This window comes from Cannabis sativa, chromosome 3 (genome assembly GCF_029168945.1).
Source record: "Cannabis sativa cultivar Pink pepper isolate KNU-18-1 chromosome 3, ASM2916894v1, whole genome shotgun sequence".
In the NCBI taxonomy this organism is placed as follows: Eukaryota; Viridiplantae; Streptophyta; class Magnoliopsida; order Rosales; family Cannabaceae; genus Cannabis; species Cannabis sativa.
Window position 1 is genome coordinate 41,123,914 of NC_083603.1, and position 60,948 is coordinate 41,184,861.

General features: G+C 31.9%; 8 protein-coding genes and 1 long non-coding RNA gene across 11 annotated transcripts; 6 read left to right on the forward strand and 3 right to left on the reverse strand.

The window, feature by feature from the left end:
* Window positions 1–9,618: 9,618 nt before the first annotated feature.
* On the forward strand, window positions 9,619–16,657 carry LOC115709169 (probable LRR receptor-like serine/threonine-protein kinase At1g56140). Its single transcript, XM_030637209.2, has 24 exons — window positions 9,619–9,976; window positions 10,461–10,647; window positions 11,122–11,193; window positions 11,307–11,378; window positions 11,870–11,941; window positions 12,027–12,098; window positions 12,176–12,247; window positions 12,341–12,412; window positions 12,500–12,571; window positions 12,663–12,734; window positions 12,821–12,892; window positions 12,980–13,051; window positions 13,132–13,197; window positions 13,276–13,344; window positions 13,443–13,487; window positions 13,568–13,632; window positions 13,718–14,094; window positions 14,172–14,370; window positions 14,466–14,624; window positions 15,042–15,160; window positions 15,253–15,463; window positions 15,547–15,778; window positions 15,862–16,012; window positions 16,112–16,657. Exons 1-24 carry the CDS (start codon window positions 9,871–9,873, stop codon window positions 16,499–16,501), a joined length of 3,096 nt encoding a protein of 1,031 aa, XP_030493069.2. The 5' UTR covers window positions 9,619–9,870; the 3' UTR covers window positions 16,502–16,657.
* Window positions 16,658–18,421: 1,764 nt separating this feature from the next.
* LOC133035342 (uncharacterized) lies at window positions 18,422–19,579 on the reverse strand. The gene is made up of 3 exons (XR_009686604.1): window positions 19,203–19,579; window positions 18,802–19,097; window positions 18,422–18,707 (listed from the first exon to the last, which is right to left on the reverse strand). It is a non-coding gene; the product is annotated as an uncharacterized LOC133035342 (long non-coding RNA).
* Window positions 19,580–28,819: 9,240 nt separating this feature from the next.
* On the forward strand, window positions 28,820–29,740 carry LOC133036073 (uncharacterized). The gene has a single exon (XM_061112541.1). It carries the CDS (start codon window positions 28,820–28,822, stop codon window positions 29,738–29,740), a length of 921 nt encoding a protein of 306 aa, XP_060968524.1.
* A 4,399-nt stretch (window positions 29,741–34,139) lies between these two features.
* On the forward strand, window positions 34,140–36,254 carry LOC115709183 (pentatricopeptide repeat-containing protein At3g22670, mitochondrial). Its single transcript, XM_030637231.2, has 2 exons — window positions 34,140–34,296; window positions 34,510–36,254. The coding sequence occupies exons 1-2, from the start codon at window positions 34,276–34,278 to the stop codon at window positions 36,019–36,021; spliced, it is 1,533 nt and encodes a 510-aa protein (XP_030493091.2). The 5' UTR covers window positions 34,140–34,275; the 3' UTR covers window positions 36,022–36,254.
* Window positions 36,255–36,415: 161 nt separating this feature from the next.
* On the reverse strand, window positions 36,416–38,675 carry LOC115709199 (F-box/FBD/LRR-repeat protein At5g53840). Its single transcript, XM_061112542.1, has 4 exons — window positions 37,491–38,675; window positions 37,364–37,393; window positions 36,920–37,043; window positions 36,416–36,762 (listed from the first exon to the last, which is right to left on the reverse strand). The coding sequence occupies exons 1-4, from the start codon at window positions 38,673–38,675 to the stop codon at window positions 36,416–36,418; spliced, it is 1,686 nt and encodes a 561-aa protein (XP_060968525.1).
* A 2,790-nt stretch (window positions 38,676–41,465) lies between these two features.
* On the reverse strand, window positions 41,466–43,476 carry LOC133035341 (FBD-associated F-box protein At5g56370-like). The gene is made up of 3 exons (XM_061111114.1): window positions 43,347–43,476; window positions 41,966–43,196; window positions 41,466–41,854 (listed from the first exon to the last, which is right to left on the reverse strand). The coding sequence occupies exons 2-3, from the start codon at window positions 43,187–43,189 to the stop codon at window positions 41,627–41,629; spliced, it is 1,452 nt and encodes a 483-aa protein (XP_060967097.1). The 5' UTR covers window positions 43,190–43,196; window positions 43,347–43,476; the 3' UTR covers window positions 41,466–41,626.
* A 1,747-nt stretch (window positions 43,477–45,223) lies between these two features.
* Window positions 45,224–49,195, forward strand: LOC115709172 (G-type lectin S-receptor-like serine/threonine-protein kinase At4g27290). Its single transcript, XM_030637214.2, has 6 exons — window positions 45,224–46,815; window positions 47,518–47,660; window positions 47,738–47,948; window positions 48,032–48,269; window positions 48,353–48,503; window positions 48,767–49,195. The coding sequence occupies exons 1-6, from the start codon at window positions 45,351–45,353 to the stop codon at window positions 49,085–49,087; spliced, it is 2,529 nt and encodes an 842-aa protein (XP_030493074.2). The 5' UTR covers window positions 45,224–45,350; the 3' UTR covers window positions 49,088–49,195.
* Window positions 49,196–50,331: 1,136 nt separating this feature from the next.
* On the forward strand, window positions 50,332–52,246 carry LOC115709202 (F-box/FBD/LRR-repeat protein At5g53840). 2 transcript variants are annotated; one of them, XM_030637258.2, is made up of 3 exons: window positions 50,332–50,440; window positions 50,517–51,751; window positions 51,863–52,246. In XM_030637258.2, the coding sequence occupies exons 2-3, from the start codon at window positions 50,558–50,560 to the stop codon at window positions 52,031–52,033; spliced, it is 1,365 nt and encodes a 454-aa protein (XP_030493118.2). In that variant the 5' UTR covers window positions 50,332–50,440; window positions 50,517–50,557; the 3' UTR covers window positions 52,034–52,246. The 2 variants fall into 2 exon arrangements, with proteins under 2 accessions (XP_030493118.2, XP_030493119.2); XM_030637259.2 differs by having other exon boundaries at window positions 50,526–51,751.
* A 1,516-nt stretch (window positions 52,247–53,762) lies between these two features.
* On the forward strand, window positions 53,763–55,897 carry LOC115709197 (FBD-associated F-box protein At5g27750). 2 transcript variants are annotated; one of them, XM_030637254.2, is made up of 3 exons: window positions 53,763–53,923; window positions 54,058–55,312; window positions 55,400–55,897. In XM_030637254.2, exons 2-3 carry the CDS (start codon window positions 54,080–54,082, stop codon window positions 55,577–55,579), a joined length of 1,413 nt encoding a protein of 470 aa, XP_030493114.2. In that variant the 5' UTR covers window positions 53,763–53,923; window positions 54,058–54,079; the 3' UTR covers window positions 55,580–55,897. The 2 variants fall into 2 exon arrangements, with proteins under 2 accessions (XP_030493114.2, XP_030493115.2); XM_030637255.2 differs by having other exon boundaries at window positions 53,788–53,923; window positions 54,067–55,312.
* The last annotated feature ends 5,051 nt before the right edge of the window (window positions 55,898–60,948 follow it).

The following is a 60,948-nucleotide window of genomic DNA, read 5'->3' on the forward strand; positions in this document are numbered from 1 at the left end:
TATTTATTTGCTAATTATTTGGTGTTCTATAGTGTTAAATCAATTTAAATTTGAGATATCAAGTAATATAATTTATATTTATATTAAATATTTTAACTGTTTTTTAACATAAGATATTTATTCTTAACAGAAGATCTTTATAATGAGAGTATATATTAGTAAGTTAGCTGTTTAATTAATATTAATAATTAGTGAAAGACAAAGTAATGTCTTCCATTAAATTAATTAGTAACCAGTGTTATAAGAAGACTCGATCGTATGAATGAGCCAATTTACAATTAATTGAGTTTTTTGTTAAAGAGTTAATAATATAAACTATACAATTTTTTTCCCTATTAAGAACTATACTATACTATAGTCACTACGTATGTTACACTATCTCAAATCTACATAATGGACAAAATTTACTAACTCGTAACCATTCAACAACACAATTGTCATGATATTTATGAAAACAAGTTAACTTAGTAGCTTTATAACCGATCAAAATATTCTCCAAACAAATTGAACAATTCAATCGTTCGTTTTCAACCAATAATCTATCTAATTTTTTAATCGACTTTTCACTAGCCGCCACAAAAGGAATAAAGATATTCTCATCATCGTCGTCATCATCAATTGGATCAAGTAATTTAGTAACAAAAACATTCACATCAACTCTTACTCGCAAATTACAATCTTTATCATCTTCGTCGTCGTCGTTGTCATCCCACACATTCCACATGTCTCGACAGTAATTAAGAATTTTGTTAGTAAGAAAAAAGAAAGAAGAAGGAAGGTAAGTCTCCGAAAGCATGGCCTCAATAAAATCTTTAGTATTGTGGTTCCCATAAATCAAAGCCATAAATGGAAGTTGTAAAGTTTGTGTGAAAACAAGTGATGAATTTTGTTGTTGTATTCTTGATAAATTATTAGTATCATCATCTAATTTAATTGTGTAATTGGTAAATAAATAAATTGTAAAATAACAAGGTCGTCGTTCCTTTATTGTAATAACTTCATCATCTATTATTATATCATCATGGTCATTGTATGGTGAGATTTTAAAGAAAGAATCACCTATTATTTGAGGAAAATCCATAATAAAAGAAATAGAGATTTGAGATTAGAAATATTATAGTGTTTGTTTTTATAAAAAACTTTACCAGCTTAATCTTATATACACCCTATCCTATTAATAATATTATTATTATTATTAAGAGTATATATATCATATTATTTAAATATAGGATGACCGACCACTAGCTTTTTTTTATTTATTTTTTTAAATAATAATAAATAATATCTATTATATACGTGGTCTCAAATATACATAAAAATTAATAGTTAATTTATAGCGACTCGATCAACACTACATTAGTATATATAGCTTCAGAACTAATAAAAATATTTTCTAATTTTTCATACAAATTACTGATGTGATGAGTGATAAAACAATTGAGTGTTTATGATCATCAATCTTTATATATATTTGGGAAATAAGTGAGTTTTATTGTGGCCTCTTCATATAAATATATATATATTATGTCATCTTGCATTAGAAAGGTCTTATATTATATATATGAACCTTTTTATTTGGTGGAGGAGAGTGGAGGCCTTGTCAAAAGCTCGAAACAGGTACTCAAATTCAATTGACACTTACATTCAACATTTTTATTACGAAAGAATGACCAAGGTTGGAGACAACGATCGAAAACAAGATAGAACTTTTTTGGTTTAAGAAAAGTAACCACATAAAATCCGAATACCTTTTAGGATTTAATTTTTGAAAACAATACATCAATTAAATAATATTATGACCCCACTAATTTTTAGTTTTTAAAAAGCCGTATTTAAAGTAAAATTAATTTACAGGAAACTTAATAAAAAACAATATGTCATTTAAAATAAAATTTAATATACGTGGATATGCTATTTTAAATTATCATAAAAGTATTAAATTTTTTTCATGTATAATTTTTTTTAAAATAAAATAAATAAAACTATAGTGATCGTAGAAGTTGTCACTGGAGTCGAAAAGTTCCCGGAGTAGCTGTTGGCATTGGAAAAGTCAACAGAATTGCTGTCGGCACTAGAAAAATCGTTGAAATTTGCATTGTTGCCAGAAAAATCATAAAGAAATTGATTTCTTGATGAAGAAACCTGTTTTTTAGTGATTTTTTCAGTGACAATACTAATTCTGACGATTTTTTGGGCACTGACAGCAACTTCGATAACTTTTTCGCACCGACAGCTACTCCAGCTTTTCCAACACCAGTGACAAATAAAACTGCCTAAATAAATAAAAACATTAAATATAAAATTTAAAAACCTAATTTATATGTATGGCATACCTAAAAATAAGAAAAATAATTATAATAAACCAATGAGACCCTTATTAAGTAGTTAAGTTTTGAGGGAATTTAGGAGCTTTCCACAAATGTCTCCACCAAGGAGCGACCCTACGTACGGGCGGGGAGAACTTTCTGCTCTTTCTCTGCTGTCAAAAATAGACCACTAACGTAACCACTCCCAAGTCCCAACTGTGTAGTGCACTAGCCATCCTTAACCCCACCATCCATAAGTTCCCACCCTAAATTCAAAGGGGGCTTTTGGCACGATTTGATGAGAATGTAAATGTCAAACTAAATTAAAATTTTCTCATTCAATTTCTTTTGTCTCAACTTTGGAGAGTCAGACAATGTATTTGCAGTTATCTTTTCTGATATTAAAATTTTATTGTCTAGTTTTCCTATGACATCTCTCGAGCGCAAACTTTATTCTTGAGGCTCAATGAATTTAGGATAGACAATGAATTTTCAAGAAACCTTTCCGCATTTTGTGTAACTTTTATTATCCTTGTTATTTTAACGGTTACAAAAAAAACTAAATTAAATTTTAATAATAAGGGATTTATATTTTTAAATGGATCTACTTTTAAATTAAAATGATAATAATATTAATCTCTTTGTAATACTTAGACTTTTATATATTCTCTCAAAGTCTATTTCTTCCAACTCTAGATGGCCTACCGACCCTGATATTAATGAATAAGGCTATATCCGTTACTCCAACACTCCGCCGCGGCCCTCTATTGTCGGGAACCTCATATTCCTTAACTCCACCGCCAACTCACTCGCTCAACACCATCCCAACATTGCCCACAATTTTTGGACTGGGGTAAGAGTTTTTTTAGGTTGGGGTATTTTATATGTAAATTATTTGGATTGTGATTGAAATTAATTTTTAATAAAATAGAGTAAAATTTTGTATAAAATACTAATTTTTAACGGTAAAAGAAACAGAACCTAACAGAAGGGGCATAATTATGTAACTGTTATATTTTAGAGAGAATTTTTAACAGTAAAATTAAATAGTGTCGAAAATTCATGAAACAAAAATGTTAAATATTCAAAAAGAAATATCAAACTTAATCCTCAAAAAATGACAAACTTATTGTATTTTTTTCTCTAACTTGAAGGGACAATCTTATAATTAATTTGAAGTAAATAAAAATTGTCAACTTCTTGACTAAATTATCCACCACACAACTTGATTTTTGAAATTATTACTTTATCTTATATTCTATTGTAGTTAATTAGGTTATAACTTGATATTGCTAGGCTTTGTACATAATAACTCCAGCAAATAACATTTTTTTTTGAATGTAATACCAAATAAATAAATAATGATGACTTAGTATAAATTTTGCAACATAAAACCGTGTGGTTCTACAAATTTCAAAATCTTCTCACCATCTTAAAACACATGTCTGGAAATCTAAAATCTAGATAATTAATTCAAAGGAAAATGGTTCATATTTGTTGAATAAAATTTATCAATTAAACTAACACAATTCTAGCCAGCCGACTATTAAGGTCGTGTTTGAAAATAACTGTGTAAATACTAAAGTAGTAATTACACTATATTTTAAAATATAAGATGTGTTTCATATAAAGTGTGGTAATTACATATAAATTCTTAATATTTTATTTAGCAAAATAATTAATAATTCCACGAGATAATAATATTTTTTAGTTTATATTTAAAATGAAATTTTTTTAGTAATTACACTGTAATTAAACTCAATTCTCATGGGGTCATGAAAATTGGAGAGTATAATTGAAACTTCTCAATTACTTTCAATTATACACAGTGGCGGACTCAGAAATTAAAGTGAGGGGGGCGTAAATAAATTTAAAAAGAAAATATAAAGTGTAGTTAGTGGGGTTTGAACCTTTACCCTCTAACCTATTTACCAACTACCTTAACCATTACACCAAGGTTACTATTATGTCTATAAATATCATCTTTTAATACAAATATATGTTGTAACTAATTAAAATACATATACATTTTTTTCTCGATTTTTTTTTTCAGGGGTCAGGGGGGGCGACTGCCCCCCTCGCTACAATGTGGGTCCGCCTATGATTATACAGCTATATAATATAATTTCATGGTCAATCAAATATAATAAATTGTATAATTACCTCGAATTATACCTTAATCTTACACGCCCTAAATTTAATCAATCCGCTAATAAAATATATTTTTGTACAACAAATATGAATTCTATTTTGTAATTACATGTTAGTGTATAATAACATAAATCCCCTAATATTTTCTCCCATGGTCAATAGGGCAACACCACGTGTTTGTCCGTACAAAATTAATAGTTTAGTGAATAATAATAATAATATGGTTTGTTATGTATTATTATATATTTCCCTTGTTGTCCTATAGTGCTTATATATATAATTGTTAATTTTACCAAATTCAAGGATATAATAAACTATAAGAAAGGGTTACCAAATTCAAGGATATAATAAACTATAAGAAAGGTCGACCCATTTGATGTACTTCCAATGCATGAACCTCTTTATCATTTTATTATTTGCTTAAATCATAATCTTTGCTAATGTGATCAAGTGGTTATGCACCTTGATCGTATTAAAAAAGCATTGTTAGAACTTAGTAGTACCAAATACTATCAAAAATTAATTTGTACAATTAGTAATTAGTTTTACATAATTTACTTTAATTAAAATAAGATGTACTCTTTTTGTATTAATATTTTTGTATGATTGTGTATTAGATGCGTTAAAAATAAAGTTTAAACTATAAAAGACAAACTTAAAATTTAGAGGGGACAAAAAGGAATAAAAAATAATAAGACCAAATTATAAATTTTGGAAAAAAAATATATATACAACAAAAAAGAATAAACAGGGAAATTTGAAATTGTATGCATAATAGGGGACTAAAATTGGTCCACTAATTTTAAACTATACAAAATTTATAAAATGGGATAATTTTTACTAAAACCCAATTTTACCCCCTCATTCTAAACTGACTCTCTCTCTCTCTTCCTCCCCTTTCTCCTTGTCTTTCGAATTCCCACCACTCACAGATCGAAACCCATTCCCCCCCCTCCCCCCACTCGACCGATGAACCCACCACCCCATAGACCAAACCCACCACCCACGGACCGAACCCATTCCCCCACGACGCTCCCCCACCGAGCCACAACGCGTCCATGGTGCACCCCCAACCAAATCAGACACAATGTCAAAGGTGAGTTCGTGTTCTTTTTTTTAGAATCTCAGATCTGGGCAAGGTCCGATGGGGTTCATGAATCTGTAAGTTTGCGAGGTAGGAGACGTAAGTCCGATGGGTCTGATAGGGGGTCCGATAGGGTCTGATTGGTCCGATTGTGTTTGATGTGGGGTCTGATGGGGGGTCCGATTGTGTAAATGGGGAGTATTTTAGGGATATCATAAGTTGTCATATCCTACAAATATTAGTTATTATGTGTTTAGGGAAATTTTTTTAATCAAATGTAAGCATAAAAAAATCAAATTTCCCAATAAAAATAAGTTTCTACCAATATTTAGGAACGCCAATACATCCATATGCATAAAGTGACTCTGTCCTAATTCAAATAGTCAGTTGTATATGTATTTTTTTTTGGATAATTTTAAAAAAATATAAAAACAATAATTAAAAAAAAATTGGTCTGTAAGGAGTTCACAACAAGTTTATCGTTTTTTAAATTTTATTTACATAAAATATAGTGTATGTTTTAATGTATTTTTATGTTATATTTTTGTTATTTATATATTATTTTTTTATATTGTTCTGATGTTATGTTTTGTGATTTTTTTTATATTTTTTATTTTTATTTTTTGTACTTTTATAAAATATCGTAAAAATATATATAAAAAAATTTAAACGTAAAATTTTTACAAAATTAATTTTTTTTGTAATTTTTTTTTATTTTATACATACGTAAAATAAAATATTTAAATTTACTTTTAATTATAAATTATTTTCAATATTTCCAAGTTTACCGTGTATTTATTTATTTATTTATTTTGGAAAAGAGTTTGCGGTGTATCTTACATAATTACTTTAGGGTGATTCTACAATGCACCCCCTTAAAGGGGATGTATTAATGCAACCCTACTTGTTTTGGCATCTAGAAAAACAAATTTAGTCTAATTTTTTTTTTCATATTCATGTACGTTATAATTATTTAACATATCCTACAAAATTTTGAAAAATTTGGAATAATTTACAATATAGAAAATAATGTTCAAATAGTCTATTTTACACACATATAAAATAAAATAGTCACGCGTGTAACACACTGCTTGAACGCAATTTTTGGCGTGTTAAACTTTTCCAAATTTCTTAAAATTTTGCAGGATGTCTTAAATAACTATAATTTACATGACCATAAGAAAAAATTTGTCTAAAAAATTATTTCGGATACTAAAACAGACAGAGATGTATCAGTGTATCATTTTTAAGGGGGTGCATTATAAAATTTTCCATAACTTTATACACCACTATAACACAAAAATTAAAATTAAACCTATTTAGATATTAAAAACAAAAATATTACTTTTAAAAAAAAAAGTACACAGCTACACCTATTATATATTATCCATACAAATATTATTGGGTTTTATGCCCTAAATAAAACTCATTCCAATATAATCAGATTTACTTATTAATATAGATCAGAATTAATATTTAATGTTGCATTGTTCACATGATTTATTTCATGATTATATGTACATAATGTATGAATTCATCTGAAACCCTTTTCACATACTTGATCCTGTTTATTGTGTTGTCAACATATTAAAAAGTAAACATGACTATGTGAATAAAGTTTCCTAGATTTATCAGACACATGGTTTTATTGATATGATAATCTACAACAGAGTTTACTTGCATTTGGAGAAATACTATGTTCTTTCGAGAGCATTGGTTAAAGTAAAGCTCAGGTTTGATGCATGGAGTATGCATCGGAAGGGACCGATATTGAACTTTGACTTAGATTTATTAAACTTACCGTAATATCTATTCAAGTCAATATCGCCTAGTTGATCCTAGATCAAATGATCTTAATCCTGTTATGATTAGGCTCAATCTCAAGAGGCTATTCGTGTTCTTTGATTTGTTAGTTAAGCCTACTTTTAGGTCAAGGTGATACGTACATTTTGGGAACACGGTAGTGCAATTGAGTGGGAGCGCTAACATAAACATGGAATCTATAGCTTCTATCTGGCGAATAGTAAGTAAAGGATGATCTCCTTCGAGCTTGACCAAACGAAAATAAATGGTGGAGTACTCATTTCACATAAGCTGAAATATCATTTATACGGGGTTAAGTGTTTTAAGGATAAAATACATTGTAGGGTGTAACGGTAATCTAATCCCTTTACAGTGTAGATCATTCATATAGAGGATCATTGATCAAATTAGGATTATAACAATGGATAACTAATGATGTGTCTATATGGTGGAACATATAGAACATTCTATATACTGAGAGTGCAATTCTAAGTTCTATGCGTGGATTCAACGAAGAATTAATAAGTCAGTGAATTTAGGTTATAAATTCTTGATCTGCTTATTGGAAGCTCAGTTATATAGACCCATGGTCCCCCCACTAGTTGAGATAATATTGCTTGTAAGACTCATATAATTGGTTTTGATTAATCAATTATAATTCTCAATTTAGACTATGTCTATTTGTGAATTTTTCACTAAGTAAGAGCGAAATTATAAAGAAAGAGTTTTAGGGGCATATTTGTTAATTATGATACTTTGTATGGTTCAATTAATAAATATGATAAATGACAATATTATTTAATAATTATTTATAGTTTTTAAATAGTTAGAATTGTCATTTAAATGGTTGAATTTGAAAATTGGCGTTTTTGAGAAAATATAAATAAAATTTGTGAAAACTGCAAAATCCAAGTAAGACCCATTACACTACATGGCCGGCCACTTGGGATGGTTTTTCAAACTGATATTTTCATTATTTTAATGCCAAATAATTCAAACATAACCCTAGTGGAATGCTATAAATAGATAGTGAAGGCTTCAAGAAATTTACAAATTTACACTTAACTTTATACTTTTTCCTTCAGAGAAAAACCTGAGCCTTCTCTCTCTATACCTAGCCGCCACCTTCTTCTCTTTCTTCCCTCTTGAATTTCGAAATTACTTAGTGTTAGAGTAGTGCCCACACACAGCAAGTGATACCTCAATCATAGTGAGGAAGATCGTGAAGAAAGACATTCAACAAGAAGGAGTTTCAGCACTAAAGAAGAAGAGAAAGAGATCCGTGTTCGATTCTTGATAATACTGCGACGTAAAGGATACAAGGGTTAGAGATCTGAACGGAAGGAGTCATATTATTCCGCTGCACCCAATGTAAGGTTTCTAATACTTTATATGTGTTTATTTCATAATCGTTTTAGAAGTTCATATTTAGGGTGTTAATCAACATACTTGTGAGTAGATCTAAGTTCCTGGTAAAATAATTTTCAACAAATATTTATATTAAGAATTGAGTAATTTGCTGCAAAACCCCCTCAACTATCAATTTACTTGCAAAAAACCATCCAACCTCATATTTTGGTGGGAAAACCCTCCAAAGTACTGTTTTGTTTACATTTTTAAGGTGTCGTATGTCCAGCCTCGTTAAGTCCTAATTTCGCCCACGTGGCAATGACAGGTCACTAAAAAATTATCCTATGTGGCCATATTTTACAAAATAAAAAAAAACTTTAAGAGTAATTTGCGGCAAAACCCCCCAACTATTAATTTACTTGCAAAAAACCATCTAAAAAATTCTTACATTTTTTATTTTTATTTTTATTTTATAAAATATGGCCACGTAGGATAATTTTTTAATGACCTGTCATTGCCATGTGGGCAAAATTAGGATTTAATGAGGCTGAATAAACGACACCTTAAAAATGTAAACGAAACAGTACTTTGGAGGATTTTCCCACCAAAATATGAGGTTAGATGGTTTTTTTTACAAGTAAATTGATATTTGATGGGATTTTGGAACAAATTACTCTTGAGAATTTGATAGAGATAATATACCACTTGAATAGTAATTCACATCAAGTTTGACCAAGTCTTGTTCTTCCTCTTCTTCTTCACTTATTTTGCTTTCAAAAGGTGGAGCCCATGTAAGCATGGTTGCTATTTGTGGAAAAGCTTTTTATTTAAAACACAATTCAATATTGTCAACCCTCAAAATACCAATCAACGCATGTGTATATATGAAAACTATATTTTATCTTTCTATAAAGAATACATATAACAAAAACAAAGAAATTAATTTTTCAAGCAATAAGTTTGTCAACTTGCTTAGCCACCATTTGAAAGTGTGGGGGTCCAATATATTTATTTGTATAATAATATACAAATAAGACTGAAAACTTTAATTATATACTGTCTCCCTTCAGTATCATAAATGGTCACATTTTCATATACAATATTTACTTCTTTCCTCTGCATATATTAGCCTAAGCAAAGTTGGTTGTGATTGAGAGAAAAACACAGTAAGTTTTCATGTCAGGAGCTTTATATATTTATTTTTTTGTTGCATGTTTTTTTGTTCTTGCTCCTTATACAAGAGCCCAGAATGGAACTCAACCCACTACAGATCCATCTGAAGGTATGTTTATGTATATAAATATATACTCTCTCTCTCTCTCTCTCTCTCATTAAAGAAGTGAATTTTTAGTAAAGTTGGAACCTTTATTCTATTATTGCAACTTGGTAAGAACAATTTTGAAGAACTGGGTTTACAAGTTTTTTGTATTTTCTCTTTAATTTAAATTTGATTATATATAAATATATATATGTATGAGTATAGAAATGATTTTAGAATACCTTGTATAATGAAGAAAAAAGCTTCAACCTTTAGCTGTTTGCAACATCAAATGTGAACTTACAAAGTTTGGTTTGTTGACCTTCATTTATTTATTTTAGTCAGAGATGACATAATTTAGAGATATAATGTTTTTCAATAGCAATAGTAATAAAAATTCACAAACCGCCAAGGTGTACACCAAAAAATTGGGTTGTTTACATATATTTTCATTTTGACTTGTATGTATAATTATATTCTGATTATTTGTTTTTTTTTTTACATGTAGTGAGAATATTGAATTCTATTTTTGATCAATGGAATATAAAGGCTGATACAGAACAATGGAATAAAAGTGGAGAACCATGCAGTGGGGCAGCCATAGATGACTCTGATTTCAATAGTGGCACTTTCAACCCTTTTATCAAATGTGACTGTTCTGCCAACAATGGCTCTCTCTGTCACATTACTCAACTGTATGTCTTCATATATTTTTATGTATATCTATAGTACACACTCCATTTGTTTTGGCATTCTAAAGACTTTTCTAGTCTAATTTTTTTTTTTATAATCGTGTACGTTATAGTTATTTAGAATTACCTGTAAATTTTTAGATTATTCCGAATAGTAACGAAAATAAGGTTTAAGCAGTTGTTTACCACACGTGTAAGAAAAATCAGTCGTATATGCGTGCAACATGTTATTTGAAGCTTAGTTTCAACATTGTAAACTTTTTAGAATTTTTTAAAAAATTTATGGGTAGTCTTATATAACTACAACATACACGATCATAAAAAACAACTGGACTAAAAGGTTCTCTTGTATGATAAAACAGATAAAGAGTATACCAAAACGCATCTTTATTAGGTGAACTATAGACTTAACCTATATTTATGTGTGTAGTGTACATGTTTATAGGTTTAATGTTTCAAAAACTTGTTTATTTACAGGAAAGTTTATGCAATGGATGTTATTGGTACAATTCCAGAAGAGCTATGGAATCTTACCTCCCTCTTCAATCTGTATGAGTTTATTATTAGACCTTTTTATAGTTCTCATCAACTTTTTCCTATTAACAATTTTAAATAGCAATGTGGTCATGACTTAACTTGGTTTCTTCCATGAACTGTTGTAGGAATTTGGGCCAGAATTTCTTGACAGGCTCTCTTTCTCCTTCAATTGGAAACCTCACTAAGATGCAATACTTGTAAGCCTACCAACAATTTGAGCCTTGATACATTTAATATAGACTAATTATGATTTTTGCTCCATGAACTTTGACATGTACCAAATTATGCCCCTGAATTTTTAAGGTCGTTAAAAATGCCCCATAAACTATTGAGATTGTTGGATTTAAGGACTTTTGTCTAATTTCATTCAATTTTACTATTTCAGTGATTGTTTATGTACTAAAACTATGCTCCCCAGACTTTAATATATATCAAATCATGCCTCTCGAACTTTGAAATGTACTAAATCATACCCCCTGAACTTTAATCCATGTTAAACTTTTTTACTAAAATTGGACAAAAGTCCTTAAATCTAACAATCTCAATTGTTCAGGGGGTATTTTTAACGACCTTAAAAATTCAGGGGGCACAATTTGGTACATGTCAAAGTTCAGGGACAAAATTCCTAATTACTCTTTTATATATTATGTTATTTCTTTATTTAAACACTTCTTTTGGCTATTACCAGGAGCTTAGGCATAAATGCATTATCAGGGCAAGTGCCAAAGGAATTGGGACAACTTACTGAGCTATTAATGTTGTAAGTTGAAGGCATTTGAATTTCCATGGAACCCTTTGTTTCATTGTTTTGTTTATGACATTAAAGTTTTGAACTTTGTATACAGGTCTTTTTCATCAAACAACTTCTCTGGTCCTCTGCCATCTGAGTTAGGAAATTTAAATAAATTACAACAACTGTAAGTTTGTTACATTGCCTTACTACTAAAGATTGCACTTGTACATTGTTCTGATTTTCTTTGTTTTTCTTTGACAGTTACATTGATAGTGCTGGAGTTAGTGGCGAGATTCCTTCAACATTTGCGAAACTTCAAAGCATGGAAACATTGTAAACTATTTCTTCTACCTCATGATTCAATACACAGACTGTTATAAATGGAGATTTTTTTTCTAATAATGAAAAATCTTTGACTTTCTGCAGGTGGGCATCAGATAATGAATTCACAGGAAAGATACCTGAATTCATAGGAAATTGGACAAGTCTTACTGTCTTGTAAGTTAAGTTCACTATTTTTTGTTTCATTTATGTGAATATATCAAAATACTAACTATTGTTAGTTCTTTGCTTATGTTTCTTTAGGAGGCTTCAAGGAAACTCTTTTCAAGGACCTATACCATCTTCGTTCGCAAATCTAACTTCTCTAACAGACTTGTGAGTACCACCAAACTTAATAGTCTGATCACTTTCATATCTATATCCAAATGTTGTAAAACTAACAATCTTGAGAGTGAATTATATGTAGGCGGTTAAGTGAAATATCTAATGTAAGCTCTTCTCTTGCATTTATCAATAATCTGAGGTCTCTAAGTAACTTGTAAGTAAAACAGTTTCAACTCATTATTACAACCTTGTTTTTCTGGTTTGGAATATAATCTAACAAACATTGAATACAACTTGCAGAGTACTTAGGAATAACAACATTACCGGTACAATTCCATCGAATATCGGGCAACTCCAACAGTTACAACAACTGTAAGTTACTTAAGGATCTCAAAACCACCTTACTTTCATTATTAACTTTTCATGTTCACTCATGAAGTTCCCACTTTTTGTTTGCAGAGATTTGAGCTTTAACAAGTTAACTGGGCCAATTCCAAACTCTCTTTTCAACATTAGCTCACTCTCTTACCTGTAATACTACTATCTTCCATTGTAATTTTAAACATAATGCCTTAAGAATATACTTATGCTTCTTGTACATCCTTAATCAGATTACTTGGAAATAATAGCCTAAATGGAACCCTGCCTCAGCAAAGAAGTACATCTCTTCTCAATATGTAAGTAAATATATATATGATTTTTTAGTATAGTTGGTTAAATGTTTAGCAACATTCATGGTAATGCTATTCTTTCAGTGATCTCTCATACAATAATCTAATGGGAAGCATTCCTTCTTGGGTCAACAATCAACAAAATCTACACATGTATGTCTTAACTTTTTCGCGTTTTTCAGTGTATGCCTATTTCGGGTTAACATGCTTGTGTCTAAAGAAAAAAATGTCTTTGTTTTTCACTTTGGCAGTAACTTGGTTGGCAACAACTTTACAATGAATAGCTCAAACAACAGGTAATTTTTCTCAGTTTTAACTTGTTTCTTTGAATTTTCTGTTCAATATTATATAACTTCTTTCTTTGTTCCCTTTTCAGTCCTCTTCTTTTAGGATTGAACTGTCTTCAAAAGAATTTTCCCTGTGGTCTAGGCCGTCCAATCTGTAAGTACATTTTGATTGATTACTACAATCGATTCGAATAGCTTGATAACTTTGTTTTTTAAAAGAGCATTACAATGGTGTGCAGATTCTGACTTTGGGATTAACTCTGGGGGTCCTCAAATCACATCTTCTGATAGAATTTTGTATGAAATTGATGAGGAGGCTTTAGGTCCAGCTACACATTTTGTCACCAGCAGCAACAGATGGGCAGTGAGCAATGTTGGAGTTTTTGCTGGAAACAATAATGCTACCTATAAAAGCTTTACATCATCTCAATTCACAAATACTTTAGATTCAGAACTATTCCAGACAGTAAGGCTATCTGCTTCATCATTGAGATACTATGGTCTCGGGCTTGAGAATGGTAACTACACTGTCAAACTCCAGTTTGCAGAGATCGCGATACTGAGTTCTCGCAGCTGGAAAAGTGTTGGCAGGCGTGTATTTGATATTTATATTCAGGTATTGTTCACCTACAATTTCTATGTATATACATTTAGAAAGCATGTTTAGCTAAGTGAAATTTGTGTATATTTCAGGGAAATTTAGTCTTAAAAGATTTTGACATAAAGAAGGAGGCTGGTGGTGTTTCTAACAGAGCTGTAGTGAGAGAATTTACTGCCAATGTTTCGCAGAACTTCATTGAAGTCCATCTGTTTTGGGCTGGAAAAGGAACTTGTTGTATACCTGCTCAAGGTACTTATGGGCCTTCCATTTCAGCCATCAGTGCCACCCCAAGTAAGTAAATTTTTATATGTTGTTGATATTTTTAAGTACTATTTTTAATGGAAATGTAAGTCTCATTTGTTTGAACATTTGTTGTTTTGATACAGATTTTGTACCTACTGTCAGTAACAAACCTCCAAGCACTAAAAAGAACCACACTGGTCTGATTGTGGGAGTTGTTGTCGGGTTTGCTGCTTTAATTGTTTTGTGTGTGTTAGCGGCTCTCTACATTGCTCAACGTAGAAGAAGAGCTCAAATGAATGAAGGTAACATTTCTTGATCTTAATCCCATCACCCTGTCTGTTTCTTGAGAAAACTACTTCAATGAGAACCAAACAATAAATAGTTAAAGATTAGCGGAAGCTTATCAGAATCCATAGAATCGATTATACAAAAGTATGATCTTCCAAATTGGCAGTCAAAAATCCTTTAGAGCCTTAGTCTCTTAATGATGAGGATTCAAGAATATAAAGTAGTACGATACTGCAAATTGGAGATCATAACCTGTTATATTACCAACGGCCAAAACAGTTAGTAATATTTATTGACTATTTTTAATTTAACCTCTCAACAAATTAGAAATTATTCTAAATATAGATTACATAAATTTGACTCAACACACATTTTATATATACAATTGTGACCCAAATAAATAAATTTTTCCAACATTAATTGCTTTGCAGAGTTCTTGGGAATGGATGTTAAACCATTCACATTCAGCTACAGTGAACTAAAGACAGCTACCAATGATTTCAATTCTTCTAATAAGTTGGGAGAAGGAGGATTTGGACCTGTCTACAAGGTATGTAATAATGTTAGTTTCATTAACTAATTTCTTAATCATTTTTTGATGACACAAAAGCTCATTATATGATTTTCTTTATAACTCAACAGGGAACGCTTGAAGACGGGAGAGTTGTCGCTGTGAAGCAACTGTCTGTGACATCTCATCAAGGAAAAAGCCAGTTCGTTGCTGAAATCGCCACAATATCTGCTGTGCAACATCGTAACCTTGTCAAATTGCATGGATGTTGTATTGAGGGAGATAAAAGACTTCTTGTTTATGAGTACCTAGAAAACAAGAGTCTTGATCAAGCATTATTTGGTATGTAAACAATAAATTCAGGCATGTAATACTAAATAAATTGTAAAACAAAATGTTTATTGTGTGTGTCTGTCATGTATCAGGGAAGCATAGTTTGAAGCTGGATTGGTCAACGCGTTTTGACATTTGCATGGGGGTAGCAAGAGGTCTAACTTATCTTCATGAGGAATCTCGGATTAGAATTGTACACAGAGATGTCAAGTCAAGCAACATTCTTCTTGATTCTGATCTCATCCCCAAAATATCAGATTTCGGTTTGGCTAAACTTTATGATGATAAACAGACTCATATAAGTACACGAGTTGCTGGAACAATGTAAGTAAAATCTTCATGACAACAACATAGCCTTGTTTTGTTGCTAATGGTTTTTAACTGAAATCTTTTGGATGAAATTGCAGCGGTTATCTTGCACCAGAATACGCCATGCGCGGTCACTTAACAGAGAAAACCGATATCTTTGCCTTTGGAGTTGTGGCTCTAGAGCTTGTTAGTGGAAGACCAAATTCTGACTCTTCTTTAGATGAAGAAAGAATGTACCTTCTTGAATGGGTACTGAAAATCAAATTATTATGAGCTATTCTTTATAGTTTTTCTTAATAGATTTTGATCTTTTGACACATGTTTTTATCATTGTTTCTTGCTCACCAGGCTTGGAATTTACACGAACAAGGGCGTGAACTCGAACTGGTGGATTCAGAACTATCAGAATTCGACGAGGAAGAAGTGAAGAGAATCATTGGAGTGGCTTTCTTATGCACTCAAACCTCACCAACAATGCGTCCATCTATGTCAAGAGTGGTGGCAATGATATCAGGAGATAGTGATGTGAGTAGTGAAATTTCAAGGCCTGGTTACTTAGCTGATTGGAAATTCAATGATGTCAGTACTCTAATGAGCCAGATTACACAAGGGACTGATTCTAGCTTTTATGACTCGTCTGCAAGCACGAGCATGGTGGCCGATGCAATGCCACCGCGGCCAGCAAGTGGCGCGGCTCAACCAAATAACGTTCACCGTCCTATAAGTGAAGGAAGGTGATTGAATATTTGACTTGAGTTTGGTTTGTGAATATGGTTTGTGAGATGTTCTTTACTTGTTAATGTATAATGTAAGATCCCATTGTGGATTTTCAATTCCAATTTGTAGCTCTTTAATTCTTTTTGTATATAATAGTAAAGTGCCACTATTTACTAATTAGCTCTATTATACGTTTCCGCATCTACGATATTTGAGTTCATTTGAGATAGGATTAGGAATACAACTATACAAGATTATCAAAAAAAAGGAAATTTGCACAATGCTCTTAAAATTGGATTTATATATACGGGTTTTAATTTTTATAGGTTTTTCATTTATTTAAAAACACTTGTATTTTCCTTCAACAAAAAAAAAAAAAAAAAAAAAAAAAAAAAACACTTGTATTTTTTTTAAAAGGAAAAAAAAATGAAAATCAATATAACAGTAGTATTCAAATAATCTATTTCACCATGTAAAATAAAAGTCACGTCACGCATGCAAATGATTATATGAACTCTATTTCAACGTGTTAAAAGATGATTTAAATAACTATAACATACATAATCATAAAAAAAAAAATTACACTAAAACATATTAATGCCAAAACAAATAAGAATGTATTGATGTATCTCTTTTTGGGGTGTAACTTTTACTTGAACACCCCCCCCCCCCCCCCCCCAAAAAAAAAAAAATTATCTAAAGGAAGACTAATGTAACTTGTAAGTACACGTGTCATCTTCTTCTGTCTTTTTAGATATTTTTTGTTGACCTTAAATTTTATTCAATTAAGTCAATCTGGCCTCAACATTATTAGCAATATCAAAAGAGAGATTATACTTCGAAAAAATACGATCAGCATATAGCATATAAACAAGATACTCTAGTCATAAGATAAATAACCTGATTAGCAAACCTTTTGACAAAACGTAAAGAAACATCCCTAAAAGAAGATAAAAGTTGTTTGCAATTCTCAATGACACCACCGAAAGTAGATGACAAAACATTCAAATTTCTAACAGCTTGTACTAATACCAGACAATCAGATTCGATAATACTAACACTCAAAAAAAGGTGCTTCAACCTTGATAACAGTTTCTTGAGAACTTGCCCAATCTGTAGTCCCGTAATTCCAGCCTGACTTCAACAATCTATGTAAGAACTTGCCCAATCTGTAGTCCCGTAATTCCAGCCTGGCGCGAAACCAGGATTTAAAGTGAGGGGGCAAAATTTTTTTTGTAAGGCAGGGGCAAAAGTAAACTTAAAAAGAAAAAAAAAACAATGCTTTTTATGAGAATTGAACCTCTCATCTCTACCCTATATGTAATCTAGTTTAACCATTACACTAAAGTTAATATTATGTAGGTACCTGACTGTTAATTGTTAAGTAAATTGCCACGTGGCAATTCCTAATTGGTCCAAGTCATTAAATTTTTATTTTTTTTAAAAAAAATTAATTAAAATATACCAATAAAAAAATGACACGTTAAAATCTCCAATCATCACTTGAAATGTTTTAAGTTGAGTTTTATGCGCCCATCTAAAGATGAAACGAGAGTTATAATTGAAGCTCCAAAATTAGTATCATTTTGTTATGAAGGATATGTCAATCATACTATATCAATAGAGTCATCCAATTTGTTGAATGGAAAATTCATTATTCTTAATCCATATGAGAAATATGATGGAAATTGGTTTATTGATATGATGAATTTTTTTGTGAATCTTAATTGTTCCTGGAATATGGTGAGGCTGGATATTGACTCAGCAAAGGTGTGTTTCTGACTTCTTTTCCTTTCTCTTAATTGATTCTGTGTTATTATATCAAGTTTGTATTCTTTGTCTATTTTGCTATATTAATCCTGTTGTTTCAGATTCACTTATTTACCCTTAAGTTGTATAAACACTAATCACAGGGTTTGACAAATATACCCTTACATCAGATACAACAAATATCAAGACTAAAGAAGATAAAGACAGTTACAAAGACAGTTACAACTGAAGCAGTTATAAAAACAGTTACAAATATCACTAGGGCTCTGCCCTAGATCAGATCACAGAACAGTATATAAAAGGAGGTGCTTTTCTCAGATACAACAAGCAATAATATACAGAGCAAAATAAGAGATACAACAAAAGTAAATAGTCACAGCCAGAGAGAACAATAGATTCAACAACAGAGAAAAGAGAGCCTTTTGGCTTAGGGTTGTCATCTCCATGTGAGCTCCTCCTAGAGTGTTCATGTAAAAGAAAAGAGAGTTTTGTTAGTATCAAAAGTGAGAAAAACAGAGAGAAATATAAAGTTGTAAATCAAAGATTGTAACCTATTATTTGAGATGAATGGATTCAAGCTTTGAGGGCTTGACGGAGAAGTAGCCGGTTGTTTGGGCGAACTCCGAGATCAAAGTTTTGGTGTCATCTTCTTAATCACTGTTTGCATTCTCTCATCTCACTCTTATTACTTTTCTGGTATTTGTATTTGTGTATGTGTTCATGTTCTTGAGTTTTCGGGTTTGATATGTTTTGGCCGAAAGTTAAAGGGGATTTTTGGGGGTTCGGTTTTGAGTGAGTAAAGCCTTTAGTGAGTGAGTTTTTGGGTTGTTCTTGTCTCGGGTTGTAGCTGCAAAGAAAGGAAAGAAAATATTAGAATAACCCATAAAACTCTTGCTGCCATTAAAATAGAAAAGAAGAAGCTTTAAGAAATCAAAACCATAGAAAACCTTACCATTTCATTTCTGCCATTTGAAGAGAAAAATAGGAGAGCTTGTTAGAACCATAACCTTTGTATTTCGGCTATAGAAAGAAGAAAAGAAGAAGGGAAAAGAAACCCTAGGTTCGGCTGTAGCTAGAAGAGAAGAAGAATAATAGAAAACCCTAGAAAACTCTCTTAGAAACCTTGCTGCCATTAGAGTGAGAAGAAGAAGAAGAGAAGAAATTAAAAGAACCCTAACCCTAGTAGATGCGGCTGTGAAGAAGAAGAAGAGAAAAATAAAACCCTAATTCTAGAATATTCTTGCTGCTGCCATTAGAGAGAAAGAGAAGGAAAAGTTTGAAAGTTTTTGAATTATTTTGTGGCTGCCGTAGGAGTGATTTAGGGTTAGAAAACATACCTTTTATATTAGATTATTAGGGTTATATCATTTGGGTTGATTTCTTGTTGGGCTGAAGCTTGGTGGGCCGGTCATTGATTTGAAAAGTAGAGTCATTGTTTGACTCTTGCTTTGACCGAAACAATTGCACAGCAAAAAGGTGATAAGTTGTTGATTGGAGAGAGAAAGTTTCTCTTGGCTGCCTTTGATTCTTGGGCCGAACCATTAAGTGGTTCACTTGAGTGGTAAATAGTTTTGATTGTACTTGGTATTGGGCCCTCACATTGGGCTGCAACAAAGGTTTTGAATAGTTATTTTAGAAAAACACCAATTTGCATAACATATAACATTAATTTTGCTTCTTAAAGTGTGTTGGTTAGAACAAATAATTTCCAACAGTGGTATCAGAGCCAAGTTATTTCCGCAAAGAGATTCAAAATAATACAATCAAGAAGCAAATTTGAAAGACATTGAAAATCAAGAACACAAGGATGGACATGAAGAGGAGGAATTAGATATTGGAGATTTGGAGGACATTCTAAACCTTTATCTAATTTGATTTTTTTAACAAATACAATATGAGTAATTTTAAAGTTGATGTTGATAAGTTTGATGGATCAGGTGACTATAGAATATGGAGGAGGAAAATAAGATCTCTACTGGCACAACAGAAGCTGTTGAGGGTCCTTGAAGAACCCATTGAATGGCCTGAAGGAACAACAAAGATACAGCAAGAAGAGTATCTTGAAACAGCTACTGGGATTATCATATTCAACCTAAGTGATGCAATCATTAGGTTGGTTGATAAGGAAGAAACTCCAGCAAAGATATGGAGGAAGTTGGAAGTGCAATTCCAACAAAAGTCACTAACAAACAAGATCTTTCTAAAAGAAAGGATCTTTGGCTACAAGATGAATAGATCTAAAAGTCTTGAAGACAACTTAGATGAATTTCTGAAGATGCATATAGAGTTGGCTAACTCAGGAGAAGGAGAAGCTTTGAGTGATGAAAACCAAGCAATCATCATTCTCAACTCATTACCGGAATCCTATAAGGATGTAAAGATAGCAATAAAGTATGGAAGAACTTCGATTACCCTAGATGAAGTCATCTCTGCACTAAAGTCTATGGACTTAGAGATGAAGAATGACAAGTTGGGGAGCTCTAATGGTGAGCTGAACTTGAGTAGAGGAAGGCCTCATGAGAAGAAGCCTTGGAACAATAGGGGAAGGAGTAATAGCAAAGATTCTTCCAAGGGTGGAAGATATGGAAATGGGAAGTCTCCATCAAGAGGACAGAAAGATCCTAAAGGCTGCTATCACTGTGGTAAACCGGGGCATATCAGAAGAGACTGTTATTTTTGGAAGAGAAGTAACAGAGGAAGAACAGATGGTAGCAATGGTGACTCAAACCAGGGAGAAAATCATTTCTCAAAGGAAAAGGGAAAGAAGCATGAAGCCAATCTAAGTGATGGCTATGAGAGTGGAGAAGTTTACATTACTGCAACTAAATTCAAAGAAGAATGGATTTTAGATTCAGGATGCACTTTTCACATGACTAATAATAGATCTTTACTTTCTGATTTCAGGGAATCTAAAGGAGGGAAGGTCATCTTAGGCAACAACCAAACATGCCATATTGAAGGCTCAGGTAATGTGAGCTTTAAAATGTATGATGGTATTGTAAGAACTCTTACAGGTGTAAGATTTCAGGCTTCAATTTAGCTAGAAATTTAATTTCTATAAGTATGCTAGATGACCTTGGTGTTGTGAGTAAGATTGAGACAGGTACAATGAAACTAAGCAAAGGTTCAATGACCATAATGAAAGGCTACAAGGAAGAAGGATTATACTACCTAAAGGGAGAACCAATTTCACATTGTCACAACACAACAGAAACTCTTGAAGATTCTAAGGCAATCTTATGGCATAGAAGACTTGGGCACATGAGTGAGAAAGGTTTGCAAATTATGAGTGAACAAAATCTTTTATGCAAGGATAAAGTAAGTAAAGTTGATTTTTGTGAGCATTGCACATTGGGTAAGCATCATAGGCTTAAATTTAAAATTGGGACACATAATTCTAAAGAAATTTTAGAATATATACATGCTGATTTATGGGGTCCAGAAAATACAGCTACTCATGGGGGGAGTAGTTATTTTCTATCCATTGTGGATGACTACTCTAGGAAAGTATGGGTTTTTCTTTTGAAAAATAAAAATGATGCCTTTGCAAAATTTCAAGAATGGAAAATTTCAATTGAAAATTTAACTAACAAAAGAGTTAAGACTCTTAGGACCGATAACGGTCTAGAGTTCTGCAGCGATTTGTTTAACATGTATTGCAGGAACAATGGCATTCAAAGGCATAAGACTGTAAGATTAAACCCGCCACAAAACGGAGTAGCTGAGAGGATGAACAAGACTATTTTAAATAAAGCCAAGTGCATGCTATTCCAAGCAGGGTTAGCTACGGGATTTTGGGGAGAAGCAGTACTCACAGCAGCTTATTTGATAAACCGAAGTCCATCAAGTGCTGTGGAGTTAAAGACCCCTGAAGAGAGATGGTCCGGCAAACCACCAGATTTATCCCACTTAAAAGTTTTTGGGTGTGCAGCATATGCACACCAAGGAGATGGAAAGTTAGAACCTAGAGTTCTAAAGTGTGTATTTTTGGGATATTCAGAAGGAACAAAAGGGTATAGACTTTGGGTAAGAGAAAAAGGTTTTAAAACTATTAATAGTAGAGATGCAATATTTGATGAAAATATTTTTCCATGCATTGCTACTAACCCAAATGTTTTAGGTTCTTGCCCTAGTACTAACCATGCAGGTAACTCAATCAACGTTGATCTAAGACCAAGTGATGAACAAGGAGAGAACACTGTTCAGGTAGAACAGGGAGAAAACACTGTTCAGGTGGAACAGGGAGAAGACACTGTTCAAGTAGAACAGGGAGAAAACACTGTTCAGGTGGAACACGGAGAAGACACTGTTCAAGTGGAACAAGGAGAAGACATTATTCAAGTGGAACATGGAGAAAATACTGTTCAGGTGGAACAGGGAGAGAAGATGGTTCATGTGGAACAAGAAAACCTAAGGGAAAGTCAAGCAGAGGAGTTGGAAGACTACCAGTTGACTAGAGACAAAGTTAAAAGAGCACCTAGACAGAATCCTAAGTATAGCTTCAACATTTGGAATGAAGACATTGCCTATGCACTGTTAAGTGCTTTGCAAGGACAGAAGAACAAACCAGAAAGTTGTGGAGAAGCTATGAAGAGCAAAAATGCTAAGAAGTGGAACTGTGCTATGGATGAAGAGACATACTCTTTGAGTAAAGAGAAGACTTGGGTTTGTGTTCCAAAACCCAAGGGAAGGAGTGTTGTGAAACATATGTGGCCTTTTAGACATAAAGAAAAATGCAGTAAGATAAATAAAGAGTTGGAAGATATGAGTAAGATCCTCAACTCTAATGGGATTGATTCAAAGATGTATTTCATGTTGAGTACCATACCAGATACAACATATACTATAGTTGCTGTTAGCAAGTATATGGTATTGACTGGGAAGATACATTGGTTGATTATCATATGGATTTTAAGTTACTTAAAGAAGACCACATGTGTTATACTTGCGTTTAGAAAGTCACAAAACCAAATGGAAGGATTTTATGACTTGATCTATGCAAGAGAGAAGAATAAGGTGACACAAGGAGGTGTCACTAACATGAAGACCAAGGTGTTTATCCTAGCTAAGTTCAAACTGAACTTGCTAGGGATAAACAAATAGTACTGACCCTTGGGGTCATTCAAGCCCTCATAGCATTATCAACTATCCTTGGGTAAATAAGAGAATCTGGGTGGAATTTGTTGTTTCAGATTCACTTATTTACCCTTAAGTTGTATAAACACTAATCACAGGGTTTGACAAATATACCCTTACATCAGATACAACAAATATCAAGACTAAAGAAGATAAAGACAGTTACAAAGACAGTTACAACTGAAGCAGTTATAAAAACAGTTACAAATATCACTAGGGCTCTGCCCTAGATCAGATCACAGAACAGTATATAAAAGGAGGTGCTTTTCTCAGATACAACAAGCAATAATATACAGAGCAAAATAAGAGATACAACAAAAGTAAATAGTCACAGCCAGAGAGAACAATAGATTCAACAACAGAGAAAAGAGAGCCTTTTGGCTTAGGGTTGTCATCTCCATGTGAGCTCCTCCTAGAGTGTTCATGTAAAAGAAAAGAGAGTTTTGTTAGTATCAAAAGTGAGAAAAACAGAGAGAAATATAAAGTTGTAAATCAAAGATTGTAACCTATTATTTGAGATGAATGGATTCAAGCTTTGAGGGCTTGACGGAGAAGTAGCCGGTTGTTTGGGCGAACTCCGAGATCAAAGTTTTGGTGTCATCTTCTTAATCACTGTTTGCATTCTCTCATCTCACTCTTATTACTTTTCTGGTATTTGTATTTGTGTATGTGTTCATGTTCTTGAGTTTTCGGGTTTGATATGTTTTGGCCGAAAGTTAAAGGGGATTTTTGGGGGTTCGGTTTTGAGTGAGTAAAGCCTTTAGTGAGTGAGTTTTTGGGTTGTTCTTGTCTCGGGTTGTAGCTGCAAAGAAAGGAAAGAAAATATTAGAATAACCCATAAAACTCTTGCTGCCATTAAAATAGAAAAGAAGAAGCTTTAAGAAATCAAAACCATAGAAAACCTTACCATTTCATTTCTGCCATTTGAAGAGAAAAATAGGAGAGCTTGTTAGAACCATAACCTTTGTATTTCGGCTATAGAAAGAAGAAAAGAAGAAGGGAAAAGAAACCCTAGGTTCGGCTGTAGCTAGAAGAGAAGAAGAATAATAGAAAACCCTAGAAAACTCTCTTAGAAACCTTGCTGCCATTAGAGTGAGAAGAAGAAGAAGAGAAGAAATTAAAAGAACCCTAACCCTAGTAGATGCGGCTGTGAAGAAGAAGAAGAGAAAAATAAAACCCTAATTCTAGAATATTCTTGCTGCTGCCATTAGAGAGAAAGAGAAGGAAAAGTTTGAAAGTTTTTGAATTATTTTGTGGCTGCCGTAGGAGTGATTTAGGGTTAGAAAACATACCTTTTATATTAGATTATTAGGGTTATATCATTTGGGTTGATTTCTTGTTGGGCTGAAGCTTGGTGGGCCGGTCATTGATTTGAAAAGTAGAGTCATTGTTTGACTCTTGCTTTGACCGAAACAATTGCACAGCAAAAAGGTGATAAGTTGTTGATTGGAGAGAGAAAGTTTCTCTTGGCTGCCTTTGATTCTTGGGCCGAACCATTAAGTGGTTCACTTGAGTGGTAAATAGTTTTGATTGTACTTGGTATTGGGCCCTCACATTGGGCTGCAACAAAGGTTTTGAATAGTTATTTTAGAAAAACACCAATTTGCATAACATATAACATTAATTTTGCTTCTTAAAGTGTGTTGGTTAGAACAAATAATTTCCAACAAATCCATGTTCTTAATTCTATACATGAAGGCTCTCATATTCCCAGAAAAAATGAAGAACATATGTCGTCCTCCTTTAGTTAAGTGGGAGCATCTTAAAGTTTTTACAAAATCTAAACTAGAGAGTGAATCAAACTTGAGAGATGCTCTGCTGTAAATTTCTCATTCTGTAAAGAGTCTTATCTATAATGGAAAGGAAATCTTCTAGTTACTCCTCAACATTTTAAACGATGGTTATGTGTAGTGATTACTGTCTTCTAATAGCTTTCTTTGTTAATGGCTGCATATTAGTACTTTATAGATTGTGTTTACTTTATTGGTAGTTTTAGACTGATGAATTGGCATGTCTACTTTGGATAGGATACCCTTAACATTGTAGATTAGAACTGTTAAGAAGAGTTATGTATTTTTTTGATGTGAAGTTAAGAAGTTATTTAGTTCAGCTAAGAAGATAAAGTGCTATTTTGAGTTTGGTTTTTGAGATGTTGTACTCTTCTTAGTTCATAATTGTATAATGTTAGATCTTAATGACAGTTTCCGTCCTTTTCTTTTTCACACCTATTTTTTGTTCTTAATTATTACAAAATATTATAAAAAGCAATGCTACTGAGTGATATTATTCACTAAGAACTGTGTCCAGTTATATGTTTATGAGAGAGTTTATTCAAAACGTGGAATACTAGAAAGTAATGACCTGTTATTTTATTATATCACGGCAAAATGTTGATTAGAATTGTGTTTTCTTGAAATAAGTTATGAAGGGATGTTTACTGTTGAGGCCCAAGGTAAGAGTAGTGGTCTTGCTTTATTGTGGAAAAATGATAAAGATGGTAGAATAATTGGCTTTTCTCAAAACCATATTGATTTTATGGTAGAAGTTGATGGCAACCCAAAGTGGAGACTTACAGGGGTCTACGGAGAACCCCAACGGCAACAAAAGATGGATACATGGAACCTTTTAAGGTCTTTGTTGAACAATTCAAGAGACCCGTGGTGTGTAGTTGGTGATTTAAACAATGTTCTTAGCCAAAGTGACAAGCGTGGAGGACAACCTTATCCCAATTGGCTCATATCCGGTTTTGAGCAAGCTATCCAGGAGTGTGATTTATTTGACATGGACTTGGTTGGTTATCCATACACTTGGGAAAAAGGAAGGGGAACTTCTCGGTGGATAGAAGTTAGATCGGATCGTGCCCTTGTTTCTTCTTCTTGGCTTCAAACCTTTACGCAAGCTCGATTAATCAACCTGGAATTTTCTCCTTCGGATCACTCGCCTATCTTTCTTGAGTTTGTTGCTCCGGTTGTCTTCACTCCAAATAGGCGTTTCAGGTTCGAGAATGCTTGGTTAAAAGAACCAATGTGTTTGGAGATTGTGAAAGATTGTTGGAATGTCCCTAGCTTTACTTCGGTAGCAGAAAAAATTTCTCTTTGTGCAGATAAGTTAGCCGTCTGGGGGAAGAATGTAACTGGAAACTTTAAACTCCGAATCAAGCATTGTCGTCATGAGCTGAAAAATTTGAAGAACAAGAGGGATGCACTCTCGGTCCAGAGATATAATGAGAAGAAAAAGGAATTTTTTTTGGTGTTGGATCAAAAGGAAGCTTTTTGGAAGCAGAGGGCAAAGCAATTTTGGTTGAAGGAAGGTGATCAGAATAGTAAATATTTCCATAGAGCGGCTAGTAATCGTAGAAGCTTCAATCAAATTTCGAAGCTTAAGGATTCTAGTGGTACTTGGAAGGATTGGGAAAACGGCCTTGAGGATGTAGTTGTGGATTATTTCTCTTCCTTATTTAGTGCTTCAAACTTGGGTAGTAATATGGTGATTCAGTGTATTCAAAGGAAGGTCTCAACTCAGATTAATGAAGAACTCTATCAACCAATAGATGCCGAGGAAGTAAGGGTAGCTATTTTCAGTATGCATCCGGATAAGAGTCCTGACCCTGATGGTATGACTCCTGCGTTTTATCAAAAGTGTTGGGAGATTATCCAGTTTGATGTTGTTGCGGTGGTTAAGAAATTCATTACTACAGGTGAGCTTGATTCAGCTTGTGGTGATGCTAATGTTGTGTTGATTCCGAAAAAGAAACTCCCTGAAAGTATGGTTGATCTTAGACCTATTGCTTTATGTAATGTTCTATATAAGATCATTACTAAAGTAATGGCTAATAGGATGAAGCCGTACATGGATCAAATTGTTTCGGAATCTCAAAGCGCGTTCATTCCGGGGAGGCTTATAACTGATAACATCATGGTTTCTTTTGAAGTGCTTCACTACTTGAAAAGAAAAAGAAAAGGTAAGGATGGTTTTATGGCTTTAAAACTGGATCTCAGCAAAGCCTATGACCGTATTGAATGGAGCTTCTTGGATTCAGTTCTTAGAAAGATTGGCTTCTCGGATCATTGGATTTCTTTGGTGATGAAGTGTGTTAGTTCGGCAAGGTACAATGTGATCCATGGAGGAAGAATAATGGGGCCGATTATACCATCTCGTGGTATCCGTCAAGGTGATCCTTTGTCACCTTATATCTTTATTCTGTGTGCGGAAGGATTATCAGCTTTGATTAGAAGATATGAGGCAATGGGTTTTATTCATGGGTGTAAAGTGGCGAATGGGGCACCTAAAGTGTCCCATATGCTTTTCGCTGACGATAGTTACCTGTATTGCAAAGCCACTCTTCAAGAAGCCAATCGGATTAGAGAACTTCTTCACCAATTTGAATGTGCTTCAGGTCAGAAAGTTAACTTGGGGAAATCATCAATCTTCTATAGCACTAATACAGCAACTCATGTTCGGGATGATATTAACACTCTATTACAAATGCCACAAGCAGATGAAATGAGTATGTATCTGGGCCTCCCCAGTACTATGGGAAGAAACAAGTCGGCTGTGTTGGGTTTCCTAAAAGATAGAGTCAGGAAAAAGCTTCAAGGTTGGGATTCGAAGGTTCTTTCTCGTGCTGGTAAAGAAGTGTTAATCAAGTCGGTAGCGCAAGCTCTTCCTAGCTACGCTATGAATGTGTTTTTACTTCCGTTGGAGATTAGCAGAGATATTGAGAGTACCATGGCGAGATTTTGGTGGAAGAGTTCATCGAAGGAAAACAAAGGCATTCCTTGGATGTCTTGGATGTCTTGGGAACGTATGTGTAATAGCAAGAACAATGGGGGTCTTGGCTTTCGAAATCTCCATGACTTTAATTTGGCTCTTTTGGGAAAACAAGGTTGGCGCTTCTTAACAAGACTCGAGTCCCTAGTGTCTCGTATTTTCAAGGCAAGATATTTTCCCAAAGGAACATACTTCTCGGCTTCTTTAGGGAACAACCCAAGTTTTGTGTGGCGAAGTGTTTGGGAAGCTCAAGCTCTTGTTCGTGCGGGAGTTCGTTGGAGTGTGGGGAATGGATCTTCTATTGATGTGTTAAATGAACCATGGCTGCCCGACCAACAAAATCCGTTTGTGAGTTCTTCTCATCCAGCCCTCCATCAAGCTAAAGTGAACAATTTAATGGCCATGGACATGGCCTCTTGGGATATTGATGTTCTGAAGGATTTATTTGAGGAGAGGGATCAAAGATTAATATTGCAAATTCCTTTAAGCATCCACCAGGAATCGGATATGCTGTGTTGGACTGTTGAGGCTAATGGAATGTATTCGGTCAAGAGTGCCTATGCTCTACAACAAAAACTGAAGGGTGTGGGTACTGAGATTGCAGCCTCTGAATTTTAGAAGGTGTTATGGTCCTTGAAGCTACCTCCAAAAATAAAAAATCTGATGTGGAGAGCCGGTTCTAACTGCCTCCCAACTCTATCTCAGCTTGCTTCTAAGCGTGTTCCTGTCAACACACGCTGTCCTTTGTGTGAGGAGATGGACGAGACAATTGCACACGTCCTACTTACCTGCAGAATGGTTAAAATGGTGTGGGAGAGAGTCGGCATTAGCACTTCTGGTATTGCAGCAAGAAGTGCGTTTTTGGACTGGTGTGTGAACGTTTTCACACAGTTGGCAGCCGAAAAACAAGGCCTGGCTGCTGCTCTTTGCTGGGCAGTTTGGGGAGCAAGGAATGATGTTGTATGGCAAGGAAAACTGTTTAATATTTCAGCTATAGTTGGCTCTGCTAAAAGCTATCTTGATCAATGGAAACACGCTCAAAAAACTCAAATTGAGTCATTATGGTCTAATCTTCAAGACTATGATGGGATGGAGCGTTGGGTTAAACCTCAGGAAAATAGTATCAAGATCAATGTGGATGCAGCTATTTTTGAAGGACAGAATCGGTTTGGAAATGCTTTGGTGGTGCGTGACCACAATGGTCTGCTCATCGAGGGCCGTACTAAGTTACATAATGGTAATATTGCCCCTACTATTGCTGAAGCTTTGAGCTTCCGGGAAGCCTTAAGTTGGCTCAAAGATCAAACATACAACTCAGTTTGGGTTGAGACGGATTGTTTATTGGTGGTTCAAGCCCTGAGGAACTCGACTATCCTGTCTTCTCAATTTGGTTGTGTGATTCAGGAGTGTAAAGCCATGTTGGCTAATCTCAATAATGTTTATTTTTGTTTTGTTAAGCGGTCAGCTAATAGAGTCGCTCATGAGTTTGCTAGAGCGTCCCTATTACATCCTGATTGTACCTTCAGTATGGAAAACATTCCAACTGATTTGTTACCTGTTTTGGTGACTGATTTCGAAGGTTAATAAAGATTTGATTTTACCTTTTAAAAAAAAAAAAACTTAAATTTGGTGTTGTTTCTCATTAAAATTAATCCAACCAAACATTAAAGACTATCCTATTTATAGGAATGGTGGACTCACATAGAAGTAACTGTCTTTTAAAAACAAAATCGAGAAAAAAAAATATATTTATTTTAATTACAGATTTAATATTAGCTTTGGTGTAATAATTAAGCTAGATTGTATATCAACTCCCACTAATAATATTTGTTTTCTATTTAAGTTTACTGTTGTCCTTGCTTTGCAAAAAAAAAGAAAAAAATTATATCCCTCACTTTAAATCTTGGTCTGTTACTATATAGGATTTTTTTTTTTTTTGAAAAATGTTACTATATAGGATAGTCCACAGTATTTCACTATTATTAACGGGACACGTAGACTACACTAAAACTGTTTTTTTTCTTTTAGGTTTTAATAATTAAATAATTAAATTTTCTTAATATATATGTATTATTTATATTTATAAATTAAAATAATAAAGAATATATATTTTTGTGTAATTTATAGTATTATAGTTGAAATTAAAAAAAAAATATATTAAAACAATATTTTTTTTGTGTGTTAATTTAACACTAAAGTTTTAGTTTCAACCGTTGAAATTGCCCTACAAGAAGTGTAAACAATGCTTACTTGAATTGAAAGTGAAAAGGAAAATAAGAGAAGATTGTGGTAGTTGCCTAGGTGGTACTATATTAAATTACACCCTGCAATTTATGTTAGATGACCACTTTTGTATTTGAGAGCATTTCCAATGGAGATGCAAATAAATAGTAAAAAGTTAAAATATAATTTATTTAACAGAAAATGTATTTTAATGGTGTGTCAAAAAGTGATGTAAATTTGACACATAGTAAATTTTGTGCTAAATTTGATACAATATTTGCTATGATGTAAAATTTAAATCACAATAAATGTATTAATTTTTTATTTACATTTATATCATTTATATTATTTTATTAGTATATTTTACTATAACATTAAATTATAAAACATTTATATTATTTTTTTTATTATCTTTTATATTAAAATACTAATAAAATTGATAATAAAGTTATCACTTTTTATTTTTGTTAATAAAAATATTTATTAAATATTAAATTCAATGCACAATATTAAAATTTGATGTAAATTTACTACAAAATTATTTTTTGTGTAAAATATAACACAATTTTTACATTTCCCATTGGAGATGGTCTTAAGGTAGACACGAAGTAGGAAATGCCAAAATATATTATCTTAGAATTTAATATTGAAAATGAGGTAATATAAATTTTAGAAAATTTTAATATTTTTTTTCAAAAAAATTAATGTCAAATATGATTGAATTTTATAAAATTCTTAACAAGGTTAAATACCATTTTAGACCCACTAGAGAAAGAAAAAATGATATTAATCCAAATGAATACATAGTGTATCTTCAAGAACATGATGATGACATTGGAATGATGGAAGATGATCCAATCAACTTTCATCAGACCATGAAAAGTTCTAACTCTCGAAAGTGGAATGATGCCATGAATGAAGAGAATAAGTTTATGCAAGACAATAAAATTTGGGAAGTTGTCCCATTACCAGAAAGTGTAAAACCAATTAGTTGTAAATGGATATTAAAAACCAAGAGAGATGAAAATAGTAATGTGGTGAGATTTAAGGCACGTCTTGTAAAGCTATACTCAGAAACAAGGCATTGATTATAAAGAGACTTTCTCTTCAATTTCATCGAAAGACTCTTTTAGGATAATAATGGCACTTGTTACTCATTTTAATCTTGAGTTACATCAGATGGATGTTAAAACAACATTTCTCAATGGCGACATTGATGAGACAATTTATATAGAGCAGCCAGAAAACTTTGTGTGTGGTGACCCAAAGAAAATGGTTTGCAAATTAAAAAAATCCATCTATGGACTCAAGCAAGCTTCTCGTCAATGGTACCACAAATTTCATCAAGTGGTTCTCTTGTTTGGTTTTGAGATGAATGTTGTTGATGATTGTGTCTATGATAAGTGTAGTGGGAGTAAGTGCATATTTCTGTTTCTATATGTCGATGATATATTGCTTGCCACTAATGATATAAGCTTATAGCACGAAACCAAGAGATTTCTATCTAAGCATTTTGAGAGGAAAGATCTTGGTGATGCCTCTTTTGTTTTAGGAATTCAAATACATCGAGATCGTTCTTGGGGTATTCTTGGATTATCACAAAAGAGCTATATCGATAAAGTACTCAAACGATTTGGCATGCAAGACTGTAGACCAAGTGATACCCCTGTCGTTAAAGGAGACAAATTTTGTCTTAAGCAATGCCTTAAAGGAAGCCTTAAAATTCAAGAAATGCAAAAGATTCCCTATGCTTCAGCTGTTGGGAGTTTAATGTATGCTCAAGTTTGTATGTGTCCATATATAGCGTACATTGTTGGAGTGTTAGGTAAATACTTAAGCAATCCAAGAATTGATCACTGGAAAGCAACCAAAAAGGTTATGAGATATTTGAAGAGATAAGAGATTACATGCTCACATATATGAGGTCAACTCACTTTGAGATCATTGGATATTCTGACTCCGACTTTGCGGGTTGCCAAGATAGTAGGAGATCCACTTCAAGCTACATATATCTGTTAGGTGGTGGAGCTATATAGTGGAGGAGTGCAAAACAAACAATTATAGCTTCATCCACTATGGCAGCAAATTTGTTGCATGATATGAGGCATCCAACCATGGTATATGGTTGAGGAACTTTGTCACCGGGTTGTGCATTGTAGATGGAATTAAAAGACCACTTAAGTTGTATTGTGACAATAAATCAGTTGTGTTGTATTCCAACAACAACGGGAGCTTGACGAAGTCAAAACATATTGACATCAAGTTCCTTATTGTAAAAGAAAGGGTACAAAGTGGATAGATTTGTATAGAACACTTAGGTACAAACTCCATGATTGCAGACTCCCTTCTAAGGGTTTGCCACCCAAGGTCTTTCATGAGCACACTGCTCGTATGAGTGTTTTAGAGTATGAGGATATCTAGATTCAGTGGGAGTTTGTCTTTATTATCCTTTGTGTTTTATTTGTTTCATGAAACTTGTGTATTTAGATATTTTTTTGATAAAAATTTATGTCATTAAGTTTATTTCACTTTGTACATTAAGTTAAAGTTTTTATATCTATAAAGTAAAGTAGGACCAATTAAGAATTGACATGAATAATCACCATGCATGTAATTTTTATACCACATTATCATGATTGATCTATGTCATTTAACTGTGCCGGTATATGTGACCATTGATGGGTTTAGTTGTGATTGATATAACAAAAATTGCTATGATCCTATGTTGATATAGTTAATGGACGAGATTGCATATGCCTATGGTTATGATGACAAAGTTATGAGCTCAATAAGGTTAACACATTTATATATTTATACATATCTGACCCAGTGGGAGATTATTAGAAATTTATTAGGGTTACAATTGTATATATAAAATGTGTGTTGGGATCATCAAATAAATAAGTCAAATTTATGTGGTCTATTTTGGAATAAAGTTTATGACTTAAGGGCATAATTGTCATGATTTTAATATGTGGATACCATAAAGACAATTTCTAATTTGATAAGGGGCTAAATTAGAAGTCGTAAATAAAAATTAGTTACTGTTTTATAAGTTATTAATAACATGTATTGGTCCACCATTTATATCTTATCTTTTTACTCTTGTATCCCCATCACCTTGAGAATAAGGTTTCAGAGAAAAGTTTTGATGCAAATTGGAAGATCATACCATTTAAAAGGTCGATTCTATAGACACCAATACGCTTCCGCTACTCTCTAATTTATTATTTCATTCTCATAAATTAAATAGGGTTTAGATCCAGATTACAGTATTTTACATATCCATTTTTATAGATGCTGTTACTATTAAACTCCTTAAATTAATATATAGGGATATGATTTTGTCCCGTGATGTACTTTTACGGAATGTATTTTGTGGTACATTAGATGGGTCTCAAGGTACATTAAATGAGTGTCAGGATACGTTTCTACTCTTTAACCCTAATTACCCCTAGATCAATCTCAGCCGTCAGATCAAATAACTCTCTCATTTGACGGCTGCCGTACATCACAGATTACAATCCGTGAAAGTACAATCCCTATAAATTATATGCTAAATTTAGATAGAGAGTGAATGTATATTGGACAACCTACTTTTATATTTTAATAAAATATAATATAATAATATTTTTAATTAATGAATAAAAAAAATATTTCTCAATTCAATTTTGTGCAATTCAATTCAATTATTTCCAGTCAAATCCAATACAATTCTACATACCAAATGGTTTTTGGACAAATATGGGAAATCCATGTCTAGATTAAAGCATAAAACAAAATAAATAAATAAATAAATTAAACACCGAGCCTGCGTATTGCGGCGAGGACAATGGACAATCGGCGATGGACGATGCTGGTCTGCCACCGCACCGCACCGCAGTCAACACCACCTGATGCTGAAATTAGCCTCAAAGGTCACTTCAATTCAAGATTTACTTCCATTTTGTAATTGCTCTTTTCCTGAGATTTATTGACATCGATGCATTGCAAAAGATTTTGGATATCTTTAATTGAACTGTATTGATTCTTGTTGGTCAATTCTTAGAGGTTAAAGTTAAACGGATCATAAATACAGAGAAAGATTTAGACTTTGAAGACTTTGATACAAAATGCTCCCGAAATTGCAGAAAGCCATGGGCTTTTCCCTTCCAAAACCTAATCCATTTGCTTTGCAACGTTACCTTCTTCTACTTAGCTCGCAAGGGACAGAGACAACTGTTGAGATTGAACCCCGCAAACAAATTCAGCATCAATCTGATTACGAGACGTCCGAGCAGGACATAACTCAGGTGAGAAAGATTCTCCATAAAAGGTTATTCTCTTCAACCGAAGAAGTAGCTCAAGATCTTAATAGGTGTGGTTTAACTTTATCAGATAGTATAGTACAACACTTCTTAATGCGATTCAGCAATGAATGGATCTTGGCTTTTGATTTTTTCAACTGGGCACAAACTCAAACTGATTATAAGCATTCCCCAGAATCATATAATTTAATGGTTGATATATTGGGGAAAGCTAAGAAGTTCGAGCTTTTGTGGGATTTGATTGATGAAATGAACAGTTTGGGGGATGGTTACATTTCGTTTCTCACAATGACAAAGGTCATTAGGAGGCTTGTAAGAGCTAACATGTTTAAGGAAGCCATGGATGTTTTTAGGGGAATTGAGAGATTTGGGATAAGCAAGGACACTTCAATGTTGAACATTCTTATGGATTCATTTGTTAATAGTGATAGTGTTGACCATGCCCAACAAGTTTTCTTGGAGTTTAAGGATTCATTACCTGTGAATACACAAACTTTCAACATTTTAATACAGGGGTGGTGTAAAGCTGGTAAGGTTGGTACTGCTAGGAAGATTATGGAGGAAATGGAGAGACATGGGTGTCAACCCAATGCTCTTTCTTACACTTGTTTAGCTAGATTTTACTGTGACAAAAAGGATTTTCGAAAACTTAATGGTATTCTGAATGAAATGAAGATCAAAGATTGTACCCCAACTGTTGCTACATACACCACTTTAATGTGTCTTTTAGGGAAGTCGAAACAGATAAATGAAGCTTTGGAGATTTACAAGAGGATGAACGAGAGTGATTGTGCTCCCGACACTTCTTCTTTCAACTCTTTGATTTTCATTCTTGGCAAAGCTGGAAGGTTGAAAGATGCCGAAGAGGTGTTTAATGATATGCCAAAGAAAGGAGCTATGCCAGATGAGGTTACCTTCAATACTTTGATTTTTTGTTATTGTGATCATTTGCAAGAGGAGAAAGCTCTGAAGTTGCTTCAAAAAATGGAAGACATAGGTTTCAAACCAGACCTCAAGACTTACGCGGCGTTGTTAAAGATGAGCTGCAGTAAGAAGAGGATGAAATTGATTTACTTTCTGCTAAACCATATGTATAACAACAACATAAGTATTGATGTTTCAATATATTCTGTTCTGATTAGCGGGCTTTGCAAGAGCGAAAGAGTTGAACATGCTTGCTCTTTCTTTAAGGAAATGATTTCAAAGGAATTTCTTCCTCAGGACGGCTTGTATGATAGGTTGAGAGAAGCACTTGAGGCCAAGAATATGGTTGAAGAAAAAGAAAAGATTGAGAAGTTGATGTTGATGGCAAAGAAGAGAAGAACAGTTTCTTAATTAGTCTAATCGTTCAAGAAAATAGTTTTTGTTTTTCTTTTTTAGTGTAGAGCTCTAATACTGATCTGTAATATTGATTGCTTTTAGTTTTTCCATTTTAGTGGATGAAGAAATGAAGAATGGCATTTTTTGGTATTGTTCAGCTGTAATGTCATGGGACTTATAGTGTAAGTGCCATAAAATAGTATACAATACACTAATGAATAATAATAGTACAACCAGCTTTTGAATAAGAGTTCCGGGCTAAAAAATTAGCTATTTTATTCGTAGATCGTTTAACAAAATGAAAAGAAATATTTAATAATTCAAATAATAATAATGTAGACTCATGAATTAAAATGCTGTATGGGGAGATCATGCAGACTTTACTCTTTATTGCATGCACAACATTGACTCAATCAGTTTCTACCATAACATTGGACCATTCATGGGATTTCATCCAGCTCAGAGCTTCCTTCATTCGTACTGCCTCTGCAATCTTTGGGTTAACAATACCTGGTTTGGAAGCATGAAAAGCTTCGAAAGTACCCTCATGATCTCTAGCAACAAAGCCATACTCGAAGCTTTTTGATTGATTGAAGAGAGCTCCATCTACGTTAACTTTGATCATAGCATAGCTTGGTTTAGTCCACTGCTCCTCTTTCTCTTTCGCACAAGCAACAAGATTGTTATGAGAAAGATTACAAGAAGAATTTTGAGCAGAATCCTTTGATCCATAGTAAGTTTTGCAAATGAGATTGCCTTATCAATCACAGGTCTAAAACTTCGCCAAAAAAGATCATTTCGACATCTCAAAGACTTCAACAAAGCATAACAGCTGCTTCTTTTTTATCATGCTTCCCTCTTTATTTGTTTCAAAAAAAAAAAATCAAAACAAGTGAGTTTACCATTGTAGTACATAGACTACTGAAAGTGAAGGAACCCATCATAGACTTTAAACTAATAAAAAGATGTGATAATGGGCAGTTCTTTAAAGTTCTCTTCAAGTCAACACATTTCAGCAAACAATCTTCTTGACAGTTCTACCAATGTAAGGTCAAGTTTTGTAGATTTGCAAAAAACACTCATCAAAATAGAAAAACAATCATCATAAACAAATCCCATTCTTAAGCAAAGTATGCATCAAAGTTCATTAGCCTAAATACAAGCAATTAACAAAGATAACAAACAAGACAGTCATTTATACTTATTAAAACTCATAAATGTTCCATTCTGTTAGATAAAATGTCTTTAAAGAAGGAGAAATCCACAGCAAAGAATCCTTCAACTCTAATTCCCTTTCTCGATTGCATTGAATAAAAACTCGAATATTCTCCCAATTAACCAAAGGAGAATGACATACTCTCTTCATGTATTCTGGAAAGATAAGAACCTTCATGTACAGAATTAAGAAAATGTATTAAGATATTAAATATATGGTAAATAGCCTAATTAATTAATAATATAAACTTGTAATAAACAAAACATACCTCAGGTGAGTCAACATGCAGGCTTATCGTTTTCCATGGACAATTGAGATTTGAAAAAAAATTCATCAAACTAAGAAACCAATTTTTGTCATAGTTCTCTGGCTCGTCAAGAATTATGAATGTTCCATTCAACAAATTGGATGACTCCACCATTGATATACTAATATTGGTATAGCCATTGTACCAAAATGATTCTAATTTTGGAGCTGACTCAATTACAACAATAATTTCATCTTGATTCAACCAAATTAACTTGAAACTTTTTAAGTGCTGATTCGAGATTTTGATGTGCTCCAACCCCACCTTATGACTATATTCCAAAGCTAAATTCTCAAGGAGAGGAAGGTTTGAAATAACATATTCTACTAATGACGACTCGCTCATTCGCCAATCAAAATTCAAAGTGAGATTTGTGATTGCCTTGCATACTGAGAAATTTACTTTGTCAAAGTAAACATCTTCTAGTACCAAAGATTCAAGATTTACTGCTTCAATTTGCCCCACCATAATCTTAGGTTGGTGAATTTCCAAGAACTTGAGGCTTAAACTACGTATGTTAAGCTCGAGATCATCAGTACTTAAAGCACAACAATGTAACTGCAAATTCTCAAGGGAAGGAGAGCCCAACAACAGTTTATCTACCACATCACTATCAGGAAGATGAACACTTTCCAATGACAATGATTTCAAAGATGGAAAACTAAATGAGTAATGACAATCCAACCTCACCTTACTCAACTTCAACATAGTCAAATATACTGCATTGACTGTTTGAGGTAAGCAGTACCAACCATTAGTGAAATTTATACTTATCTCCTTAAATTTATTCTCAACTGCGAAAGCTAACCATTTATCTATGTGATCATCTTGACTAGTATCATACCAATACATCTTAAGCTTAAAACTAGTGATGAGTGAATAGCTCATTAAAGACATTCCTCTTTTGTGATGTTTCAAAAAATTGTCTACAAAATTGCAGAACTTTTTAGTGTCTGATAATGTAAGATCAGAGAAAGAGAGAGTGGGGACTGAATACCAGATGAGTTTCCAACGCTTTGAAAGGAGCATTGTTGGAACCAAATCCTTACTAGTGGGAAGAAAAGAGAGGATGTGTGTAATGATTGCATCAGGTAGTTTCGAAATCCTGTCCTCCTCTTGAGTCAATTTAACTCTTTTTTCAGCCATGAAAGTTGGTAATTATGGATTGAAGACTGCAACAGCAAAGAGAAGAACACAAGAAAAAAAAAACAGAGAAGTGAAAGTGATCAGTAGAGAGTAGAGAGTGGTTGATTGATGCTTACTTGTTGTTGGTCTGAGTTTAGGTTGAAGAAGAACACTTCTCTCTCAACAACTTTAACAAGTATTTAAAATGGAAGTCCTAAGTGGAGGGATGGAGAATCCATTTGTTTAATCCTCCAAAATCTCTACTTTCATTGTTTTTCTTTAATTACATTTATTCCCTACTAAAATATTATTAATTGAGTATTTGTTATGGGGAAAGTGTTAAAATAGGTAGGAATATGACTATGTGGTGTAATTTTTTATGTGATAATTTAGTGAGTCTCACAAAATTTTAGTGGGTAATACGAACATTTTTGTACACTAGTTTCAGATTACCCTCCATTTCAACTCCACTCACAAATTTTTAAAAAATTCAATAATCAAAACAAATTGCCCCCTAATATGTTTACTAATAAGTAATGAGAATCAATAGTAAGGTAATCATTCATTTACATTTATTTATTTACATCATTAAAATTAAAAAATGGAGAATTTGATTAAATATGGGAGAAAAGAAAGGGAGAACTTGCCTTACCAATTTTGTAAGAAATGTCATTAAGGATAATGTATTTTAATTATTTTTATTGTATTTTTATATATAATGACAATTTTGTCCTTTAAAATATGTCTTACAAAATAACTACCATTTAATTCAAAATGGCAATTTAGTCAATTTAAGCATTCTGATTACGTTTCCTAATAAAGTAAACAAGATAAATTACAACTATTCTATTTCCAAAAAAAATTGGTAAACAACATATTACAAATATTGATTCCGATTATTTTTCATTTATTCTTTTACATTTCTTCATTAATTTATTCCGATTCTGATTACTGTATAGTAAACATGCCAAGTTTTAGCAAGATTAATTTATGATAAGTCATTTATTCCTTGGTGCATATTGATTAGAAGTTTTGGCAAGATTGAAACTAAAAAGCAAGTTAAGCGAATTTGGGAGTGGAATTGAAATGTTGATTTGCTTTTCTTATCCAGTTTGATTTAGGCTCATCCAATCACACATAAAAACTGATTAAACTTGTTTCGGTATGGCAACTTTTTTTTGTTTTTTAATTTTTAACTTCAAGATAATGTAATTTCATATCCTAATAGACAGAAAGTGGTCATCTAGACAAAAATTGCAGTACCTAAAATTTGAAGTGAGATCATGTTCAACCAAGTTTTTATTTTTTAATTTTATAGTACCAATACTCATACTTTTTCTTTTTCACTTTCAATTCAAGTAAGGCTTGTTTACAGTTCTTTTATTAACTTTATTTCAAGGGAAACGCTATTCTAATCAATATTTTGCCGTGATATATTATATCAAGCCATTTCTAATTACTTTCTAGTAAGTAATCCACATTTTAAATGAACTCTTACATTGCATAAAACATATAAAATCACTCGCATTATCTCTTTTAAAATATCTAATAATTCTTTAAAATAGAAAAGAAAAGGTCTAAATATATCATACATATTTTTTTTAAAGCAATGAATATTGCTTCTTTATATATAGAGAAGCACTATTCATGTTTTAAACTTATTTTATTAATATTTTGTTTATTCCATATATGAATATTTGTGTATAGATTAATAATATATATTTAAAATGAATAAATATCATATTTTAATGAAATAGAAAAAGTAATGTATGATGTAATGTAAAAGTTTGAGATAAAATAAAAATAAAAAATGTAGTTCTAAAGATATATTTTAAAAGATAGAGTAAAGAAGCTATGTGAGTGCTATAGCATAAGTTTCTTATAATTTGACAGTAATAAATTAAAGAACAAAAAATAGAAGTGACAAAACTAAATTAAGAAGAGTACAACGTTAGTGTGGTTATCTAACAGAAATTGTTCGTTTAACGATTTTTTTTTTCGTGAAAGTTAATAGTTAAAACTAACACCATTAAATCAATCAATTACTTATTTTTTTTAAAAAAAAATAGTTTTAAATATTTAAATATAATTTAAACGTATCAAAATATTAAGATAATTATTTTTTATATATATATTAATTTTAATTTTAATTTAAATTAAATGTTAATTTAATTAATTAATTAATTTATTAATTTATATTGCTAGTTTATATTATTTAAAATATCAAAACTTATTTATTTAATAAAATTAATTAGATATATTCTTTTACAAATATATTTAAAATTAAATTAAATTTTATATATTTAAAAAATATAATTGAATTGTATTAGATTTAATTTTATTATTATTATTAATATTTAAATCAATAATTAGCTAATAATAATACCGAGTAACATTATATATTGTTTGGCTAAGTTTCTATTTTGCATATAGCTATAAGTATAAGATAAGTATAATTTTTAATTTATTTTTACTGTTTAGATAACTATTATTTGAAAACTTTTTTTTTTTAAAAATGTAAATTGTTTTTCAAAATATTTGGATATCATTAAAAAAAGATCTTTTACAAGTAAATTAGGAATAATGTAAATTATTTTAATTTTTAAAATAACTTCTCAAAACTCTTTTTTGGAGAAGCTATAAATTCTAATTTCTTCCAAAATGACTTAATTTTATTCTAATTTTAAAAGGGCTTTTTTAATTTTAATTCTAAAAGTTAAAAAAGAAGTTATAGAATATAAAGTTGCAAATATTCTCATTATGATCTAACATTATATACGACTAAACTACATAACTTCTTGGCAGTTCCAATCTACATAACATTATATAAAGTTGCAAATATTCTCATTATGATCTCACAAACCAAACTCAAAAGTAGAACTCTTCAGCAAATTAGCTCTAAACTACATAACTTCTTGGCAGTTCCAATCTACAATTTAAAGTATCCTATCCAAAGTAAACATGCCAATTCATTAAAGTGTTGAAAAGCAACAAGTAGATGGCCTTTCCGGTAGAAAACGTAAAGATGGCCCTTGCCCTTGCTTTATAGATATAACCATTAAAGAAGGACAAGCCCACAACATAGACTCTTTCAAGTGTGATTTCTTTTCTAGTTTACGATTAGTGAAAACCCTAAGATGCTCCAAATTAACTAAAGGAGAACGACATATATTCTTCATTTTCTCTGGGAATATGAGGGCCTTTCATGTAAAGAACAAAGCAAATGTATTAGAATATCAATATAGACAAATAATATAAGCTTGAAATAACAACATAGAATCAAAGAGAAAGAAAAGAAGTCAGAAACATACCTTTTCTGAGTCAATATGCATGCTCAACATATTCCAGGAGCAATTGAGATTTACAAGAAAATTCATCATATCGATAAACCAATCTGAGTCATATTTCTTAAACGGATCAACAATAATGAAATTTCCGTCCAACAAATTGGATGACTGTATTGATATACTACTATAGATATTTCCTTTATAACGAAAGGATGCTAATTTTGGAGCTTCAATTATTACTCTTCTAAGTCTTCTTACATCCTTTATAAAACTAGTAAACCTCAACCTTAAACTTTTCAAGTGATGATTGGAAATTTTAAGGTGCCTCAATGGCAACACATTTGAACTGGCCAAGGTCAAATTCTCAAGTTGATGAAGGTTTGAAATTAGATATTCTAACGATGGCGACTCTTCTGAACCAAAATCACAAAACAATACGAGATTTCTAATTGCCTTGCATACAGAGAAATTTGTTTTTTCAAAGGGAACACCATATAGTTCTAAAGATTCAAGATTTATCACTTCAATTTGTAATGCTGTATCACAAGGCAATGTAATTTGCAAGAACTTGATGCTTGAATTGTGTATGTGGAGATGATCCGGATAAGGACGTAAACGACATAGCTGCAAACTCTCAAGGGAAGGGGAACCCAACAACAACTTTTCTACCACATCACTATCAGCAAGCTGAACATAAAGCAACGACAACGATTTCAAGGATGGAAAACTAAAGGAGTAACGAGAATCCAACTCCAAATAACTCAACTCTAAACTAGTCAAGTGTTTTGCATTGAGTACTAGAGTTTTAGGCAAGCGGTAGTAGTAAAATTGATTATCTTTACTCTCTATGCCCAAACAAAGGTTTATTTTCTGAAGCTTATTGTCAACTGCAAAAGCTAACCATTTGTCTAAGCGGTCAACTAAACTTCTATCATAGAAATACATTTTAAGCTCAAAACTAGTTACCATCGATTCAGGGACAAAGTGCCTAACTATGTTACGGTGTTCCAAACACTTGTCCACAAAATGGAAGAACTCTTCCTGGAAATGATTTTCAGTATTGGAGAAAGAGAGTTTAGGGACGAAATACCACATGAGTTTCCAACGTTTTGAAAGGAGGCAAGTCCGAACCACATCCTTAGTCGGAAGAAATGACAGTATGTGTATTATGACAAAATTGGGTAGTTTCGAAATTCTATCCTCCTCCTCTTCAACCACCATCATCATTGATCTCGTTCTCTTACCCATAAATGATCTGTGGAAAGAACCAACAAATTGATTCATATAATACTAATACTAGACCTTTTTTTTCTACAGAAATTAAGGATTTACGAAATATATTCATTAATGATTCCAGAATCAAATTCCTTAAGAAAAAAAAAAAAGATAGAATCTTTATACTTACCTGTTGTAGCCAGGTGCACCAGTAAATTTTTACTGTAAAGATTTGGGTAAGTGAAGAGGAAATTAGGGTTTACGTTGAAGAGAAAGAACAACAACACCACTTTCACTCAAGATTTAAAAGAGAAGAAGATGGCACGTGTGTTTCACGTGTTGCTTTTAATTACAAGTTGTATGGAGAGTAAAGTAAAATTTTAATGTTAATTTTGATATGTAGACATATTTACTTTTAGGTATATTAATATAAAATTTAATTACTTATTCAAATTAAATAAAAATATTAATTAGTTCGATTGGATGTTGAATGTATTAAATTTTTGGATATTTTATTTAACATTCGGTCTGATTCAATTGGATATTTAAAAATAACATCTAATCCAATCCGATCATAATTACATATTCAATAATTGGCGATCAATTATTATTAAATTAGATAGATTTATGCACCTTAGTTACATTACATCTTCCTTTACACAATTTTTTTTAAAGCAATGAGGAATATGATTGACGACCAATTAATGTCATTTCGGCTAGATGACTATACATCTAAAAAAAAATAATAGACAATCATGGTTTGCTATAATGGTGTGCAAGTTGGACCACTGTACAGAGCTTAGAAAAATAAAGAGTCTAATATATTTTTTATTTAATATCCCGTTTTTAATGAACTTAACTTTTGAAGAGGTTAACAATTTGTCATTAGTCACTTTCATCTCAATTTTCAAAGCTCATTTTCAATTCTATTAATGCTTTTAAGCAAAAAAAAAAAAAATCATTATTGCTATTTATTATTTTTTTCAAACCTTTTATATTCTTTTTTTCTAATTATTTTTTATTTTATTGGAATCAATAACAATTTTTATAAATAGTTGAAGCTTTTTAGTGTTTTGTAAAATATATAAGTGAATGGTAATATTTAAAAATATTATTTATAAATTGCATTTTTTTTTTTTTGTAATGACCCAATTTTAAAATTAGAGCAGAGCCTCCAAAATATTTAAGATGTCCCTGTAGACAATCATCTAGCCAAATAAGTTATTTATACAATTAAAGAATATGTACAACTAATCCATGTGCAGCCACAATAATCAATCAATATTTATGGATCAAGGATACTCTTGTAAATCTAGATTACTTATTTGTTACATCATCTAACAATGATCTTAGATCACAAGATAAAAAAATATCTCCTATCAAAAGCAAACACAATTGCTAAGGGTCAACAAATTGCGAGACAATATGCTTAAATTATTGAAAAACTTAATCTTTCACTCTTAAGTTTCTACTCCCTCTAAAAATTCCAAATAAAAATAAGATGTTCCAAACTTCATAAAATATATAAAAAAAAATTAACAACTAATCACTAAAAATTATTTTTAATGATACTAAAAAAATACCATAAAAAAATATTAAAAAATATTGTTCTCTAACACAATAACCATATCTTCAAAGTGGCCAAAATTTTAAAATTTTCATTCTAATAACTCTATAACTTTAATAACTAAAATCTACCTCACGTATATTTAATATGATAAAATTTAGAAGGAAAATTTTTAAAACTAACCTAATAAGTTAATACAATATAATATATCTAAAATTTATCATTGAAAAATACTAGAGAATCATTACAATTTTTTCAAATAACTAATAAAATAATCAATTTATAAAAGAGAAAGCTTAGAAAAAAATAAAATATAGTAGAAACATCAATCAAATACATGTATAAAAAACTTTTTTTGAACTGACAAAATTAGAACTTGTAACTTCACACACAATAACAAAATAGTGTTCACAAAGAATGTGAAATCAAAACATGCTGTAAATCTTTGACTTTCAATTTTTTAAGTATTATTGTCATTAATTTTTTCAACCCTCTCACCTTACCAAATACTAATCATGAAACAACGACTTGAACAAAGTCAACATAGGCAGCCATGCGAAAACCTGTTTGTTTCTCTTCCAACTTCAATTTCTATCTGAAACACAGCACAGTTACACCTTACAAGCAATGACCAACCTTGCTTTTCTCCATATCATTCTTCTTCTTTTCTTCTGTAAATATTCAATAGCTCAACTTAAGACGATTACTCAAAACCAATCTCTCAACGACGATGGAAAATCTCTGGTTTCTAAAGAAGAAAGGTTTGAGCTTGGCTTCTTCAGTCCAGGAAAATCCAGTAATCGTTATCTAGGAATTTGGTACAAAAACATCCCAAGATCTGTCACTACGGTTTGGGTTGCAAATAGATGCAACCCCATCAACACTTCATCTGGGAAGCTTTCTGTTAACAACCATGGCGGTATTGAGCTTTCAGATGGAAAAGGAAGTGTCTTTTGGTCTTTCAACTTAACTAAAGAGGCCAAGAAACCCAAATTAGAGCTCCTAGATTCTGGGAATCTTGTTGTGACAGATGAGGAAGACTCCAACCCAGAAAATTACTTGTGGCAAAGCTTTGACTATCCTACAGATACTTTGTTACCGGGCATGAAATTGGGATGGGACATGAAAACGGGTAGAAAGTGGGAACTAAGTGCATGGAAAAACCCAGATGATCCCTGTTCTGGAGAATTATCTTTGGATATTGGTAGGGATGAAAAAAATAGTAACAATGATGACTACCCAGAATTAGTTTTTCATAAGAAAAAAGCTGTCTTTTTTCGATCTGGGCCATGGAATGGTTTATATTTCAGTGGTATTCCTTATTTTCAGTCTAATTCACTTTTTAATTTCTCTGTCACAGACAAAGATTTGGAAGTTTATTTCAGTTACAACTTAAAGAATAGTTCAACAATATCAAGCATAGTTTTGAATGCAGCAAAAAGCACCTTGGCCCATTTAACATGGGTTGAAAGTGAGCAATTATGGGACTCAAATTTCTCAATTCCTTCTGATGCTTGTGACATTTACAATGTGTGTGGAGCTAATGCTAATTGCATCATAAATAGTGTTCCAATATGTGGATGCCTAAGGGGTTTCAAACCCAAGAATGTGAAAGAATGGGATATAATGGATTGGTCTAATGGATGTGTAAGATCGATATCAACAGAGTGTGACACCAAGATGGTAAATGGGTTTATGAAATTATCTGGTTTGAAATTGCCAGATACTAGAAATGCATGGGTGGATAAAGATACAAGTTTGAGGGAATGTCAAGGGAGATGTTTCAGCAATTGTTCTTGTACGGCTTATTCGAATTTGGATATTAGAGAACAAGGCAGTGGGTGTGTTAATTGGTTTGGTGATATAATTGGTATTAGACAAAATATAGGAGGTGTGGTTAGTGGACTTGATCTTTATGTTCGTACTGCGGATTCAGAACTAGCAATTGATCAATCAGGAGTAGTAAAAAGAGGAGGTAAAGGTGGTAAGAAAAGGGCCTTGATTGTTGCAGTGGTTATTGGAGGTAGTTGTTTCGGAATAATATTCTTTGTTCTTGGTTGTTGCATTTGCTGGAGGAGACACTTATTAAAAGGTAGTGTTTCCCTAATACATTATTTGATTTTTAATTGATAATGTAGTTTCAAATGATAAGATGTTAGAAAATCAGAGTCAAATGATATAGGTTCAAACTTCAATACATTAGGTCTAGTTCAAATTTCATTGATTAGGAAAGTATATGTTAAAATACATATATCCATAAAATAATTAGTAATTACAATTGGGTATACATAGGGAAACGATTTTGTCCCATTAGTGTACTTTAGGGTATGTATTCCTTGATGTACGTCATTCGTTAGATGGGTTAGTTATTTGATCTGAGGGGTGAGATTGATTAAGGGGTAATTAGGGTTAAAAAATAGTAACTTTGGGACCCATTATTACGTACTCTGAGGCCCATAAATTCACACACATTATTACGTACCCTGTGACCCACCTGTCGTACAACGGAATACATTCTGTGTTTTGCATTTCTGAGCACAAAATCAACTGACTATATATATAGAGTAACTATTAACAACTGACTGATTACTTTTCTCAAAAATTATAGGAGGCCAATAGTTAGTTCCAAACGAGAGTTGGTCCCTTTAAAACTAGATAATAGTAGTGGCTACTCTTGTCTTCTTCTAGTTAGATTAAGGTTATACACTTGTATTTTACATCTGAATTATGTTGTGCTTGAAATGAATCCTAAGTCCTAACCCAATTTGTGCTCATATTTTCATGTCAAAAACAGACAAAAATGAGACAGTTAAGAATAATGGAAGCCATGAGGAACTGGATCTTCCTTTGTTCACCTTTTCACAAATAACTACTGCTACTGATAATTTTTCAGAGAGAAATAAGCTGGGGCAAGGTGGTTTTGGATCTGTATACAAAGTAAGCATGTTACATATAAACAATGTATAATATAAAGACTTTGCATTGCAACACTTTTGTTAATGAGAAATTTTCAGGGTGAGCTAGAAGATGGGCACCAAATTGCTGTGAAAAGGCTTTCCATACGCTCTAAACAAGGGGTTAATGAGTTCAAGAATGAAGTAAACCTTATTGCTAAGCTTCAACATCGAAATCTTGTAAAGCTTATAGGTTGCTGCATTGAAAGAGAAGAGAAATTGTTAGTCTACGAGTACATGTCGAACAAAAGCCTTGATCGTTTAATTTTTGGTTAGAACAACTTTTTAATTGAATAAAATTTTATTAGACACACACCATTCTGCAATATTTTGAAGTTATTACATATTTTCTAGATCAAACACAAGGTAAACTATTAGAATGGCCAAAGCGATACCAAATTATATGTGGAATTGCTAGAGGACTTCTTTATCTCCATCATGATTCGAGACTGAGAATTGTTCATAGAGATCTCAAAGCAAGTAATGTGTTACTTGATGATGGAATGGTTCCTAAAATCTCGGACTTTGGTATGGCTAGAACTTTTGGAGGAGATCAAATTGAGGGAAACACAAACAGAGTAGTAGGAACTTTGTGAGTATTACTATTATATAAAAGATCAAATTGTATTTACTTCTATTCCATAAATTACATTTCACATGATGTGTTCCTTGCAGTGGTTATATGGCGCCAGAATATGCTTTTAGCGGCCAATTCTCAACAAAGTCTGATGTTTTTAGTTTCGGTGTAATAGTGTTGGAGATTGTAAGTGGCAAGAAAAGTAATTCCTTTAAGCACCAGAAGAACAACCATACCCTCATTGGACATGTAAAGTCTCTATATCTTTGTATAAATCACCTCTCTATTTGGTCTGTTCTCCATTGGGACTTAGTAGAGCCTATTTTAATAGAACATTGTTATTGGGCATTAGTAGTGTCTAGCACCTTCTAGACGTGTCGCTTTGTGATTAGTTAGCGATACTCCCTAAAAGTTGGGACCCGGAAGATGCTAGATACCACTACTACCTTTTGGTATTTCTCATTTTAATATGAAACTATAAGATATGTTTTTGGTTTTTTCTTTGATCATAGGCATGGAGTTTGCTAAAAGAAGGAAGGGCCTTTGATTTGATCGACGTGTTGTTAAGGGACTCATGTGAGAATCTTGAGGAAGTGGTGCGATGCATCCATGTTGGTCTCTTATGTGTTCAACAAAATCTTATGGATAGACCTAGCATGTCATCTGTGGTTTTTATGTTGGAAAATGAGAATGTAATATTGCCTCAACCCAATCGACCAGGCTACTTCATGGACACAAATTTGCAAGCAAGAGATGAGCTTTCCCTTACTAATACTACTGACTCAGCATATTCACAAAATACCATGACTATAACAACAATCATTGGTCGATAGGTCTATAATAATGATAATATAAGAACAAGTAAAGAATGGGGCTTACTAGTGATCATTCTGGCATTTATTAGTTTGTAAAGCAAAAACAATGGCCTCTTTCTTTGTGTAAAATAAATTATCATATATAAGATAAATTGACTACTTTTCCCATATTTGTTTTGAGATGGAATCTCATTCACCTTATCCTAAATTCTAACATGGTATCAGAGCCGCTTGTGATCCATTATAAGCCCAAAGTGTCGCTGGTCCAAAAAGATGAGCCATAAAAGAGTCATTTGTGATCTGTTATGAGCTAAAAGAGCGTTGCACGCGTGACTATTTTATTTTATACGTATGTGAAATAGATTGTTTGAACACTACTTTCTTATATTGTAAATTATTCTGAATTTTCAAAATTTTGTATGATATCTTAAATAATTATAACATAAACGAATATGAGAAAAAAAATAGATTAAAAAAAAATTAGATGCCGAAGCTAAAGTAAACTTACAATTTTTTTATTAAAGCCAAAGCTACTTTCCGCGACAATTCTTTCACTCCTAGAATTATTAAGGTCATGGGCATCAAGAAAACTTTAAGTTGGGTTAAACGAAACGGCTGTGAGAAGGTCGAGATTAAATCTGATAGCTTGCTCTCCATTCAAGCAATTCGGATCCACTCTCCTTTATGTTCTGTTTTTGGCAACATTGTTCAAGATTGTAAAATTTTATTGCTTTCTTTGCCTAATATTAAAATTTATTTTGTTAAACGATCAACAAACCGACTAGTACATACTGTTGCTAGACTTTCTCGGGATTACTCTAATAAGCTACGCTCCACTTATGTTGTTGAATATCTTGTACTCCGAATACTAAATTTAATAAAGTTGTTATTTCATCAAAAAAAAAAATACAAAAAATTTTACTAGCAAAATAATTATATACATGTGGCACAAACAATTAAGAATTACTGTGTAACCATAGAAGAACAACTATTATAGTTGTAAATTAAGTATTTTAGGGTTCATTTGGAATCACTTGAGGCTAGCTCAAGTGGTCATAGGTGGGTGGGTGTGTCTTGGAGGTCCTGGGTTCGAAAAAAAGGTTCGTTTGGAATCCTGTATTGTATTTTTTTTATATTGTATTGTATTATATTGAATTGTATTTTATACGATAATTTTAAGTAAAATTATATGTGATTTGTATGACACTTAAATATATAATATTTAATATAAATTAAAAGTTAACATATTATAAAAATATGATATAAGGAAGACTGAAGTGTTGTTGTTCTTCCTCTACACAACCTAAACCCTAATCCTCTCTTCACTTAACGCCAAATCTTCCAAGTGAAAAAATTCTGCTGCACCAACAGGTAAACGATTCTCTCTTCTTCTTTTCTGGTTAAGATTTGATATGAATCAAAGTAAACTGATTTTCTTTGTTGGTAGTTTTCACAGTGGCTGAGAAAAGAGTTGAAACGAGATCATTTATGATGGTTGAGGAGGATGAGGAGGACAGAATTTCAAAGCTACCTGATGCAATCATAGTACACATACTCTCGTTTCTTCCTACTAAGGATGTGGTTCGGACTTGCCTCATTTCAAATCGTTGGAAACTCATCTGGTATTTAGTCCCTAAACTCTCTTTCTCAAATACTGAATCTCATTTCCGGGAAGAGTTCTTCAATTTTGTGGAAAAATGTTTGGAACACCGCGAGAGAGGTAAGCACATCATCCCTGAATCAACGGTAACTAGTTTTGAGCTTCAAATGGAATTCTATGAAACTAGTTTAGTTGGCTGCTTAGATAAATGGTTAACTTTTGCGGTTGATAATAAGGTGCAGGAAATAAAGCTTTGTTTGGCTGTAGAGAGATGTAAGAATTACCTAATTCATGTTAAGTACTACTCTTTACCTAAAACATTAGTACTTAAAGCAACATATTTGACTATTTTGGAGTTGAATAAGGTGGAGTTGGATTCGCGTTATTCGTTTAGTTTTCCATCCTTGAAATCGTTGTCATTGCGCCTTGTTCAGTTTGCTGATAATGATGTGTTGGATAAGTTGTTGTTGGGTTCTCCTTCCCTTGAGAATTTGAAGTTATGTCATCTTCTACCTCCTTATCCGCATCAGCTACACATACACAGTTCAACCCTCAAGTTCTTGCAAATTAAAGGTTATATGGATATACCATTGCAAATTGAAGTGATAAATCTTGAAACTTTGGAACTGCATGGTGTTTCCTTTGAGGAAACAAATCTCTTGGTATGCAAGGCAATTAGAAATCTCTTTTTGAATTGTGTTTGGCATACGAAAGAGATGGCTTTGTCATCTTTAGAATATCTTATTTCAAACCTTCATCAACTCGAGAATTTGACCTTGTGCAGTTCAAAGCATGTTAAAATCTCCAATCCTCACTTGAAAAGTTTAAAGTTGAGGGTTAATAGCATTTCTAAAGATGAAACTAGAGTGATAATTGAAGCTCCCAAATTAGTATCATTTTGTTATGAAGGGAATATCAACCATAGTATATCAATAGAGTCATCCAATTTGTTGAATGGAAAATTCATTTTTGTTGATTATTATAAGAATTATGACGCAAATTGGTTTATCGATATGATGAGCTTTATGGCGAATCTCGATTGCTCCTGGAATATAGTGAGCCTGCATATTGATTCGGAAAAGGTGTGTTTCTTACTTTTATTCTTTCTTAAATGATTCTGTGCTGTTATTTCAAGTTTATATTATTTGTCAATTTTGATATTTTAATACATTTCCTTAAATCTATACATGAAGGCTCTCATATTCCCAGAAAAAATGAAGAAGATATGTCGTTCTCCTTTAGTTAATTGGGAGCATCTTAGAGTTTTCACTACGTGTAAACTAGAGAGGGAATCAGACTTGAGAGATGCTCTTCTGTGGATTTCTCCTTCTTTAAAGAGACTATCTATAATGGAAAAGGCATAACATTTTAAACCATGGTTTTGTGTAGTGATACTGTCTTTTATTAGTTTTCTTTGCTAATATCTGCATTTGTACTTTGAGATTGTGTTTACTTCATTTGGACTGATAAATTGGCATGTCTACTTTGAGTTTAGTTTTTGAGATGTTGTACTTACTTCTTAGCTGTATAATGTTATATTTTAACGAGTATATATTATAAAAAGCAATGGTTACTCAGTGGTATTCTTTACTTATAACTGTGTCCCATTATATGTTTTTCAGTTGAAAGTAGAAGCAAAAATATTCATTAGAATTGTGTTTTCCTTGAAATGCAGTTATTAAAAGAACTGTAAACAAGGCTTACTTGAATTGAAACTTGATAGTGAAAAAGAAATATAAGGGAGGGGTGTTAGCATGAAAATCAATTATAAAGGTTCGAACTTCTTCCAAAATTATGGAGAGTCTAAATTCTCTTTGAACTTCCTTAGGAGTCCTCTTCCACTATGACTATAGCAATGTTACAATCTGTGATCAATTACAGAAACTTTAAGATCTAAACAATGGTGAAAAACTCCCCTTGTATGTTTGTATACTCATATAGGAACAGTTAAATCTGTAAATAGAAATAAATAAGGCTAGTATGTATGTAATATTAATTTATTTGTTTTTTTTTTTCTGTCAGAAATGGGTAATATCAATTAGTTCAATTTTTTCTTTTATCTAAATTAACATTATGAATAATTATATGTTTATGTAAGAGGGAAACTCAATAAGTAATACCTAATTAAAAGAGAACAAAATGTAAATTTTTGGTGCGAGCCCATTTTCCAACTCTCTACTTTAAGAAAAGCATTAACCACTAGTTGTTCGGTGCGGTTTGGGTGACGCACCCTATCTTAGGTGAGAGAGGCTACACGAATTGGACTTTGACGAACATTCAAGAGCAAAGTAAAAGCTCTCTCGGTAACACCCAAAGAAAGGAGCCACCTTAGTAGGTAGGCCCTTTCAGGGCCAGCCCTAAGCATAGGCAGGTTAGGATCCATTTATTTTAAAAAATTATTTTTTAAAAAATATAATATTTTTTAATAATTTTTAAAAATACTATTTATTTTTATAATAAGGGTTTAATTTTTTTTTTTTTTTACATATGGCATATTTCAACTTAAGGTCGACCCTAGCTCTCCTTATTCAAAAAAAAAAAAAAAATACTCAAAGTGCATGTAATGCAAGTAAATCCAACACGTGAAAGACACACACCAATTCTTCCAAGTAAAATAATTGTTTTTACGAATAAAAGCATCTTCAATCGTAACATTTTTTAAAGGTGTCAAAAACTTCTAGATCATCTAAAATATATTTTATTTTATCACTCTTACACATTATTTTTAGAGAATTACTCCATATACTATTTTTTTTACTTTTTTTTTTTTTCAAATTTACGGTTTGAGTTTCTAAAGTGGTTGCAGCACTAGTTACAACAGGGGTTTTTATACGATTTTTTGTTGCAATTTTAGTTGTAGTGCTAGTTGCAATAGGGGTTTATATGTAGAATTTCGTAAAAATGAAAAGAAAAAAAAAAAAAAGCTGTTTTAAAATGTAAAAATGAAAAAATCCCTTATTTTTTATTATTTTTTTGTACTAAAATATTCCAATAATAATCATCTTTAAAAAATTATTAAAATATTATTATTTAATATATATTATATAATTAAATTTTCTTCCTTTATCACAAAATTATAATAATATATAAAACATGCCAAAAATATATCTATGTTATCGATCATTGTTTAACGCCATGTGAAGTGTTACTCTTAAAAAAAAAAAAAACAGAGTGAAGTGTTGTTCTTTTTTTCAACCTAAACCCTAACCCAAACCTTCCATGTGAAAAATTTCTGCTGCACCTGAATACTACACGTAAGTACAAACGATTCTGTCTTGTTTTTTCTTAAGAAAGTTGGTTCTGGAATCCTTATTATTTTCTCTTGATACACAGTAAATCCATGATCAATCAAAAGGGTTTTTTTCATTGATGGGTTCTTTGTTGGTAGTTTTCACAGGGGTCATTCATTTATGGATGATCAGAGAAGAGTTGAAACTAGATCAATGATGATGGTTGAGGAGGAGGAGGAGGACAGAATTTCAAAACTACCTGATGCAATCATAGTACACATACTCTCGTTTCTTCCTACTAAGGATGTTGTTCGGACTTGCCTCCTCTCAAATCGTTGGAAACTCATCTGGTATTTAGTCCCTAAACTCTCTTTCTCAAATACTGAATCTCATTTCCAGGAAGAGTTCTTCAATTTTGTGGACAAATGTTTGGAACACTGCAAGACAAGTAGGCACTTTATCCTTGAATCAATGTTAAGTACTTTTGAGCTTCGAATGAAATTCTATGAAAGACATTTAGTTAGCCGTTTAGATAAATGGTTAGGTTTTGCAGTTGATCATAAGGTGCAGAAAATAAACCTTTCTTTGGCCATAGATGTATCTGAGAATTACCCAATTTTCTACAGCTTACCTAAAACACTAGTAATCAACTCAAAATATTTGACTAATTTGGAGTTGACTAAGGTGGAGTTGGATTCTAGCTACTCTTTTGATTTTCCATCCTTGAAATTGTTGTCATTGCATTTTGTTCGGTTTGCTGATACTGATGTGGTAGATAAGTTGTTGTTGGGTTCTCCTTCTCTTGAGAGTTTGCAGCTATGTCATTTGCAAAGACCTTATCCCGATCAGCTCCATATGCGTAGCTCAAGTCTCAAATTCCTGCAAATTAAATGCCATATTGATATACCAGTGCAACTTGAAGTGATAAATCTTGAAACTTTGGAACTATTTGGTGTTTCCTTTGAAAAAACCAATCTCTCTGTATGCAAGGCGATTAAAAATCTGTTATTGATTTGTGTTCGGGGTGCAGAAGAGTCGTCATCATCGTTAGAATATCTTATTTCAAACTTTCATCAGCTTGAGAATTTGACCTTGTGCGATTTGGTGTTGTTGCGATCAAAGCACCTCAAAATCTCCAATCATCACTTGAAAAGTTTGAAGTTGAGGTTCATTTCCCCATTTAAAGACGAAACGAAAGTTATAATTGAAGCTCCAAAACTAGTGTCATTTTGCTATGAAGGACATATCAATCATAATATATCAATAGGGTCATCCAATTTGTTGAATGGAAAATTCATCATTCTTGATCATTATAAGAAATATGATGCAAAATGGTTTATTGATATGATGATTTTTCTTGTGAATCTCAATTGCTCCATGAATATTGTGAGCCTGCATATTTACTCAGAAAAGGTATGATGATTTTGTGTTGTTATTTTCAAGTTTTTACTATTGTCTATTTGTCTATTTTAATACATTTTCATAATTCTATACTTGAAGGCTTTCATATTCCCCCAAAAAATGAAGAAGATATGTCGTACTCCTTTAGTGAATTGGGAGCATCTTAGAGTTTTCACTAAATGTAAACTAGAGATGGAATCAACCTTGAGAGATGCTCTGCTGTGGATTTCTCCTTCTTTAAAGAGTTTAACTATAGTGGAAAGGGCATCTACTAATTGACTGTCATCAATATGTTTTCTTTCTAATATTGCTACCTAAGTACTTTTGAGATTGTATTTAGTGTTTATTGGTAGTTTTTAAATGGATAAATTTGCATGTACTTTGCATAAGAACGAAGTTTGTATTTCTTACACATTTGCTTGTGCCTGAGTGGATAGGATACTTCTAACATTGTAGATTAGAATTGCTAATTATGAAGTTTAGCTAATTTGCTGAGGAAGAGTGCTACTTTGAGTTTGGTTTGTGAGATGTTGTACTCTTATTAGTTCTTAATTGTATAATGTTAGATCCTAAAGAAAATTTATGTCCCTTTTTGTGTAAGTCCTATTTTTTGTTTTTTAATTAGTTTTACTGTACAAAATACTATAAAAAGCAATGCTTCTTTTGGTTTAGTGAAATGTAATGGTAATGATAATAGTGATGTAATGCAATAAGAATGGTTATGAAAGTGATAAATTGATCAAATTGTCTTTATTTTATTTTTTAAAATTTATATTAAAAAAAAAGGTATTATAGTCATTTTAGATTTATTTTACTTAGTCTTTGTAATGTAATCTTCATTACTTAGGTCTTTTAATGTAATGGAGATTTCCTTATATGATGTAATCATTACTATATTACATCACTTTTAAAAGCAAACCAAACATTATAATAGTAATCATGATTTCATTACGATTATCATTACAACAAACCAAACATGAAATTAGTTTAAAAGCTGGTAAAACTAGAGTTGAAAAAATAAAAAAAAAAACAGAGAAAGGGAAATAGCAAAATGAAAATTCAGCTCGACAAATCATTGGCTAATCGATTATATTTATAATCATTGAATCATAATGTACAAAGAATGACCTAGAATATTTACACGTGTTACATAATAAACATTGCACACAGAATATTCTAACAGTATTTGTTATAATAATGGGACCACATAAAATGCAATTACTGTCAGCTCACACCAGTAATGCAGTTACTGCTAGCTCACACCAGTGAGATATTTTCATTTCTTCACAACCCATTTTAAATTTGAGGGTGTTTCAATCACTGCAAGTTTGTCCACCAAGAAATAAAATCTCTATTCTGTCAAACTTTTTGTTAAACAATCGACTGTTTGATCACTTGAGGGAACATATCTAACCTCAAGCATCTTCTTGATCACTTTGTCTCTAATAAAGTGAACATCCAACTCAATATGCTTTGTACGTGCGTGATAAATCAGATTAGCAGCCAAAGCACTTGCTCCCATGTTGTCGCACCACGTAACTGGACTGTATGGCAAAGGAAAATCAAACTCTTTCAACTTCGGGTTTGGTTACCACCGTCTTACTCACTATGATTGAGTACTTGACTTTCTATGTGTGGGCATGGCACTCTATCACTAAGGGTTCGAGTATGAAGAACAATGAAGGATGCTTCAAATCACTATACAAGGTGTCTCTCATCTACTAGTTCTCTAACAGAGTTAGAAACTAAATTTTGGCAGGTTGAAAATCAATTGTCAAGTGGATGAGATGAGAGCATCATGTTCCTTTTATAGTATTTCAACTAGGGCTTAGGGTTGAATTATATGGATTAAAAAAGAATAAAATATTGGGTTAAAATCACTTCTAAAGCTGGCCATACAAAGGACCACTTTCTAGTTACAATTTTGCCACTTTATTTTAATCACTTGTTCTTCTTTCAATAATACCATAGTTTCCAATTCAATCCTATAAATGTCAAAACTATTTATTTAATAATTATAATTAATTATCAAATAAAATTGTCATTTATATTATTTATTAATTAGACCATACAAAGTCTCTTAATTAATAAATTAACCCTAAAACCTCTTTTCCTCAGCTTTCAATAAGTAAATCTAGAATTTACTTGGTAAAATTCTCTAACTTATTAATTTCGCCTTGCGCCACTATAGATTTGTTATTGAATAGAACTCTCAATTATACAGAATGTTCTATATGTACCACGATATAGATACGTTATGATCATCCATTATTACAATCCTAATAGTTAAAGATCCTCTATAGATGATCTACATCGAAAAGGGATAAATTTACCGTTCTACCATTTAATGTATTTTATCCTTAAAACACTTAGCTACCTATAAATGATACTTCAATAAATTAATATAATTATTGAAATGAGGCCTCAATCATTTATTTCTATTCAGCTAAGCTCGAAGGAAATCATCGTTTCACTTCTAAATACTTATAGAAGCTATAGATTCCATATCTATGATCAACGCTCACAGTCAATTGAACTATCATGTACCCAAGATGTAAAAATCTACCAGAACCATTAGTTAGCATCCACGAACAACTTGAAGAACATAAATAATACAACTAAGTTAAACCTAACCATATTAGGATTAAGATCCATAGACCTAAGATCAACCATTGATATTGACTTAGAAAGATATAACGGTAAGTTTATGATATCTTATTCAACATCAATATCGTTCCTTTCCAATATATACTCCATATGATATTAAAAAATCAGAATTTTTTTTTCTTTTTTACTTTTTTTAATTTAAAAAAATTATTATTTTTTTCTTCTTCTTCTTCTTCTTTCTTCTTTCTTCTTCTTTTTTCTGTAGAAGAAGTGGCCCCTCCAAGTTGTATTTGTAACACTCAAAATACTCATCAAAACATTATGCCAAGTATTCGACCGCTGCCCACCAGGAAACCCCACGTTCAAAGCCTCCAAATCTCTTCATCGTCAAAACCTCCTCCGGTGCCGCCCCATCGAGAATCGAAACCAAGTAGTAACAGAACCCTCTCGTGATCTCCGAATCACTTTTAGCCACAAATCTCATTCTCTCTTCCTTATCCAAACTCGCCGCCAGCCATACCTGAGCGGTGCAGCCCATGACTCGGTTGGAGTCAACCCGGGACGAGTCATCAAACTTCGGAAGAAGAGACGCATATTGCAGTAACCGCTTGACCCTGTCGATGGGTTCCGAAAACGACTGGAACTCGGCGACCAGCCTCTGAAGCTTAGACAGGACGAGGTCAGTGGTCTGTAATGGTGAAAAGGTAACGACAGAGCAGGAGCATTGCGATCCATTTCTCTGGGTAGGCGAGTGTTTGGAAGGAGGTGAGTGGATGCATTTGAGAGTTTTGATGATTCGAGGTTTGTGTGTGTGGAGGTTAAAGAGAGTCGGTTTGGTGGTTGGGTTTAGCTTTGGAGATATGGAGAAAAGGGTGGAAGAGGAAGAGGAGAAGGAAGAAGAAGCGGCTCTGACAGCCATAGTTGCAGAAGAAGAAAGAAGAAGAAGAAGGAGAAAAAAAAAGTAAAAAAAAATATTTTTTTAAATTAAAAAAATTAAAAAAGAAAAAAACAATCGGATTTCTTAATTTTTTTAAAATATTTATAATTATTTGTTAAAATAATATTACGTGGACCACTAAAAACTTGCCACGTGTACAAGTTTGTACACGTGGACACTGGATAGTCTACCGTGGCACTTACCTGTGATTTTTGGACGGAGGTGTGCAGAGCAAAACGAAACCAGAGTTTAGGTAGTTTAGCCACCAAAAATTCAGTTTTTGTGGTTAAGTGTTATAAACCGTAAAATTCAGGTTGTTTTTGCGCCAATATCCCTTATTATTATTATTATATGCAAGTTAATGTTGTCAACTTGTCATGTTTATTCCAATTATTCCAATCAATACTCATAAGTAGTACGGTTGCTTATTTTGAAAAGCATTCATAATTTTCAAATTAAATATTAACATGAAAAATCACCATACAATAAAGTGGGGACATGCAAAATTAAAAGGCTTTAATCGATGTGACTTTTGACCAAAGGGAGCCAATTAATTTAAATTTTATGGATTTTTTTTTTAAAAAATAAATTATAGGAAATGAATTAACGTTTATGCAATTTAAATTTGATAGATTAGATGTGCTTTTATTTGGTGGTCACACATATTTATTAAATAATTAAGAAATTAGGCTTTTTTCTATGGGTATTTTACAATTTTGTATACATTATTTTAATTAATTACAAAATATGTGCAAAAAAACTTATTATCATTTTCTCATACACTTTTATATATAATCAAAAGCATTTTTTCAATTTTTATTATAATATATATGGTAATAATTATTGATTAGTATATATATGGTAATATTAGTTATGTTTATTTTTATGTTTACAATTATAATAAACATACTAATAATATAAAACATTTTATATATGTGTTTATTGACTATGTTTATTTTTATGTTCACAATTATAATAAACATACTAATAATATAAAATATTTTATATATGTATTTATTTTATTTTCTATTAATTAAACATACTAATTTAATAAAAAAAATAATAATATTCACATAAGTTTATATATCACTCTACACGTGTGTTATGTTTATTTTTTTTAGTAATTTTTTAGAAAATAAACAATATATATATAAAAAATTGTTTATCTTTATCTTTTTCTTTGTTTATTAATTGTGTCGTGTTTATTTTTTTTAATTAAATAATTTGTGGAATTTATAAAGATATGTTTGTTTATTTATTTTTTGATGTAAGAATTATACTTCAATAAAAAACTCGTTCACTAACTCATTAGAAAATAATCAATATATAAAAACAATAGAAAGAAAATATACTTATTTTAGTATAGTATAAATTGACTATGTCTATTTTTATGTTTACAATTATAATAAACGTACTAATAATATAAAATACTTTGTATATATATGTTTATTTTGTTTTCTATTTATTAAACATACTACTTTAATAAATAAAATAATAATATTCACATATGTTTATTATATCACTCTACGTGTCATGTTTATTTTTAATAATTTTAAGTATTGATTTATATTTATGTACATTAATGTTTATAATTTTGATATTGTATTTTATTAAAAAAAATCTTATTAAATTACAATAATTCATACTAAAATAGATAATAAACATTTATCTTTTAATAAAAAAATAATTTAACTTGTTTATTTTTATAAAACTGCTTAATTAATTTTACGAAATTGTTTATTTTGAGGTTTAATAAACATATTAAAAATGTATGGTTTCATGTAATAAGTTTTCAAAATGTATAAATTTTTAAAATAATTTTTTTTTGCACATTTTTTGTAATTATTTTATTTTTGTTGTACATTTATGAAAAAAGCCCTTTTTCTATTATAACCAAAAAAACTTACAAAAAATTACAATAAGACTTATTAGGATTTTTGTCCCCGAACTTTGACATGTACCAAATTATGTTTCTTGAACTTTGAAGGTCATTAAAAATGCCCACTGAACTATTGAAATTGTTAAATTTAAGGACTTTTGTCCAATTTTAGTAAAAAAATTATAACATGGATGAAAGTTCAGGGCGCATGATTTAGTAAATGTC

What these genes read in the sequence shown, in the direction of transcription:
- LOC115709199 (XM_061112542.1), bottom strand. Translation starts at nt 38,675, where the DNA reads ATGGCTGAAAAAAGAGTTAAATTGACTCAAGAGGAGGACAGGATTTCG. An exon ending in TGCATGTTGACTCACCTGAG is followed by an intron (nt 37,394 to 37,490) that starts GTATGTTTTGTT and finishes CTGTACATGAAG; the next exon opens with GTTCTTATCTTTCCAGAATA. An exon ending in CTTCACTTTCAGTAGTCTAT is followed by an intron (nt 36,763 to 36,919) that starts GTACTACAATGG and finishes GTGATTGATAAG; the next exon opens with GCAATCTCATTTGCAAAACT.
- LOC115709183 (XM_030637231.2), top strand. Translation starts at nt 34,276, where the DNA reads ATGCTGAAATTAGCCTCAAAG. An exon ending in TGCTGAAATTAGCCTCAAAG is followed by an intron (nt 34,297 to 34,509) that starts GTCACTTCAATT and finishes CCGAAATTGCAG; the next exon opens with AAAGCCATGGGCTTTTCCCT.
- LOC133036073 (XM_061112541.1), top strand. Translation starts at nt 28,820, where the DNA reads ATGTGGAGAGCCGGTTCTAACTGCCTCCCAACTCTATCTCAGCTTGCT.
- LOC115709172 (XM_030637214.2), top strand. Translation starts at nt 45,351, where the DNA reads ATGACCAACCTTGCTTTTCTCCATATCATTCTTCTTCTTTTCTTCTGT. An exon ending in GAGGAGACACTTATTAAAAG is followed by an intron (nt 46,816 to 47,517) that starts GTAGTGTTTCCC and finishes TGTCAAAAACAG; the next exon opens with ACAAAAATGAGACAGTTAAG. An exon ending in GTTTTGGATCTGTATACAAA is followed by an intron (nt 47,661 to 47,737) that starts GTAAGCATGTTA and finishes AGAAATTTTCAG; the next exon opens with GGTGAGCTAGAAGATGGGCA.
- LOC115709169 (XM_030637209.2), top strand. Translation starts at nt 9,871, where the DNA reads ATGTCAGGAGCTTTATATATTTATTTTTTTGTTGCATGTTTTTTTGTT. An exon ending in CTCTGTCACATTACTCAACT is followed by an intron (nt 10,648 to 11,121) that starts GTATGTCTTCAT and finishes GTTTATTTACAG; the next exon opens with GAAAGTTTATGCAATGGATG. An exon ending in CTTCAAAGCATGGAAACATT is followed by an intron (nt 12,248 to 12,340) that starts GTAAACTATTTC and finishes GACTTTCTGCAG; the next exon opens with GTGGGCATCAGATAATGAAT.
- LOC115709197 (XM_030637254.2), top strand. Translation starts at nt 54,080, where the DNA reads ATGGATGATCAGAGAAGAGTTGAAACTAGATCAATGATGATGGTTGAG. An exon ending in TGCATATTTACTCAGAAAAG is followed by an intron (nt 55,313 to 55,399) that starts GTATGATGATTT and finishes CTATACTTGAAG; the next exon opens with GCTTTCATATTCCCCCAAAA.
- LOC115709202 (XM_030637258.2), top strand. Translation starts at nt 50,558, where the DNA reads ATGATGGTTGAGGAGGATGAGGAGGACAGAATTTCAAAGCTACCTGAT. An exon ending in TGCATATTGATTCGGAAAAG is followed by an intron (nt 51,752 to 51,862) that starts GTGTGTTTCTTA and finishes CTATACATGAAG; the next exon opens with GCTCTCATATTCCCAGAAAA.
- LOC133035341 (XM_061111114.1), bottom strand. Translation starts at nt 43,189, where the DNA reads ATGGGTAAGAGAACGAGATCAATGATGATGGTGGTTGAAGAGGAGGAG. An exon ending in TGCATATTGACTCAGAAAAG is followed by an intron (nt 41,855 to 41,965) that starts GTATGTTTCTGA and finishes TTTACATGAAAG; the next exon opens with GCCCTCATATTCCCAGAGAA.